Here is a 72,089-nt window from a genome sequence, read left to right on the forward strand (position 1 = left end):
GCCAATGAATTCAATATGTTAAAAAAAGGAAGCAACACGAAATATTAGCAAACTTTATTACCCTTTTCAGCTTTTTAAGGTATGGGTCAACATATGGAAGTATCATAATTAAATTGCAGAAAAATTGGGGGTGCGTTTAGGTGGAATAGCTGGATTTTGATAATGGGGAAACCTAGGGAATATAGGGAAAATCACTGATTTCTACTCAATTTTTCTGTGAACCTAGCTGTACTTTGGAAATATAGTATATTTTTAAAAAATGCGTATAGATAACAAGTAGAGAAAAGTAACTGTCTGTTAAGTAGTAATGTTATATGGTATATTGACTCACCCTTGAATTCAATGATTTGAATCAGCAGCAAGGAGTATCTACTACTCTCCTGGTACGTCTGCGATTTTGGGAAATAGGAGTGAATGCCATCATGCTCTCCGGAGCAGATATGGAAATGCTGACTGCCAGTGCCACGTGCTCCTCTTTGGGACAGTGTAAGACCTTCCAGGATGGCAGGAATGAGGGGGGTGGCTGACGCCCCATGTGCGTAGACTGATTTCCTGGACTATGACCAGAGTGGGCACTGGCTCCTTTGTTGGATGGACTTATGGATTTTGGACAATGTGAAATACCCTGATGGGGGTGGGGGGAAGCTTTGCTAGAGGCCCTTCCCCTGCCCCGGGAAGCTTTTCCCATGGCTAGAAAGAAGGCTGAGGACATTTTGCACTTTTGGCAAAGTGCTCAGAGATTTGTGAAGTGTATCTTTGTAACTGTTGAAATTGTATAATTTGTCATGTTGTTGTAATTTGTGTAATGTGCCTAATTTCCTTGCACAGGGATGCTGGTGATATAGATTGTGGGTAGTAAAGTGAGCATAGAGGTGGATTGTTGGGTAAATAAAATATATTATGCTCATTCCATGCCCACATGGAAGTCCATTGCCCAGGTGATATTAATGTGTGTTGGAGGCAGGCTGTGGACGGGCAGGATTTTTGTATCTTGGGGCTTGGTGTTAGGACTAAGCCTTTCCCACCCTTTTTGATGTGGGGTGGTGCAATCCCATCATGCCCCAGATAAGTGACTTTGTATTAGAGCAGCAGTTCTCAACCTGTGGGTCACGACCCCAGTGGGGTCGCCTAAAGCCATCCGAAAATACATAATGCATATCAGGTATTTACATTCCGAATCATAACTGTAGCAAAATTACAGTTATGAAGTAGCCACCAAAATTATTTTTTGGTTTGGGTTCACTGCAACATGAGGAATTGTATTGCGGGGTCACGGCATTAGAAAGGTTAAGAATCACTGTATTAGAGACTTCCCTATTTTTATATTGGATTAAAGGTTTAGATTTCTACACTATAAAATGAGGGCAGAATGGGAACTTCCTCTCTCGGTTCCTGTGATTAGCAGTAGAGGAGAGAGCAGAGAAAGGACACGTGGAGGAGGCCAGGAGAAGCAGCCAAGATGGTGGAGTGCTGAGTGAGAAGCCAGTTTTTGGAGAGCTTGTGCAAAGAAAAGGAGATGGGGAACTGAGGAAAATAAGTCTGGTGAGCTAGAAACCTTTGATTCTAGGAAACTCAGATAAGTCAGTAGCTTTGTGAGCACTGAATGAGTGGGTTTTGGAGCCCAGTGTGTGTTTTTACTTGCCCGCCAAGTGCAAACTAGGATTAAAGATGATGGCCCACCAGTTTTTGGCTCCGTTGTTTCTTTACGGACTGTCCGAATCTAATGCAAACCTGCATGGGCCAGGCGGCTGTGATAGTGGCCCTGGCTACTGGCTTCACACCTACCCCATACTCCTTTTACTATTAATTGTGTTGTTTGGTTGGAAGTGAAGTTATTTGGAAATCTACGGTTGTGGATGAGGTATTCTGTATGTTCCCAGATGTGGGACTAGCTGAGTGAGGCTCTGCAAGTGGGAAGGCAGACTCATACCCAGAAAGCATGTCTATCTCCATGACAACCAATCCCTGCTACTTTCAGGAAAAAAATGGTTTGGTTTAGTCAATTTGATACAAAGTTGTTGGTTTTCTTGAAGAACAATGCCAAGTGGAGAACTCATCATCACTCTCTATGGCTTACACGCAGTGGTTCTCAAACTTTTTGAAGCTGGGGCGCATTTAAACTCCTACAAATAATTGTAGATGCACTATATACAGATTTCTGAAAAATATGTTATAATCATTAAGTAAAATATAAAGAAAAAATATAAAGTCCAAGCATGCTTTTATGGTAATTAAATGAAATAAATATGACAATATTAAATTTATTCTGACATTAAAAAAACATTTTTATGTTACATTTTTTCAGTTATATTTTTTAGAATTCATAAAAAAGAGGGGTTAAAAATAAAAAAAAAAAAGTTATCTTTTATATACATAGATACATTCTTAGTAAGATTTAGTAAATTCGGCAGGTCCTGGCGCAAATGTGCTAAGTTTTTCCATTCTTGTGTTTTTGTGAAAAACATAAGCCTGATATGTCCTAAAGGTTTCTTCAATGTTTGGACATATATTTGAAAGGCAAACTCTCATTTCCTCGTCAATACATTGAAAAATTTCTTCTTTTACTCTTAATTGTGTTGAGGGTAAAAAATCCTAATTCACATAAATAGGATGTTGAAAATTGTAGTAAAATGTTCAAAGCTCTTTTAGATATTGCCACATATTTTTCTTTTATATAAATCCAAAAGGCTTAAAGAGATAATTCCTTAAGTTTAATCATCAATCCACGATCAGTGGATATAGCTGCCAATTCTTCTTCTGTTAATGTTAAACCAAAATCACTTAAAGCTCCAAGAATGGGTTTTTAATCCAATCGTATTGTTCAGTGTTGAGTGATGGAAAATGCTATTAATTAAATTCTGCCTGTCAGCCTTCAAGTCTTATTTTATTTACACTTAACCTTTGCTCACTTCCAGAATCGGATTCTTCAATATCATGCTTCTTTTTGAGAGATCTATCCATTTTATTTGGGTATATTTATCTAAAAATAATATAATGATGTGTTAATAATGATGTGTTAACAAAAAGAGTGGTATTTCCATAATGAAATGATATAATAGAGTAAACTATATTTATTTTTATATCTGGGCACATGCTGCAAACCTGCACAGCTAGTAATTCCAGATCCTGAGCAGGAATGATACAGAATTAAGAAAATACTTGAAATTAAGAAAATATGGGGTTGGGAGAGCCCTGTAATTGCAGCTGACAAGAACAAAGCTCCCTCAAAAACCACATCTTGCTTTATTTATAGGGCAAAGTGGGCCATTAGCAAATCAATGAGATCTTTGATTATGTTTCCAAGGCAACCCAAAAAAATCTAAACTCTAAAAACCCTGTTGGTTTTTTGGTTCCCAACAGGCACATATTTCTGTGGAATACCATAGGGCATATATGGAAATCTAGGGCGCACCAGTGTCACCTGGCTCACACTTTGAGAACCACTGGCTTACAGGTTGGACATTCAGAGGCAGCCGTAGTTAAATCAGCCCTGGTAGTTGACAGGCTGTATTGCTGGGCTTAAATGCATTCCCTATTTCTGCCCTCATGGCTTTTGGGGCCAATTTTCAGGTAACCGGTGATAAAGACTGATGAATATCAATTGGCCAAAGCATTTTATGTGCTTTGTTTGTTGTTAATGTGCGTTATAAATATATATTTACACACTATGCCCATTCTCACAAGTCTTTCCACTTCTCTCCCTGAAACCTCTTTTTCTCTGATTTTCCAGTCCTTTTATTTGCAGACCTCTGACCAAAAGGCCAGTTCTCCATCTTTAATTCAATCACCTCTAGAGCTAATCAGGAGTCACAAAACATATTTTTCATGCCATCTTATTGGAAATATTCATTATAGGTGTTTTCTATTAAAATTATAAAGCTGTTATATATTTTAGTGCTGAAAGAAGATGTAAAAAATAATAAAAATATTATTTATTATTTTTTTGTCAGTGTTAGGTAAACTTGACAACTGCATTACCTTCTTTCATATATGTATCCAAGATAACATTTTTTAGATAGTGATCATTTGTGAGGCCCATTTTGGCTCTGGCTTGCTTCTGTTTTTTCTTTTGTCATTCGTCAAACTGCATACTACTACAACAATTTTTATGCATTATTTCACCCTCAAAATCAGTCCAATTGAAACAAAGGTAGATAAGCCTTTTTCAAATTAATTTAGGTTTCAGGAAATGACTGGATGCAATAGCATCAACATTTTCCTATTTTGTACAAAATTCTCATTTTGATATTGACATTTTAACACTATACAGACTATACTCATTGCATGACTCTAAAGTAGTAATATCAGTTTAAATACATGCAAAAACTGTGCTTGGTTCTTAATAAACATTCATGGACCTGAAACTGTCCAAATAGAAGATAGGTTATCAAGGCAGTAGCAAGTTTTTTATTCCAAATAGGCATAATTAACTGAATCTTCTTCAAAAAGTTTTCTTCATTAGATAAATCAGTACTTACACCTATCAAAACTTGACATTTTTTTTTTTAATGGAGCGACATCAATAAATCAGGATACATATATTCAAAGATAACATGTCCAGGTTATCTTGTCGTTCAATTATGTTACATACCCATCACCCAAAGTCAGATTGTCCTCTGTCACCTTCTATCTAGTTTTCTTTGTGCCCCTCCCCTCCCCCTTCCCTCTCCCTTTCCCCCCTCCCCCCGTAACCACCACACTCTTATCAATGTCTCTTAGTCTCACTTTTATGTCCCACCTACGTATGGAATAATGCAGTTCCTGTTTTTTTCTGATTTACTTATTTCACTTCGTATAATGTTGAAAACTTGACATTTCTTATCAGAAAATATTCAAAAAAATTTTGTTTTTTATTCTGTTATAGAAAATTCGCCACTCTTTTTATTTATTTGACATAAGTTTAGGCCCATTGAAACATATGCCATAGCAATTTTTTTTCCAGAAAATTAATGTTTTATGTGAATAGATATAAAAGTTAATAGATGTTAAATACTTTTTTATTTCCATTAGCTTTAAACAAAAATTTATAACCAAGAATTTGCAATAAAAAAACATGCTCTTAAACTTACTTTAATGATATTTGTATGGCTGATAATTGCTTATCTCCTAGAAATTTTCATGTATAATTTGATTATCTTATATCTTGATGGGCAGTAACCTTTTCTTCAACATCCTTGAACAAAATCTGGAAAATACACTCAGAAATAATTAAGCCTTATTTTGACATATAATATCAAATTGCAATTATAATATTTGTATTCAGATGAAAGAGATAGTAAATCTGACTTTAAAAAAGATATGTAAGAACTGTATTTGAAAGTCTTCAAATTAACTTCTTTAGCTTTGGATGATTTACTTCAAGTCAAGCAAATAGATTAACTCTTTAGAGACATTTTAATAATGAATTTGTTTAATTATGAAATTAAATACAAACTTCACTAATTTGTTCTGTAAAAACATATGATTATTTTCCTTTAAATGTCAATAGAGTCTCTAGTCATTTTGATTAATATTAACTGAATCTACATTTAATTCATAAAAATAATTAAAAATATGATTTGAAATTAAAAAAAAATTTTTTACCAAAAAGGTGGCAAATCAAATTAGTAATTTACAACTTAAAGTATTAGATTAGTTCTTTAAAATCTGGTATTTTGCCATTTGTATAACTTTATAGATCTAGCCTTATTTTTTTCTTATGATACATACATAATATTATTTTTAAGAAGCAAAATATATTACCCTCCAAAAAGAGCTGTAATCTATTAGTTTCTTCTAAAGAAAACAGAAAAAAAAAGTTCACTATTATATTTTAAATAAGTTTGAAGTATTTCACACACAAATAATTAATAAACAGACATGGAGGTTATCAGGACTAACACTAGTGTATGACAGTCTTTTAGTGGTCATTTGTAGAAAGATGTGACATTATGGTCAATTGAAGGATGTATTGTTCTTTTTTCTTTTAGTAAGATTAGGGGAGATACAGAAACGGACTGCCTCATGTGCTCCAACTGAGATCCACTCCTCAACCCCTGTCTGAGACCAATGCTCTGCCCATCTGGGGTCATGCTCACAACCAAGCTATATTTAGTACCTAAGGCAGAGGTTACATGGAGCCATCCTCAGCACCCGCCAATGCACTCAAACCAATCAAGCCATGGCTACTAGAGGGGAAGAGAGACAGAGAGAATAGAGAGAGGGAAAAGGGAGAGAAGCAGATGATCACCTCTCCTGTGTGCCCTGACAGGAAATCAAACCTGGGAATTCCACACGCCAGGTGCACACTCTATCACTGAGCCAAGCAGCCAGGACAAGGGTGTATGGTTCTTTTAGATAGGCTCCTTTTGACAAGAAACAGTTAATACCTATAGTAATTTCTGCCTCTAAAGTGACTAATTTCTACAGATATTTAAAATATATCAATGTACACTTACTTTTTTTTAACAAAACCTTCCAGTGTTTGTCCATGGAATAAATTTTATAGATATCAATTCAAATGCTATACTCCCATCAAAGGAAAATTAAGTGAGATGAGTCCCAGCACAATTAATGAGAACTATTCTTACATTAAAGAACCTAAATTTACATAGTTCTTCAGATACACATTGAAAGATTTCCAAGAATCAATAGTATACATAATATAGCTAATAACTTAAAAAATTTTTTTTCAATGATAGTTGAAGATACTGAGGAACTATAGATTTGTTCCAGTTGCTTTATTTTAAAATTAGGACCAGATTTTAGATTAGTTTAAGGTTATCTCTTGGTGCCCAGTGATGATATCTTTGCAGTGAAAAGTCTTGTTCTCTTTTCTCAATATGGCTATATGCCCATGTCATAATGGCAAAGAGCAAGATAAAAGTTTCTTTAATATCTTACATGTTCTCACCACCTTTAAAATACTTCTCAAATACAACTGAGATTATAAGTCAGTATCTTATTTTAGGCAATGTTTTCTATTTGACTACTGTTTATGCATTTGTACCTGAGAAAAAATGAATGATTTAGACAAGCTATGCATGTTTAATGTTGAAAACATGGTGCTTGAATCCAAACCCTTTTAATTTCTCTCTTACAAACTTGGGGCAGTTATTCTTCACATATAACTTATATTTTCTTCATATTTAGATCCAAACTTGACTTAGATTATTATAGTATAAATAATGGATTTTGATCTTCTGTTCAATCAAATTATACTCAAGCCTCTATTTATAACTAGATGACATATAATTATGGATTTATTATTCTCGCTTTATATTATCCATGAAATGTGTTTTTGTTAGCAGTCCTTTCTTGAGAATATTAAATATTTCATACTTTTTATCATTTTAAACATCCCTGACTTATTTTTGGATATTCATGCTATTTTTTTTTAGTTGAAAAGAGAGAAGATAATAAGGCAGACTCCTGCATGTGCCCTGATCAGGATCCACCTGGCAACCCCATCTGGGGCTGATGCTCAAGTATTGAACTATTTTTAGCTGTGGAGGCCAACATGTCCTGACCAACCGAGCCATCCTCAGCTCCTGAGGCCAGGCTCAAACCAATGGAGCCACTGGCTGTGGGAGGAGAAGAATGAGAGAATGGGGAGAGGGAGGGAGAGAAAAGCATGTGGTCACTTCTGTGTGCTCTGACTGGGAATCAAACTGAGATGTTCATATGCCAAGCTTATGCTCTATCCACTGTACCACTGGCCAGGGCCTATTCATGCTATCTTAACAAAAATAAATATGCCTAAGACTTCCAATTTCAATTCCACACGCAAGGTGCATAGAAGTTGCCATTGAGTCCTAATAAGTAGAAAGCTAAACAGGCTGAAAATCCTGGATTCATAAGAGGCGAGACTACAAGGTAAGCTGCTGCTTCCCGAACTGGAGAGACAGAAAAGCAAATAAAGTCAGTTTACTAGTACAGAGAAATGATAGAAAACCTCCATGAGAACCCATGATGGTAGGAAAACCTGCACTAAAATTAATGAATTGACAGAGATTGTGTGGACAAGTCCAAGAGTTATAAACTCCAAGGGTCAGTCATAAGGGAACACCCAAAATATTGTAAGAGTTACTTCTGGGAGGCAGAACAGGTTCCTATAGTCAATATCAGATACAAATTGCCTTGGGCTTCTGGTAGTGGGAAGATGAAGAATTCCATTTTGAAATATGCCAGAGCATTCTGTTCTTAACAAGACCTGACCTCAAAAGTAACTAGTTAACCAGAGCCTAACCTTCTGGAGTTTTACCAGAGTCTAGCTGACCGGGGAAAAGAAAATACCCAAGTCCATCTAGCTTTAGCCTTCAATATGGGGAAGAGAAATGCCCAACTCTAGTCAACATTAGTCATTTTGTCCAACCTAAGGGAGGAAAGAAAAACTGAGAAACACTTGTGAAATTCACAGTCCAGTGGAATAGGCTCATGAAATGACTGTTACCTAATCATGGGACTATAGAATGCTTCCTCTCTTCTCACAATTCACCACCACTACTAAATAACTATTTACAAAAATTCCTTTTACCTGGTTCAACATACCTGACTATCAAGTAAAATTATAAGACACACCAAATGCAAACATCAGAACCAGACATGGCAGAGGCATTGTTATTGTCAAACTGGAAACTTAAAACAACTTTAATTAACATGATAAGAGCTGTAATGGAGCATGACCAGGCGGTGGCACAGTGGCTAGAACTTCAACACGAGGTCACCAGCTTGAGTGTAGGGTCACCAACCTGTACAAGGGGTCATTGGTTCAGCTGGAGCCCTCCTATCAAGGCACATATGAGAAAGCAATCAATGAACAACTAAAGTGCTGCAACTATGAGTTGATGTTTCTCATTTCTCTCCCTTCCTGTCTCTCTCTCTCTCTCTCTCTCTTGCTAAAAAAAGCTATAATGAATAAAGTAGATGGTATACAGGAACAAACAGGCAACATAAGCAGAGAGGAAAATTCTAAAAATGAAAAAAACTAGTAGAGATCAGAACTTGTAACAAAATTGAAAAATACCTTTGATAGGGTTATTAGTAGACTTGCAAAAATAAAAATATTGCTACAAAAAAATCTCTGGTCTGACCAGGTGGTGTTGCAGTGGATAGAGAATCAGACTGTGGCACAGAGGACCCATGTTAGAAACCCACAAGTTGCCGCTTGAACACAGACTTTTCTGACTTGAGCATGGGTTCACCAGCTTGAGCGCAGGGTCGCTGGCTTGAGCGTGGGATCATAGAAATGACCCTGTGGTCTCTGGCTTAAGTCCAAAGGTAACTGGCTTGATTGATCAAGAGGTCAGTTGCTCTGCTGTGTAGCCCCTGGTCAAGGCACATATGGGAAAGCAATCAATGAACAACTAAGGTGCCACAATGAAGAATTGATTCTTCTCATCTCTTTCTTCCTGTCTGTGTGTCCCTATCTATCCTTCTCTCTGTCTTTGTCACACACACACACAAAAAAAATCTCTGAAATTTTACTTCCTATCTTTTCTTCTAGGATTTTTATAAAAGAATAAAACAGATTTATTTTACAACATAAAATTTAAAAATATTTTTATAAAAATATCAGCAGATGCCTGACCAGGTGGTGGCACAGTGGATAAAGCGTTGAACTAGGATGCAGAGGACCCAGGTTCGAGACCCCAAGGTCGCCAGCTTTAGCGCGGGCTCATCAGGTTAGAGCAAAAGCTCACCAGCTTGGACCCAAGGTCGCTGGCTTGAGCAAGGGGTTACTCGGTCTGCTGTAGCCCCACAGTCAAGGCACATATGAGAAAGCAATCAATGAACAACTAAGGTGTCACAGTGCACAACGAAAAACTAATGATTGATGCTTTTCATCTCTCCGTTCCTGTCTGTCTGTCCCTGTCTATCCCTCTCTCTGACTCTATCTCTGTCTCTGTAAAAAAAAAATCAGCAGATGAAAAATAAAAACACAATATATAAACTGGAAGAAAATATTTGAAACCCATTTGAAAGATAAGAAATAATATTAGTATATACAGCATTCTACAAATTAATAAGGAAAAATTTTAAATCCAATAAGTGATCAAAGAAGGTGAAGTTGAAATCTATTTGAGAAGAATTTTAAAAGTCTAATAACCTAAGATTAGATGCTCAGTCTTTTTAGTAGTTAGGGTATTGTAATTTGAAATAAGATGCTTTTATATTTTATTAATTTATGAAATTCACAAACATTTAAATGGTTTTCATAATATCAAATACTGGTGGGGCTATGTGAAAATGGCTACAACCATCCATTGCCTACAAAAGTGATTTGCCACAACCTTTATACTGTATTAACTAGGAAAGTAAAATGCACACACTCTGATTCATCAATCTTATTATGTGGAAACTGTTTTTACCAATAAGCACGCACAATGTATAAAGGTCCTATTTTAATCATTTGTAGTGGCCAAAAGATAGGAAAAGTATGGACATTTTGCTTTATATGAATGACATAAAATTATAATAAAATATAATATATAATTAAGTTGTAAAATGGAGGATCAACTGTAATTTATTTCAGTAATAGAAGTCATAAATTGAGAGTACTAGTTTTGAAGGAAATTTATTTTCTATTTTTAGTTGGCAGAAAGTCAAGATGCCATCATCTCTTCTACATGAAGACTATGACCTTGCTCTTAAGGCTGATGTCTATATTCATTAGACCCATTTGTGAATAAAAATATACCGAAAGATGGCATAATAGTAGAAATAGAAAAATATATCTCTCCTCAACTAACAACATCAATGTTCTGCCATTCGATAAAAAGCTGTTAACTGAATGATAATCATGTGATGTTTATCCATTCATTTGGTAATAGACATTGGAATTATTTCTACATTTTGACTTTTGTGAATAATGCTATAAACGTTGGTATATAAATATCTGTTCTAGTCCCTGTTCTCTATTCTTTTAGGTATATACCCAAAAGTGGAATTTCAGAATAAAATGATAATTTTGTATTTAATTTTTTAAACATCTTTATCAAAAATATTTTAACCATATATGTGAAGGCTTGTTTCTAGAATACATATTTACTTCTTTAGGTATATGTGTCTATCTTTATGCAATACAACGGTGTGTTTTTTAGTAAGGCTTTATTTTTAAAACAGTTAAGTTTCATAGCAAACTTGAAGGGAAGGAATGAAAAGTTTTCATATCCATTCCTGAAGTATTAACTACTTCACAAAAGTGGTACATTTTTTATAACTGTTTAGCTTTTATTGACACATCATCGTCACTTAAAGTCCATAGTTCACATTATGTTTCACTCTTGTTATAGTATATTCTATGAATTTTGATAAATTATCAATGACATCTATCTATCATTATGGCATCATATAGAGTATTTTCTTTCTTTTTTTAATTTACTTTTATTTATTAATTTTAGAAAGAGAGAGACAAAAACATCAATATGCTCTGTATGTTCCCTGATTGGGGATTGAATTGGTAAACTCTACATATTGGGATGATGCTCAACCAACTGAGCTATTCGGCCAGGGCTACAGTGTATTTTCAATGCCTTAAAATTCCACTGTGCTCCAGCCATTCACCCTCCAACAATTCAAGTTTTATTTATTTATTCATATAGTTATTAATCTATCTATTCATTTATCTATGATCTTTCTTTTTTTTTTAATAAATTTTTATTAATGGTAATGGGATGACATTAATAAATCAGGGTACATATATTCAAAGAAAACATGTCTAGGTTATTTTGTCATCAAATTATGTTGCAAACCCCTCGCCCAAAGTCAGACTGTCCTCCGTCACCCTCTATCTAGTTCTCTGTGCCCCTCCCCCTCCCCCTAACTCTCTCCCTCCCTCCCTCCCATGTCCTCCCTCCCCCCCCACCCTTGGTAACCACCACACTCTTGTCCATGTCTCTTAGTCTCATTTTTATGTTCCACCAATGTATGGAATCATGTAGTTCTTGTTTTTTTCTGATTTGCTTATTTCACTCCTTATAATGTTATCAAGATCCCACCATTTTGCTATAAATGATCTGATGTCATCATTTCTTATGGCTGAGTAGTATTCCATAGTGTATATGTGCCACATCTTCTTTATCCAGTCTTCTATTGAAGGGCTTTTTGGTTGTTTCCATGTCTTGGCCACTGTGAACAGTGCTGCAATGAACATGGGGCTACATGTGTCTTCACGTATCAATGTTTCTGAGGTTTTGGGGTATATACCCAGTAGAGGGATTGCTGGGTCATAAGGTAGTTCTATTTGCAGTTTTTTGAGGAACCACCATACTTTCCTCCATAATGGTTGTACTACTTTACAGTCCCACCAACAGTGAATGAGGGTTCCTTTTTCTCCACAGCCTCTCCAACATTTGCTATTACCCGTCTTGTTGATAATAGCTAATCTAACAGGAGTGAGGTGGTATCTCATTGTAGTTTTGATTTGCATTTCTCTAATAACTAATGAAGCTGAGCATCTTTTCATATATCTGTTGGCCATTTGTGTCTCTTCCTGGGAGAAGTGTCTGTTCATGTCCTCTTCCCATTTTTTTATTGGATTGTTTGTTTGTTTGTTGTTGAGTTTTATGAGTTCTTTATAAATTTTGGATATTAGGCCCTTATCTGAGCTGTCGTTTGAAAATATCAGTTCCCATATAGTTGGCTGTCTGTTTATTTTGATATCAGTTTCTCTTGCTGAGCAAAAACTTTTAATTCTGATGTAGTCCCATTCATTTATCTTTGCCTTCACTTCTCTTGCCATTGGAGTCAAGTTCATAAAATGTTCTTTAAAACCCAGGTCCATGATTTTAGTACCTATGTCTTCTTCTATGTACTTTATTGTTTCAGGTCTTATATTTAGGTCTTTGATCCATTTTGAATTAATTTTAGTACACGGGGACAGGCTGTAGTCGAGTTTCATTCTTTTGCATGTGGCTTTCCAGTTTTCCCAACACCATTTGTTGAAGAGGCTTTCTTTTCTCCATTGTGTGTGGTTGGCCCCTTTATCAAAGATTATTTGACCATATATATGTGGTTTTATTTCTGGGCTTTCTATTCTGTTCCATTGGTCTGAGTGTCTATTTTTTTGCCAATACCATGCTGTTTTGATTATCGTGGCCCTATAATATAGTTTAAAGTCAGGTATTGTAATGCCCCCAGCTTCATTCTTTTTCCTTAGGATTGTTTTGGCTATTCGGGGTTTTTTATAGTTCCATATAAATCTGATGATTTTTTTGTTCCATTTCTTTAAAAAATCTCATAGGGATTTTGATGGGAATTGCATTAAATTTGTATATTGCTTTGGGTAATATGGCCATTTTGATTATATTTATTCTTCCTATCCAAGAACAAGGAATATTTTTCCATCTCATTGTATCTTTTTCGATTTCCCTTAACAATGCTTTGTAATTTTCATTATATAGGTCCTTTACGTTCTTTGTTATGTTTATTCCTAAGTATTTTATTTTTTTTGTTGCAATCGTGAAGGGGATTATTTTTTTGAGTTTGTTTTCTAATATTTCATTGTTGGCATATAGAAAGGCTATGGACTTTTGTATGTTAATTTTGTATCCTGCGACCTTACTGTATTGGTTTATTGTTTCTAATAATCTTTTTGTGGAGTCCTTCGGGTTTTCGATGTATAGGATCATATCATCAGCAAAAAGTGATAGCTTTACTTCTTCTTTTCCGATATGGATGCCTTTTATTTCTTTGTCTTGTCTGATTGCTCTGGCCAGAACTTCTAGCACCACGTTGAATAAGAGGGGAGAGAGTGGACAACCCTGTCTTGTTCCTGATTTAAGGTAGAAAGTCCTCAGTTTTATGCCGTTTAATAGGATGTTGGCTGATGGTTTATCATATATGGCCTTTATCATGTTGAGATATTTTCCTTCTATACCCATTTTGTTGAGAGTCTTAAACATAAAATTGTGTTGTATTTTATCAAAAGCCTTTTCTGCATCTATTGATAAGATCATGTGGTTTTTGTTCTTTGTTTTGTTGATATGGTGTATTACGTTAACCGTTTTGCGTATGTTGAACCATCCTTGAGATTCTGGGATGAATCCCACTTGATCATGATGTATTATTTTTTTAATATGTTGTTGTATTCGGTTTGCCAGTATTTTGTTTAGTATTTTAGCATCTGTATTCATTAGAGATATTGGTCTGTAGTTTTCTTTCTTTGTGCCATCCTTGCCAGGTTTTGGTATGAGGGTTATGTTGGCCTCATAAAATGTGTTTGGAAGTATTGCTTCTTCTTCAATTTTTTGGAAGACTTTGAGTAGAATAGGAACCAAGTCTTCTTTGAATGTTTGATAGAATTCACTAGTATAACCGTCTGGGCCTGGACTTTTATTTTTGGGGAGATTTTTAATAGTTTTTTCTATTTCCTCCCTGCTGATTGGTCTGTTTAGGCTTTCTGCTTCTTCATGACTCAGTCTAGGAAGGTTGTATTGTTCTAGGAATTTATCCATTTCTTCTAGATTGTTGTATTTGGTGGCATATAATTTTTCATAGTATTCTACAATAATTCTTTGTATTTCTATGATGTCTGTGGTGATCTCTCCTCTTTCATTTTGGAATTTATTTACTTGAGTCCTGTGTCTTTTTTCCTTGGTGAGTCTTGCCAAGGGTTTGTCAATTTTGTTAATCTTTTCAAAGAACCAGCTCCTTGTTTTATTGATTTTTTCTATAGTTTTTCTGTTCTCTATTTCATTTATTTCTGCTCTGATTTTTATTATCTCCTTTCTTCGGCTGGTTTTGGGTTGTCTTTGTTCTTCTTTTTCTAGTTCCTTAAGGTGTGAAGTTAAGTGGTTTACTTCGGCTCTCTCTTGTTTGTTCATATAGGCCTGAAGTGATATGAACTTTCCTCTTATTACTGCTTTTGCTGCATCCCAGAGATTCTGATATGTCGTATTTTCATTTTCATTAGTCTGTATATATCTTTTGATTTCTGCACTTATTTCTTCTTTGACCCATTCATTTTTTAGAAGTATGTTGTTTAGTTTCCACATTTTTGTGGGTTTTTCCCCCTCTTTTTTGCAGTTGAATTCTAGTTTCAAGGCTTTATGATCAGAAAATATGCTTGGTACAATTTCAATTTTTCTAAATTTGCTGATATTGTCTTTGTGGCCCAACATATGGTCAATTCTTGAGAATGTTCCATGTACACTAGAGAAAAATGTATACTCTGTCGCTTTGGGATGAAGTGTCCTGTAGATGTCTATCATATCCAGGTGTTCTAGTATTTCGTTTAAGGCCACTATATCTTTATTGATTCTCTGTTTGGATGACCGATCTAGAGCCGTCAGCGGTGTATTGAGGTCTCCAAGTATGATTGTATTTTTGTTAGTTTTTGTTTTAAGGTCAATAAGTAGCTGTCTTATATATTTTGGTGCTCCTTGGTTTGGTGCATATATATTAAGGATTGTTATGTCTTCTTGATTCAACTTCCCCTTAATCATTATGAAATGACCATTTTTGTCTCTGAGTACTTTTTCTGTCTTGTAGTCAGCATTATTAGATATGAGTATTGCTACACCTGCTTTTTTTTGGGTGTTGTTTGCTTGGAGTATTGTTTTCCAGCCTTTCACTTTGAATTTGTTTTTATCCTTGTTGCTTAGATGTGTTTCTTGTAGGCAGCATATAGTTGGATTTTCTTTTTTAATCCATTCTGCTACTCTGTGTCTTTTTATTGGTAAGTTTAATCCATTTACATTTAGTGTAATTATTGACACTTGTGGGTTCCCTACTGCCAGTTTATAAATTGCTTTCTGTTAGTTTTGTATCTAGTTTGATTCTTCTCTTTTGTTTTTCTATCATTTGTTTTTGTTTGTTTGTGTTCCATACTTCTTTCCTCTGTTGCTACCTTTTTTAAGTCAAGTGTTTTTGTGGTGGTTTTTTTAAGGGTGGTTACCATTAAGTAATGAAAAGGGTACCTACCATATTCATTGTAGTACCCTATCTTATAAGTATTTCTGCACTTCATCATCCTTTGCTACTGTTAATCTCCATCCTCTCCCCCCTTTTTTTCCTTTGTTGTCACAGTTTAAGTTTGGTTTTATTGTGTTGTTGGTGGAGCTGTTACTTGTGGTGTTGTTTTCTTTTGTTCTTTGAATCTGGTTGGAAAACCCCCCTTAGTATTTCCTGGAGTGGGGGCTTTCTGTTGATAAATTCTCTCATCTTTTCTGTATTTGTGAATGTTTTTATATCTCCTTCATACTTGAAGGATAGCTTTGATGGGTATAGTATTCTTGGCTGAAAGTTCCTCTCTTTCAGGGCTTTAAATATTGGGGTCCACTCTCTTCTAGCTTGTAGAGTTTCTGCTGAGAAATCTGATGATAATCTAATAGGCCTTCCTTTATATGTTGTACTCTTCTTTTCCCTGGCTGCCTTGAGAATTTTTTCTTTGTCATTGGTTTGTGTCATCTTTATTATGATGTGCCTTGGAGTGGGTTTGTTGGGGTTAAGAAAACTTGGTGTTCTGTTTGCTTCTTGAATTTGAGGCTTTAGTTCCTTGCACAGGCTTGGGAAGTTCTCGTCTATTATTTGTTTGAGTATATTCTCCATTCCATTTTCTTTCTCTTCTCCCTCTGATATACCTATTATTCTTATGTTATTCTTTCTGATGGAGTCAGACAATTCCTGTAGGGCTTTCTCATTTTTTATTATTTTTGAGTCTCTTTCTTCTTCTCTCTGTTGTGCCTCAAGTTGTTTGTCTTCTATTTCACTAATCCTATCTTCAATCTGGGCTGTTCTGTTAGCTAAGCTTGTTACCTCGTTTTTCAGCTCGTGAATTGAGTTTTTCATTTCTGTTTGATTTGTTTTTATAGTTTCAATTTCCTTGGTTATATATTCTTTGTGTTCATTGAGTTGTTTTCTGATCTCCCTATATTGCCTTTCTGTGTTTTCTTGTATATCTCTGAGTATTTTTAAGATTTCTATTTTAAATTCTCTGTCATTTAGCTCCAAGGCTTCCAATATGTTAAGTCTTTTCTCCATAGATTTTTCCACATCTATTTGTGTTACCTCTCTTTCTTTTGTATCCATAATATTCGATTTCCTCTTTCTTATTGGCATCTGAGGGTGGTCTTATTGATAGCACTAATTAGAATTAATAAAGAGTAAAAAGAAAAAAAAAAAAAAAAAGGGTAAAACACCCCACAAAAAAAAACAGTAATAATTTATTATTTCCCCCTTTTTTCTCTCTTCTCTTTCCCTCCTCTCCCCTCCTCAGGGAAATATCATGCCTATAATGGAGGGCCTGATTTGGGGTGAAGAGTTCAAGGGGCAAAAAAAGGGAGTAGGGACCTACTAAATGCAAAAAAAAAAAAAAAAAAAAAAAAAAAAAGGAAGAAAATCTTAGACAAGCATAAGATGATTTGCTTGTATGTGATGGTCAACTAAGAGATATAATGAGAGGGATAAGAGGGAATCAGAAAAAAGGACCAAAAAAGAATAATAAAGAAGAAAAAATAAAAATAATAAGTAAAAATCTGTTGTATTAAGTGGAGCGAAGACTAAATACAATGGAGACCTTGGGTTGGGAGGACCCAAAATGCCACAAAAATAAACAAAGAAGAGAAAAAAAAATAAAAACAAAAGCAAAAAAGAGAAATAAAGCCAAAAAAAAAGCCTTGAGTCCCAAATTAACTAATTTGTTCGTGATTGAGGATTATATGGGAGGAAAGTAAAATGAGAAAAGAAAAAACGAATAGAAAGGAAAAAATAAGAAAAAGAGAAAAACGAAGGAAGAAATAAAATAGGAGGATAAAAAAACAAAATAAAGCAAGACAAAAAAAAACAAAAGAGGAGAGAGTGAGAGTTAAGTGTTTTGGAGTATAACCTTAAAGGAGGGTGAGGATGAAGAAGAAAAATAAAATGCAACACTCATGGGTAGTGTAGTTCAAGAAAGGGGAAGCATAAGATGGGCAGAGAATAGAAGGACCGAGGTGGAGGAAATAAAGGCAAAAAGATAGAAGAAACAAACAACAACAACAAAAAAAATTAGTGGATCAAGTTGTAAAGTCTGTGGGTTTTTCTTGATTTTGAGAGGTTAACTTCTTCCTTTTTCTTTTCTCTCCCTCTTCCTAGTCGGTGACTCTGTACCCCAGGCTCTGCCCCTGTGTCATTCTTAGGTAGGGATTTGCAGTTGATGGGATTCTATGGCAATGTCATATAATTGGCTTTAGTCTTGCTGGAAGTAAAGGCTTGTTGGCGTTTGCAGGGTCCAACGATGAGAGAGTTTGCTTTCCTGGATTCTCTCTCCTAGTCCCCCCTTTCTGAATTAGCAGCCTGGTGATCCAGCTATAAGGCTGCAACTGCTTCTGCCTGGGGAGTAAGAGGCTCAAAGAGCTGGGAAATCCCCACTCTATCCCCACTCAGTGCAAGGCTTTGGGAAAGGCTCTGACAGTCAGGGCCTCCAGTGTAATCAGGCGGGGGTGGGAGTCAATTGTTGTCAAGGTGACTGTTCAGCGCCTATCATTTAGTTGGACCTCTCAACCCAGGCTTTCTACACTTTGTAGCCTGTTTTTGCAGGGAAGAAGAGGCACTAGTCTCTGCTTACGACTAGTGTAGTATAGACCTTATTATCTGCCAAGTCCTTCTTGTTAGCGTTTATCCCTGAATATGGAGGCTCTATCAATCAGAAGTTGCCCCCGCCCCTTTAGCGAGAGGCACTAAAAAATATCACGCCTCTTGTCTTGGATCGCTGAACTGAGAGAGATCTTATCAATTAGAACCAAGGGTGCGCAGATTTTATGGGTCAAGCTAATTTCAGTGATTGGGTCGCAGCTGTGTTTCTGAAGGAATTTTAGGCTGCCTGCGCGCGCCCCTCCCCCAACGCTTGATTGTTAGCTTGAATGGCTGGGTGAGGTGCCCCGCCCACGGAGAGAATCTCCCAAGCCTCTCCCGCTCGCCCCACCGCTGGTGGCTGGACCGCACCAGGCGCAGGATAATGGAGCCCCCTGGGTGTGCGGGCCAGTAGGGTGCCCTGGGCGCGTGGAATGCCCAAGGCACGCGCGCGAATGGGGCGCTCCGGGCTCCGGTGGCCGGCGACCCCCACTCGCAGTGTGCGTGCCGCTGGGAACGTCAGCGGTGCTCAACCGGACCGGGCGCGCGCGCGGCGGCCGCTCGCGGTGGCGGTTCGCGGTGGCGGTTTGTGGGGGTTCGCGGCAGCTCGCGGGGTGCTCGCGGCGGCTTGCGGTTCCCAAGTATATGGGCTGACTCACCGCAGGCGCACTCCCTGGCGGCTTGAATGAGCGTCGCTGTGGTAGATTCCTCCACACCCTCGTCTCTCAGATTCAAGTGATAACAGTCCTTTTGCTTTCAGTTTGTGTGGAACTCCGGAATGCTCCGAGGATAAATTTTTCTGTTTCTAGTTGATAAATTTGTTGTGATTTAGGGGAGAGCTGTCGGACTCGCTTCTCACGGCTCCATTTCCGTGACGTCACCCCCCTATGATCTTTCTTATTTATTTAACTTTTCAAATTTATTAGCTAAAAGTTCAGAATATTATTTGTAATTATATTTCTATTGACATATAATTGAGGTATAACATTGTATTAGGTTTAGGTGTGCAACATAATAATTAACATGTGTGGAAAGTAAAATAATTACTATCAATTTAGTTAAGATCCATAACCACACATAGTTATAATATTTTTGTGGTGAGAACTTTTAAAATGTACTCTCTTAGCAATTTCTAAATATACCTGTAGTATTAACTATAGTTATCATACTGTACATTACATCCTGATGACTTACTTATTTTATAACTAAGTTTGTGTCTTTTGACCACCTTCATCCATTTCTCCCACCCTTATTCACTACCTCTGCCAACCACCAATCTGTTCTCTTTGTCTATGAAGCTTTTTTTTAATTCTACATAAAAGAAAAGGCATGCAATATTTGTTTTCCTATGTCTCTTATTTCATTTAGCATAATTCCCTTAAGTTCCATCCATGTTATCACAAATGGTAGAATTTTCTTTTTTATGGCTGAATAATATTCCATTGTGTGTATATACCACATTTTCTTTACCCATTCATTCATCAATGAGTGCTCACTGGTTTCCATGTCTTAGCTATTATAAATAATGCTGTAGTAAATATGGGGATGTGGGTATCTATCCTTGTTTATGTGTGTTTCTATTAAAAGACCTTCCTAATATATATTGTTGATTTATTAACATTAAATTTGAAATTAATATCAGATAACTCACATTGATAAAACCATATCAAATGCATATATTTTCTTTGTAAAGTTCAAGATAGCCTTCCTGGACTTTGGAAAAATAGACAAACTTCAACCGTATGTTTGGAGGCCATGTTAAACTGTAAAATCACCAACAAAAAGCACAAAAAATGTGAAGAATATGTCACTAAATAGACTACAGAAAGATCAATTTTTATATAGTGAGACCAAAAAAAAAGAAGGGATAACATGTTTTTTGTTCAATCTCTTCTGGAAACTTGCATGTCAGACTACTCAAATTGTTGTTCATCTACCCGGGCATATGTGTGGGAATGATAGCAAATATGCTGCAAGTATTAATTGTAAGTTACAAATAAATGTTAATAAGTAGGCAAATTTAAATATATGAAATAAATAAATAATGAAGATTAATCATAGGTATGTATATATGTATACACACACACACAAGTGTATCAAAATATATCCATACACCCATCTATTTCACAGACTAGCTCTCTTTTTCTATCTAAAAACTTATGCACTTCCAAATCCATTGCCTTTATTATATTTACTTGATTAATGCTCTTTATATATATAAAAAATTATGTGTCTGGTGCCCAGAAAAAAATGCTTACCTTTTTTCCACTTAGGTTTAAACGTTCTACATTCAACAACACACATGGAAGCCCGCCTTCATCTGCCTGTGTTCTAAGAAACCTTATCAGACTAGTATGATACCACATAGAAGCCTTCCGTACCATGTTTAGATTCTCAGATTCAGTTCTGGGTAACCCTCACCTCCTCAGTGAGCATCCTCCTATCCCGATTAGGCTCTGATACTCATCAAAACAGCTTTTTTTTGCACAGATGACTTACTTACTCTTCAAGATTCTAATATCTTGCACTAAGCAATCCTCCACCTTAAGAATTCAACCTAAGTTTTTTTATGCTTTTGCACCCCACACTGAGTCACCACAATCTGCTTCTTTACCCACCCATGATGTGGATGTCTGTTTTGATTACCTCACTTAATGGCTTTAAGACAAACTTGTTTAGGGAAGGAAAAGAAATGCTCTCACTTATATTCAAACAGTTGACCCTTAATGTGAAGGTTAGGGATACCAAACCCTGTACAGTAGAAATCCACATATTGTTTTTGACTCTCCAAAAATTATTAATAGCTTACTGTTGACCAGAAGTCATACCAATAACATAAACAGTCAATTAGCACATATTTTGTATGTTTATATATTATATATTATATGTTTACAATAAAGTTAGATAAATAAAATACAATGTTATTAAGAAAATCAGTAAAGAAAAAAATATTTACAGTCGTTTTTGAAAAAAAAAATCATGTATAAGTGGCCCTGCAAAGCTTAAACCCATTGTTCAAAAGTCAACTCTATATTCTTCAATTTAGAAGGACTTTAAAAAATCGCTTAGCATAGTATTTTTCCAAATGTACTTCACAGAGCTAAGTGTACCTGTCCTACAGGTATATTTAAGACCACCATAATAGAGTGAATGAGAAAGAGGAGACGAAAAGTGTGAGGTCAATGCTCCTTTATTCTTACTTGAATCAAAGAAACTTCTGCTTAATCTTTAAAATGCACAGTATTTACTTTAAGAAAATTTTTGTTGTTAAATGACCAAAAAAAAAGTAAAATCCAGTGACTCACATTTTATAGGCTTAGAAATTGAGACCTAGGAAAATTTATTTAGTCTTCTAAGGTTGCTCAATTTTAACTTGCGGAGCAAATATAAATACTTCAGTTAAGTACTTCAGTTTCTTGGTTTGCAATTGAATTCTGTTTTCATTGATCACAAATTAATAACAGAAGTCAAAGAGTTATTTGAAAAGATATCTATCAAAAAACGGTCAAGGGCTGAATGTCTTTTTAAAAATGTGGCAATATGGGCTGACCAGGCCGTGGCATAGTGGATAAAGCATCCCACTGGGATGTGGAGGACCCAGGTTTGAAACCCCAAGGTCGCCTGCTTGAGCGTGGGCTCATCTGGTTTGAGTACAGCTCAGCAGCTTGAGCCCAAGGTCACTGGTTTGAGCAAGGGGTCACTCCGTCTGCTGTAACCCCCCCAGTCAAGGTACATATGAGAAAGCAATCAATGAACAACTAAGGTGCCACAGCAAAGAATTGATGCTTCTCATCTCTCTTTCTGTCTGACCCTATCTGTCCTCCTCTCTGTCTCTGTCACAGAAAAAAAAAATACTACTTCTAATCCTTGTTCTGTATGAGAAATTAAACCTCATATCCTAGCCCCCTGAAAAGTATTTCTATCTAAACACTCACTGGGGCTCCAAAAGTTCTCGCACAGATTACACTTTTTCTGTATCTCTTCACCTCCTTTTTCAAAGGGTCACCTTTTGTCACCTCATTTCATCTCTTATATCTTTATTTTTCTTAATTCTGATCAATCAATAGGTTTCTTTTTTGACTGTGAATTGGAGTAGTGAGGGCAGCAGAGGGATCATAGTTACTAAATATAGCTGCCTTATTAAAAAACAAAATGTCAAAACAATAAAATTGCTGTTATGTGACAGCTCAGAGTTTAATTTTCCAATGTCATTAAACACATCTGTGTATGCACATATACATGACTCATAAACATTTAATGATAAGATCATTTCCAATGATTAAAAAGAACTAATATAAAAAAGAAAACTTTTTTCTAAACTTCAAAATTGTAGAGTACACACACACACACAATCAAAAATAATCAATGTGACTTTACTTATATAAAGTAACCAGATTATCTGTAACATCTGCCTTGCTCAGGAATAGAAGTATTTTGCAAGTTTTTAACACTCTGCACCAAGGCCATAGTCCCCATATACTCAGTCATGAATTCCTTCCAGAGAGGGTTGTACGGGTTCACATTTCTTCTCTTCTCTGCACAGCACTTCAGGCAGCCACTGCAAGGTGATCAGAGTTGGCATGTAAGGTGAAATATATTTATAATTTTCAGTCTATCACCTTCAGCCAAACAGTTTGAAGTGCACATATATTGGCTCAGATTATTACTAGCTTTCAGTTCAGTCACCAGATTCACTGTAGTACAGATGGTTTGCAGGTGTTTGCTTTCTAGGCACCATCTGTTTAGATGTCTCAGCATACTGATCTGTGCTTACTGGTATGTTCTGTATTATTATTAGCAAATCAGATGTACACGTGATTTGATTTCCTTATTAATTACAAATTAAATTATTTTAAAAATTGATCAAGAGAGATAAATTAAATAATAGAAAAATGTATTTCTTTTACAGGGCAGCCTTAGAAGTAAAGTTGAGTCACAAATCAGAATTCCTGTTTGTTGGGGAGAAGAAAGCTGAGGTGGACTGTAATAATAATGAGGTTAAATCAACCAGTTTAAGTCCTTGTAATTTTTTTCCTGTGCTTTTTATAGGGTTATGGCAGAAAAAGCTAAAGCTAAATAATCTTGTGTATAAAATGAAAGGTTGAAGGGAGGATGCTGATAATACTTAAAGAGTATACATTTAGTTATATTTTTTAAGATCTCAACTAATCCTTGTATTTTGAAATTACATCTACAATATGAAATGGACATTCAAAACTACAAAAATAAATTTCTCTTGGTCAGATAATCTCTTTAGTAATTGGAAACAGCTTTTCCCTCCTCACTGCACCTTCTACAGTGCTTATACATGGGAAGAACACATTATTTCCTGGCTACTGTACCTAGGTCAGTGGTTTTAAATATTCCAAGAAAGTATTTCAAGGATTGGTCTCAACACAGTTAATGGATCTGTACAGATAATCTGTCTTATTCAGTTAACATGTCCAATATCTCTGGCATAATGGATTACTTTGTTGATGTCTTCATGGAGTCACATCCATGGATTCAAAATATTTATGAAGAAAATCACTTGTATTGTTTTGAGTATAAAATCAAATGTAGATGTAGATATACATTATCCATGACAGTGAGAGAGGGAATTGTCAGAGGCAACTAAGACTGCTGAGAACAATGCTGTGACCCCAAACATAAAAAAATAAAATATTAACTTTACATTTATTAAAGGTATAGGATAGTTAAGATGGTTTCATAAATTTTAATGAGATTTAAATACAAAGGTTAGATCAGTTTCATTTACTCTTATCCACTGACTAAGATTATAATTAAAACATTAGAATCTAACATATATCTTACATTATAATTTAAGCACATAATGCCTTCTATGAAAAAGTTTAGGCCCTGGCCGGTTGGCTCAGCGGTAGAGTGTTGGCCTGGCGTGCAGGAGTCCCAGGTTCGATTCCTGGCCAGGGCACACAGGAGAAGCGCCCATCTGCTTCTCCACCCCTCCCCCTCTCCTTCCTCTCTGTCTCTTTCTTCCTCTCCCGCAGCCGAGGTTCCATTGGAGCAAAGATGGCGCGGGCGCTGGGGATGGCTCTGTGGCCTCTGCCTCAGGTGCTAGAATGGCTCTGGATGCAACAGAGCAACACCCCAGAAGGGCAGAACATCACCCTCTGGTGGGCATGCCGGGTGGATCCCAGTCGGGCATATGCAGGAGTCTGTCTGACTGCCTCCCCGTTTCCAGCTTCGGGAAAAAGAAAAAAAAAAAAAAGAAAAAGCTTAATTAATAATATATATACATATATAATTATATATGCATACACATATATTCTTTCAAAAAAATTAATATTTTTATCAAAAAATTTATGTACTATCTGTAAGGGAAACATTGAGAAAATTATATTTATTTTTTATATCAACCTGTTTTTTTAAAATATATATCACATTATGAAAATGTGTCTTTTTTAAAGAAGAAGAATAAAAGAAAAGAGAAAGCAACAGTAAGAAATAACTTCATTCTTATGTAGGCATATTTAATTTTTTCATGTATTAGTCATTATAAAACAATGTTTGAAGATCAGGTTATAAAAGAATGTTTGAAGATCAGATTGAAGTAAGAAATAAGTTGCTTCGGGCTAACAAATTTATAGACAAAAAGGAAATATAGTTACAAATGAGTAGAAATATCTGGGGAAATTAGAAGAAAATATGTATATCTATTTCTATTTGTTGGTTTTCTCTCTCATAGTACACCAACAGACAGGCCTTTAATTTATTCTTTCTTAAGACTTAGCAAAGAGGTAAATATCCATTTGATTTGATATTATATTTCACCAATTCCATGGGACATCCAAGACCTTATCATCACAATATTGGTTAAAGTATGGCAGTAGTAAATGTCATGTCTGTCATCCTGAGCTGTACTGAGCCATTACATGTTAGATTTACTCCGAGTAAATGTCAGTGCCATTGAGAATGCCTAGAAAATGTAGATTTTTCTTTCTACTGACAAGTGCTTGACAATAAATTGTCTGGCTAGTACAATAGCAGCAAGTTAATGACTGGGTCTTACTTCTTGTAAAGATATGAAGACTATCATATAGTTCATTTGATTTGTCATAAAGAATCACAGTACTATTTCTATATGCATATTTTATGTAGGAAAATTTGGATGGCACTCCAATTTAAAAATTTCATAAAGATTTTTTTAGTGTAAGGCTCTTGTTTTTGATATGATAATTTTATCTGCTGTCATTTCTTTTCCTGCTTTTATAATAAAAGGACAGGCTGCCCTTTACAATGTTGATCTCTTTCCATGCCTAGAGGAAAAGAAAGTAACCCACCAATTCAATACTTCCCATTACCACACTTTCACCTGCAATGACTATCACTGTCTTCACCCTTGTTTTCATTCTTTGAAACAATCTCTAGCATCTACTCAAGTATCACTTCTGTCAGCTAGAAGACAAGAGACTAGGTGAGGTGTCTTATAATGAGAAGATAGAAGGAATTGAAGGAAGGCCCCTCTCCTTCATATTAAGAAAAAATATAGCTAGCATAATTTGACTCAGAAAGACAAAATAAAGTTATTGTATATAAAATATTAAATAATAATAAAATTTCCTTTATTCTTCCAAAAATAATAAATAACTTGACACATCTCTTGACATCTACATTATACTAAATAAGAGGCAGTCAGAACTGGCTTCATCAGTTTCTAGCCATGAAACTTAGAATATTTTCTAATCTCTTTAGTCTCAAGTTTCTGATTTGTAAAATAAGAATAATTATAATTTACCTAAGAAATATACTTTGATGCTTAAATGAGATGTTTCTGTGAAGCAGTAACTACCCAATAATGCTAGGCTTTTAGAAATACTTGTAAATACTTATCTTTCTCACCAAATTTTATTACCATTTGAAAGATACAAGAGTTACAGAGATGAATATTAAAATATGAATTTCATTACTGAGTAAATAAGAGAATGTGGATTTTGATTCACAGCCAAATGGTCTTTTCTTTTTTTATAATTTATTAATTTTCAGAAATAGGAGACAGGGAGACGAGGGTGGGAGGAGGAGTGGGAAGCATCATTCCCGTATGTGCCTGGACCGGGCAAGGGACCCAGTGTTTCAAACCAGCAACCTCAACATTCAAGGTCAACACTTCATCCATTGCACCACCACAGGTCAGTTCAAATGACCTTTCTAAATACTCTTTTCTCTACACTGCATTCTAATAAAACCAAGAATAGGAAAGGCTGAACTGCAAGGATACAGTTTACCTACTGAGCTTTTTATGCTGTAAAAAGTATACCACATTGTAGTTTGTCTACAATTAGGCACATAAAAAAGAGAGCCCTGACCAGTTGGCTCAGTGGTAGAACAATGGCCCAGTGTGTGGATATCCTGAGTTTGATTCTGGGTCTGGGCACAGAGGAGAAAAGCCTATCTGCTTCTCCACCCTTCCTTTTCTCCTTTTTCTCTATCTCTCTCTTCCCCACCTTCAGCCAAGGCTCCATTGGAACAAAGTTGGCCCAGGTGCTGAGGATGGCTCCATGGCGTCCACCTCAGGTGCTAGAATGGCTGTGGTTGCAAAGGAGCAACACCCCAGATGGTCAGAGCATTGCCCCCTGGTGGGCATGCTGGGTGGATCCCAGTCAGGAGCATATGGAAGTCTGTCTCTCTGCCTCCCTGATTCTCACTTCAGAAAAAGAAAGAAGAAAGAAAGAAAGAAAGAAAGAAAGAAAGAAAGAAAGAAAGAAAGAAAGAAAGAAAGAAAGAAAGAGCAACAGAGCTCAGTACCTTAGTCCAAACAAAAGAATCACGTAAATCATTCCTTTGGCTTAGGCTTTTTTCTGAGTATTATACTGATCTGAAATATTTAAAGAACCAAATATAGAAAATATGACATAAGTATTTAGGTAATTTTTGGAGAAATGTCTAGAACTCAGCAAGTTCTAATCATAATGATATTCTATTTCTTTCTTTGTCTCTTATTTGTATATTTCATTATAAAACCTTAAAGACATTTACAGTATTGTCAGTTTCTCTTTTCTTCTTTTACTTGCATGTATATTTTAGATATGTACACAACCTTTTGACTTACTCTCCCACACATGTGGCTTTTTGTCACGAACAATGAAGGGGTTTGCACCGATAGATTTTCCCATAGCAGCTTGGAGGCAAAAAGTGAACTTTTTTTTTTTCAGACCTCTTATTCCTGTTGAATCTAATAAATACCTTTAAGTGTAATGTGAAAAATTAATCTTAAATGTAAAGAACCTAAATTTAGAGTGTTTTTTGATGGACATATCAGAACAAAAGGTGAATAGTTCACTGTAGCAATGCAACTTTCACACTGTTAACATAGAACTCAATTTGTTGCTACCTTCTTTGAGTTAGTGACCATGAAATCAAGAGTGAATTCTTCTAAAATTAAAGGACAAACTTCAATCTTGAAGCAGTTTCTGTTAGATCACACTTCTGGAATGCTAGAAGTACCTATTATTTTCATGAATGAGTACTCTGGACAGTGCCATCTATTACAGCCTACAATTTCATTGGCACTTAAAATACACCTTTATTGCCAAAGAAGTTTAAGAACATAGTGTAAAAATGTCTGTAAACAACTCTCAAAACACAGTTTTAGTACATCAAAAATAATATTAAATGTTTTATAGATTGTAAATTCTATGAAGAATACTTTTATTTAAATTAAAAATAAAATAATGATGGACTGACCAGGTGGTGACTCAGTGGAAAGAGTGTCAGCCTGGGATGGAGAGAATGTAGGCTGGAAATCCTTAGGTCACCAGCTTGAGTACAGGCTCATCCAGCTTGAGTGCAAGCTTATCCAGCTTGAGCACGGGCTCATCAGCTTGAGTCGGGGTTGCTGCCTTGAGCAAGGGATCATAGACATGACCTCATGGTCACTGGCTTGAGCAAAGAGTCACTGGCTGGGCTGGAGCCCCCTGGTCAAGGCACATGTGAGAAAGCAATCAATGAACAACTAAGGTACCGCAATGAAGAATTGAAGCTTCTTAATTGAAATTTCTTATCTCTCTCCCTTCCTGCCTGCCTGTTCCTATCTGCCTCTCTCTGTCTCCTAGCTAAAAAAAAATACTGATAAATTTAAATGAATGCTTGACTAAACCGTAAACAGATGTAATGACATTTTGGTTGCCTCCTTGTATAGAGCTATTTTACATCTCCTGGTCTTTGTAGAGTGACCTTATGTAGTAAGTGTCCTATAGAGCTCTGCAGCTTGTGCCAAGATAGGCCATTTGTATGGATAAGCCATGGGAAACAGCTTGGGTAGTTGAAAATTTTGGGTGGGCTGTCATCTTAGGGAATCACCAGGGCAAAGCAAACAGTGTTAGCCAGGTTGATGGAAACTCAGATATGGCACCTGCTTGCTGGTGGATTCTGTAGGGGCAGAGTTCAGTGTAGAAACAATGACCTCTGTCAGTACTTCTTTCTGGAAAAAGGTACCCCTTTAGGATAAGGATCCTGAAGCCAGACAAGTCAGTTTCTTCCTATATTTCCTTGACATCTTTTGAGCTGCTACCCCATGTTGGAGCTCAGAATAATCAAGTCTATGAGTGAGTTATTTAAGAGAAATGCCTTGGATTCCAGCAGCCCTTTGTCTCACTCAGCCAAAATTCCCTCTGGTTTACACATTTATACCTTATGAGGATTTTGCTTCATAGCACTGGAACCCTGGCTTGTAAAGCCTTCTGTGGGGCTAGGACCTCCTTACTCCTCCATGGGACCTCTGAAGTTGAGATATTCCTCCGAATTTTTAACTACTACACATGGGTATGAGACCAGACCATTCTACATCTTTACCTCTCCTAACAGTCTTGATATGCCTTCTTTTTTATATCCTTATTTATAGGACTTCTGTTAATCTAGATTTTAGGTGGTTCTAAATGATAATTGTTCTGTAGTTTAGCAGTAACTGATGTGGTTGTGGAAGAATGGGAGTACCAAATTTACTTACTCTGCCATCTTGACTGGAGAGCCTGCTTTAATATTCTAATATCCAATTTTCTCCTTGTACTCTCTCCAGAACATATTATTTAGCCATAACCTTTGTATCATTTTTTTCTATGGTTTTTTACAGATTAGCACCCACTTCATCACTTTTTATTTTATCTTGTCTTTTGTGAAAACTGACCTTTTAGATATGGCCTCAGTGCTTTCTCAAAAACATACCTATATGCAATTCTAGTAAGGAATACCTGTGTTACCATGATGCTAATTTAATAAAAATGCTGATGTTTAGATTAAAATTTAAGTGATAAGATTTTATTTTCTTTGTTTCAATGATAATGATGAAAATTCACTGTGAAAAGAATGAAACCAAAAATAATTTGAAAATTTAACCCATGGAAAATTTTCAAACACAAAGATTAGTAGTTAGTATATTAGTATTTTTATATAAAATTATTTTATGCACATCAAATAATATCTGCAAATAATTTTAAACTAGTTTTCCTTGATTAAAAATGCAAAAATAAATTGATATGAATTTTCAAATTGCACATATATCACTCTTTAAGTTCCTTGACAATTAAAACAGAGCATATTATTCTGTTTGACTTTTTTTATGGAGGGGCATAAAGGATAGTTTAAAATTTTTTCTGTCATGGGCCCTGGCCAGTTGGCTCAGTGGTAGAGCGTCGGCCTGGCGTGCAGGAGTCCCGGGTTCGATTCCCGGCCGGGGCACACAGGAGAGGCACCCATCTGCTTCTTCACCCCTCCCCTTCTCCTTCCTCTCTGTCTCTCTCTTCCCCTCCCGCAGCCGAGGCTCCATTGGAGCAAAGTTTGCCCGGGTGCTGTGGCCTCTGCCTCAGGCGCTAGAGTGGCTCTGGTCGCAAAAGAGCAACGCCCTAGATGGGAAGAGCATCGCCCCCTGGTGGGTGTGCTGGGTGGATCCCGGTGGGGCGCATGCGGGAGTCTGTCTGCCTCCCCAGTTTTGGCTTTGGAAAAATACAAAAAAAAATTTTTTTCTGTCATCATATTCAATACATGTAAATTTTAGATATTATTAACAAATGTTGCCCTGGCCGGTTGGCTCAGCGGTAGAGCGTCGGCCTAGCGTGCGGAGGACCTGGGTTCGATTCCCGGCCAGGGCACACAGGAGAAGCGCCCATTTGCTTCTCCACCCCTCTGCCGCACCTTCCTCTCTGTCTCTCTCTTCCCCTCCCGCAGCCAAGGCTCCATTGGAGCAAAGATGGCCCGGGCGCTGGGGATGGCTCTGTGGCCTCTTCCTCAGGCGCTAGAGTGGCTCTGGTCACAACATGGCAACGCCCAGGATGGGCAGAGCATCGCCCCATGGTGGGCGGGCCGGGTGGATCCCGGTCGGGCGCATGCGGGAGTCTGTCTGACTGTCTCTCCCTGTTTCCAGCTTCAGAAAAATGCAAAAAACAAACAAACAAACAAACAAAAAAAAACAAATGTTAAAGCAAAGTTGCACCATCATTTTAAGTAATCACCTTAGCAGAATTTTTTATTTAAAATATTACTTAAGAACTTCTTTTGGCCCTGGCCAGTTGGCTCAGTGGTAGAGCGTTGGCCTGGCGTGTGGGGGACCCGGGTTCGATTCCCGGCCAGGGCACATAGGAGAAGCATCCATTTGCTTCTCCACCCACCCCTCCTTCCTCTCTGTCTCTCTCTCCCCCTCCCGCAGCCAAGGCTCCATTGGAGCAAAGATGGCCCGGGCGCTAGGGATGGCTCCTTGGCCTCTGCCCCAGGCGCTAGAGTGGCTTTGGTCGCGGCTACACCCGGGAGGGGCAGAGCATCGCCCCCTGGTGGGCAGAGCTTCCGCCCCTGGTGGGCGTGCTGGGTGGATCCCGGTTGGGCGCATGCGGGAGTCTGTCTTCTGACTGTCTCTCCCCGTTTCCAGCTTCAAAAAAAAAAATAAATAAATAAATAACTTCTTTTTAAGTCAGTTATAAGTGTTTTTTCTTCTTTTGAAACTCCTATTAACATGACATAAATTAGATTTACTTATCCTCTATTTACTCAATCAACCTATAATTAAAATAAGAATATGAAAAGATACAATGGTAGATTAAGCTGATAAATTTGCAAATGACTTAGTAGAGAAAAGAAAATATGAGTGTAAATGCCTCAAGATATGATAAAATACTGAGAAGTGAGCAATTTCACTTCACAGAATTCTTTAAAAACTCAGTTTGATGATATCTAGTACCAAAAAAATTTGTGATTGAGAGGTATAGATAAAATGGAAATTTTTTGAAAAGTCTCTGAACACAGATAGATCTCATTTTATTGCACTTCAATTTATTGTGCTTTGCAGATATTGCAATATATATATATATATATATATATATATATATATATATATATATATATGGGCTACCCTGGGCCAAGCAAGTCTATTGGCACCATTTTCCAACAGTATTTTGCTCACTTTATTTTTCTGTGTCACATTTTGGTAATTCTTATAATATTTTAAATTTTTTATTATTATATTTGCAATGATTAGTCATCTTCGATGTTACCATTGTAATTGTTTTGGGGTGCTATGAACCATGCCTATATAAGATGGCAAAATTATCAATAAATGTGTGAGTTCTGAGTATTCAACAAACTGTTTCTTCATCTCTTCTTCTTCTTGAATCTTTCAATTCCATGAGATACAGCAACATTGAAATCAGGCCAATTACTAACATTACAATTGCCTCTAAGTTTTAAAGTGAAAGGAACTGTCACACACCTTTCACTTTAAATTAAAAGCTAGGAATGGTTAAGCTTACTGAGGAAGCCATGTCAAAAGGTGAAATAAGCTAAAAGCTAGGTCTTTTGCTCCAAATAGTTAAGCAAGTTCTGAATGCAAAGAAAGAGCTCTTGAAGGAAATTAAAAGTGCTCCAGTGATCACATGAATGATAAGAAAGTTGAACAGCAATATTACTGATATGGAGAAACTTGTAGTGGTCTGGAAAGAAGATCAGACAAACCACAACACTTCCTTAAGTCAAAACTTAATCAGAGCAAGGCTTTAAGTTTCCTCGATTCTGTGAAGGCTCAAAGAGGAGAGAAAGTTACAAAAGAAAGAGTTTGAATTTAGCAGTGGTTAATGCTTGAGGTATATATAAAAAAGCCATCTCCATAACACAAAATTACAAAGTGAAACACTGTTTGTGGGAATATGCTATGAAAATATGCAGAGTTAGGGAAAACAATTAGAGATAGCAAGGCACCCTAGGGTGAAAGCTCTGAGCAGAAGAGAGTACAGGGGTTTCTCTGACCTGTACTGGAAACAGCAAAACAGCAGGATAAGATTCAATAACAGAAAATATTTAAGGTCTCAAAACAGAGATTAAGAGTCAGCATGTTCCTTGCACTTTATTTCACCCCGTAAAAACTTTTGCTATCTGTTTCCTTGAATTATTCCTACTGGTTAATAAACATCTGAGTAGGCTGAGGACAGGGCTTCAGTCATTCAGTCTGTTGACCAGGGCTGTTGCATCCCCTCAGCCCCTTGGAATATTTCATCTAGTCTCCAAGTAGTTCATTACTGCTGCAACAAGTGGTGCCTCATGTGAGGAACGAGAACCAAATGACAGATTTGCTACTCTGAGTAGTTCATTGTCACCATGACAAGTTTTTTTTTTAATTAATTGTGTTTACATAGATTCTAGGGTCACCAGAATGCATCTCCCCTCCCCCCTTATTCCACTCAACATCTCCATAGTCCCCCTCCCCACAGCACCCTCCCCCCTTTCTCCCATCCTATCATCCCCTTTCCCTCTGTCCTCTTTTCTTCTGGTCCCTTTGATCTCTCCTCTGTCTCCATTCCATTCCTAAATTCTCATTGTTACTTGGATTCCTCAAATGAGTGAGGTCATATGATATTTTTCTTTCTCTGCCTGTCTTATTTCACTTAACATAATAGTTTCCAGGTCCATCCATGTTGTTGCAAAAGGTAATATTTCCTTCTTTTTCATGGCCCCATAGTATTTCATTGTATATATGTACAACTGCTTTTTAATCCACTCGTCCACTGACGAACACTTGAGTTGTTTCCAGATCTTCGCTATTGTGAACAATGCTGCCATAAACATGGGGGTGCATTTCTTTTTTTCAGTTGGTGATATGGTGTTCTTGGGATACATTCCTAAAAGTGGGATGGCTGAGTCAAAAGGCAGATCCATTTTTAATTTCTTGAGGAATCTCCATTCTGTTTCCTAAAGTGGCTGCACCAGTCTGCATTCCCACCAGCAGTGCAGGAGGGTTCCCCTTTCTCCACATCCTCGCCAGCACCTATTGTGTGTTGTTTTGTTAATGAACGCCATTCGGACTCCTGTGAGATGATATCTCACTGTGGTTTCAATTTGCATTTTTCTAATAATTAGTGATGTTGAACATTTTTTCATATGCCTATTGGCCATCTGTATGTCCTCTTTGGAGAAGTGTCTATTCGTTTCTTATGCCCATTTTTTGATTCAATTGATTGTCTTCCTAGTGTTGAGTTTTACAAGTTCTTTATAAATTTTGGTTATTAACCCCTTATTAGATGTACTGTCAAATATGTTCTCCCATTGTGTAGTTTGTCTTTTTATTCTGTTCATATTGTCTTTAGCTGTGCAAAAGCTTTTTAGTTTGATATAGTCCCATTTGTTTATCCTGTCTTTTATTTCACTTGCCCATGGAGATAAATCAGCAAATATATTGCTACGGGAGCTGTCGGAGAGCTTACTGTCTATTTTTTCTTCTAAGATGCTTATGGTTTCATGACTTAAATTTAAGTCTTTTGTCCATTTTGAGTTTATTTTTGTGAATAGTGTAAGTTGGTGGTCCAGTTTCATTTTTTTGCAGGTAGATGTCCAATTTTCTCAACACCATTTGTTAAAGAGACTGTCTTTACTTCATTGTATGCTCTTACCTCTTTTGTCAAATACCAATTGTCAATAAAGGTGTGGATTTATTTCTCGGTTCTGTGTTCTGTTCCACTAATCTATATGCCTGTTCTTATACCAGTACAAAGCTGTTTTGAGTACAATGCCATTGTAGTATAACTTGATATCAGGAAGTGTGATACCTCTCACTTAATTCTTCTTTTTCAAGATTGCTGAGGCTATTCGTGTTCTTTTTTTGGTTCCATATAAATTTTTGGAATATGTGTTCTATATCTTTGAAGTATGTCATTGGTATTTTAATTGGTATTGCACTGAATTTATAAATTGCTTTCGGTAATATAGACATTTTAATGATGTTTATTCTTCCTAATTATGAACACGGTATATGCTTCCACTTGTTTGTATCTTCCCTGATTTCTTTTATCAATGTTTTATAATTTTCTGAGTACAAGTCTTTAACCTTGTTGGTTAAACTTACTCCTAGGTATTTTATTTATTTATTTATTTTTGCAGTAGTGAAGGGGATTGATTCCTTAATTTCTCTTTCTGACAGTTTATTGTTGGTGTATAAAAATGCCTCTGATTTCTGAGTATTAATTTTATATCCTGCCACCTTGCTGAATTCATTTATCAGATCTAGTAGTTTTTTGGCTGTGACTTTAGGGTTTTCTATATACAATATCATATCATCTGCAAATAATGATAGTTTTACTTCTTCTTTTCCAGTTCGGATGCTTTTTATTTTTCTTCTTGTCTGATTGCTGTGGCTAGGATTTCCATAACTATGTTGAATAAGAGTGGTGAAAGGGGACACCCCTGCCTTGTTCCTGATCTTAAGGGGATTGCTTTTAATTTTTGCCCATTGAGTATGAAGTTGGCTGTGGGTTTGTCATAGATGGCCTTTATCATGTTGAGGAATTCATCAATGTAATCTAGGTTGTTTAGTTTTTTGGCATACAGTTCTTCATAGTATTTTCTTACAATATTTTGTATTTCTGTTGTGTAAGTTGTTATTTCTTCACTCTCATTTCTATTTTTATTTATTTGAGTCCTCTCTCTTTTTTTCTTGGTGAATCTAGTTAAAGGTTCATTGATCTTGTTTACCTTTTCAAAGAACCAGCTCCTGGTTTCATTGATCCTCTGTATTGTTTCTTTAGGTTCTATGTCATTTATTTCCACTCTGATATTTATTATTTCTCCTTCTACTACCGCTATGCTTTACTTGCTCTTCTTTTCCTAGTTCTTTTAGATGTAGGGTCAAGTTGTTTATTTGAGCTTTTTCTAGCTTTTTAAGGTATGCCTGTAATGCTATATGACAAGTTTTGATGTAGAAGCCACAGCTAAATAACCGGAAGATCTAGCTAAGATAATTATTAAAGCTAGCTACACTAAACAATGCATTATTAATGTAGACAAAAGTCTTATATTGCAAGGTGTTATCTAATATTTTCTTAGCTGGGGAGGATAAATAAATGCCTAGCTTTAAAGTTTCAAATGACTGGCTGACTCTCTTGTTAGGGGCTAGTGCAGCTGTTCACTTTAAGGCCAATACTCATTAACCATTCTAAAATTTTAGGACCCTCAAGAATTACACTAAATCTACTCTGCTTATGTTTTATAAATGGAATTGCAAACCCTGGATGATAGTACATCTATTAACGACATGATTGACTGAATATACTAAGGTCTAATATGGAGACCTACTGATCAGAAAAAAAAATTTCAAAATAGTACTGTGAATTGACAATGCACCTTGTAACTTAAGGGCTCTGACAAACATATACAAGAAGATTAATATTGTTCTTACATTTATTAAGAGAACACCTATTCTGCCACCCATGATCCATGAAGTAATTTTGATCTTCACCTTTTATTACTAAGAAATGTATTTTGGCCCTGGCCAGGTAGTTCACTTGGTTGGAGCAATGTCTCAGTGAGCCAAGTTTGTGGGTTTGATCCCCAGTCAGGGCACGTGCAAGAAGCAGCCAGTGGGTGCATGAAGAGGTAGAACAATGAATAGATCTTGCTCTCTTGGTCTCTCTTTTCCTCTTCCTTCCTCTCTTTCTCCCTTCCCTTCCTTTCAAATCAATAAATAAAAAATTTAAAAAAAATACACTTTGTAAGGCTATAGCTGCCATAGAAAGTAATTTCTCTGGTGAATCTAGGCATAGAAAATGAAGCCCTCTGAAAATTTAGCAACCTAGATACCATTAAGAACACTTATAATTCATAGAAAAAGGTCAAAATATCAACATTAACAGGAATTCGGAAGAAGCTGATTTCAAACTAGGTGGATGACTTTGAGGGGATCAAGACTTTAACAGAGGTTAATACAGATATGGTGAAAATACCAGAAAAACTAAAATTTGAAGTGGAGCTCGAAGTTGTGATTGAATTATTGCAATCTTGCAATTAAACTTTAGTGGTTGAGGAGATGCTTCTTATGGATGAATGAAAAAAGTGTTCTCCTGAGATTGAAGCTACTCCTGGTGAATATTCTATGAATGTTGTTATAATGATAACAAACGGTTTAGAATATCACATAATTTTAGTTGATAAATCAGTTGCAGAATATAAAAGGATTGACTTGAATTTTGAAAGAAGTTCTACAGTGGCTAAAATGCTATCAAACAGTATAACATTTTTGTCTTATTTTAAGAAATGGTCACAACCTCTCACCCTTCAGTAACAGCTACCTTGATTAGTCCAGAGCCTTCAACATCTAGATGAGATCCTGCACCAGCTAAAAAATTGTAACTCACTGAAATCCCAGATGATGGGTAGCATTTTTCAGAAATAAAGTATTTTTAATTAAAGTATGTACATTTTTAGATAAAGTGTTATTGTATACCTAAGTTTACAGTGTAATATAAATTTAACTTTTCTATACATAGTTAAACCAAAAATATTGTTTGATTCATTTTATTATGATATTCATTTTATGATGGTGGTCTGGAACCAAACCCACAATATCTTTGAGGTATGTCTGTAATTGCAACTCCAGTAGTACAGCAAATGCCTACATATTCTAATCTTTCTTTTCAGAATACCAAGGTTTTATTCATTGCTGAAAATAAACTGATGAGGTCTCAAACTTGGGGACATGAAGCAAGCTAAGTTTTGGTATTGCATTCAGAACTATAAACAGGAAAAATAAAGGCCTTAATATAAAGTACATACTATTATAAATAATTCTGTTATGAACAAATGGTACAAATACCTGCCTGAGGCCTGCTTTTAATTATTTTGAGAATATATTCAAAGTAAAATAACTCAGTCATATTAATTTGTTCTTATTTAATTTGATAAATATTTGCCTTACTGCAATAGCCTGAATAAAATCATATTCTTAATTCACCAGTATATTTTATTTTTCACATGCTTCTGTGTGTTATTAACTCAAATAAACTCTATAGGCTCTGGCCAGTTAGTTCAGTCGGTTAAGAATATCGTCCTAAATCAACAAAGTTGCAGATTCGAACCACAGTCAAGGAACACACGGGAAGCAACCAAAAAATACACGACTCAGTGGAACAACAAATGCTTCTCTTCCCCTGCTCCTCTTTCTCCCTTCTGCTCTCTGTTTTTCCAAAAATCAATAAAAATTAAGCCCTGGCTGGATAGCTCAGTTGTTTGGAGCATTGTCCCAGAGTACAGAGGTTGCCAGTTTGATTTCCAATCAGGGCACATACAGGCGCAGCTCGATATCCCTGTCTCTCTCTCTCTCCTGTCCTCTCTCTCTCTCAAAAACAAAATAAATAAATAAATAAATAAATAAATAAATAAATAAATAAATAAACTTTATGTATTCCCAAAATTTTATATATTCCCTTGATGGCCATCACCTCAATTTAATATAACTTTTGCCTTATACTCTTGATTGTAAACTCCATAGTGACAGAACTCATTTGTCATGTTTTACCATCCCCACTTACTACCTATTTTTTTCAGGGTCAAGAGTATTAATATATGTACATGTTTAATTGGTTCTCATCTCAATGTGGAGGTAAAAGTTTTCCTTATCTAATTTTCAGAATGAAAATAAAATGTGTTTTACATACTGCATTATCTACCCTAAAATGTCAATAAATCTTGATTTTTATATGCAATTCATTATTTGTTGAATAAGACATTATAGTGTATGCTAAACATTGTCATTTTTACAGGTGCTCTAAATAGCAATTAGTAATGCCACTTTAGCCTATTTTATGAAAAAGAAGTTATTAAAAGTGTGGATGAAATTTTAATTAATTAGCTAGCTAAAGCAAGCTCAATTAAATACAAATTATATAGGTTGGAGGAACAAATAAAACAGGTGATTCATTTGGCCCTTTGCATGCACTGTTAAACTTTGTAGCACAATTAATTGTTGGTCATACATATTTGCCTCAGAAGACAGAAATCCTTATTGGCATGCCATTAAAAGGTTTATTAGAAAAGAGTTAAATCTGTTTCTGTTTGAGTATGTTACTGTGCAGATCAGATTATTTATTAAATTTAGGTTAGCCTGAAAACAAACCAAAATAGTGCAAATTAGGTCTATTTGGGGAGATATATTATATGAATATTATACTCATATCTTTTATAAGTTATAAAATGACTCTTTCAAACCAATCTTCTTTTAGATCTCCTTACCACTATTCAATATGAATGGGCATGACAGCATTATTTCTTGTCAGATGAGTAAGCAAATGATCAAACTTTTCAGCATTTGTCTAGAAAAAAAATGAATCAAATAAAAGTGTCAGAATCCAACATGGCATACTCTCTTCCTTTTCCCACCAAAATTCTTTGTATGTGAATGAATTGCTGCCTCATTTGATTCAATATTGCATTTTATCATTCTAAAGCACTGGAAATTTCTTACTCAAAAATGTCCCATTGCATCATATAAATCTATGGGCTTAAAAGGAAACCTGCTCCTCTCTATTTCCATTTGGCTAAAATTCTTAAGTACTTCCTCATTCACATTTTGAGTAAATGAATACTATATCATGGTAGTAGATTAAAAGTTACTGAAAGTACAAAGCCCTTTACATATTTAATTGAAGTACATTGCTATTCTTCATCTGCATTGCATTCAAGTGCATCATAGACTTGATCTAATCTATTGAAATGAAATGATTATTCCCCATTACTAGTGTCCTATTAAAAGTTTATAGGTATTTTATATTATAAAGTGACACATTATTATAATACTCTGTAAAAGTTACAAGTCACCAGAATTCAAGACATCAGTAATAAATAAGAGTCAGGTGTGCATTCTAAAACTTTATTGAGTTTTTTAAAAGTCAATGCCCACTAAGCTTTTTAACCAGCTAATGGTATGTTGGCATACCACAAAAAGCAGGTGGTGATAATCAGTGGAACACTAGAGTAAGTCATTGTTTCCTAAACCATTGTAATTCCTTTATCTCACTCCAAAACACTGATGCCATTGAACCATTTTTCTATAAAAGACCTTTTCTAAATATGAAAGAATATTTAATTGTAATAATTTGTCTGCTAATAAATAATGTTAGTGAACTAAGGGCATAAGTGAAGTTTTCAAAATAATAAATTTGCTTGACCAGGCTGTGGTGCAGTGGATAGAGCATCAGACTGGGACTCAGAGGATGCAGAATGAAACCCTGAGGTCGCCAGGTTGAGCTTGGGTTCATCTGGCTTGAGTGCAGGCTCACCAGCTTGAGTGTGAGATCATAAACATGACCCCATGGACACTGGGTTGAACCCAAAGATATCTGGCTTGAAGCCAAAGGTCACTGGCTTGATCAAGTGGTCAGTAGCTCTACTGGAGCCTCCCTGACAAGGCACATATGAGAAAGCAATCAATGAACAGCTAAGGTGCCACAACAAAGAACTGATGTTTCTCATCTCTCTCCCTTCCTGTCTGTCTGTCCCTGCCTGTCTCTCTCTCTCTCTCTCTAAAAAAATAAAATAACAATAATAATGATAAATTTTATTCTGTCAGTCAAAACACTTTAGAGAGATATATTATCCAAATTGAAGAACTGGAGCCTAAGTGATGATATCAGTGTCTGAAATATTTTTTCTTATAACCAATCATAGCAATATTTACATTAAATTATTATCTATTTCACATATTCTTTATAATTCTTGAATTTTATTTTCTTCTTATTAGAATATATCTATAAAATGTTTATTAAACACAATTATATTTTCAAGTATTTTAGGGGCAGCAAATAAAATGATAAGACAAACAACTTTCTACCCTCATGGAACTTATCTGCTAGGATAACAGGGAAAGGTTCAATGAACACATTAGCAAATGCAGTTTTGTTTTGTATTTTTCTGAAGTGAGAAGTAAGGAGGCAGAGAGACAGACGCCCACATGAGCTTGACCGGGATCCACACAGCAAGCTCACTAGGGGGCGATGTTTTGTCAATCTGGGGCATTGCTCCATTGCAACCAGAGCCATTCTAGTGCCTGAGGTGGAGGCCAGGGAGCCGTCCTCAGAACCCAGGGGAAACTTGCTTTAATGGAGCTTTGGCTGCAGGAGGGTAAGAGAGAGATAGAAAGAAAGGAGAGGGGGAAGGGTGAAGAAGCAGATGGGCACTTCTCCTGTGTGCCCTAGTTGGGGATTGAACTCTGGACTTCCACACACCAGGCCAGTGCTCTACCACTGAGCCAACCGGTGAGGGCTGCAAATATTTTTTGCTTTTTTAATTGAATTTATTGAGGTGACATTGGTTAATAAAATTGTATAGGTTTCAGGTGTACAATTCTATAATATATCATCAGTATATTGTATTCTGTGTTTCCCACCCTAAATCAAGTCCCCTTCTATCACTATTTATCACTCTATACCCTCTTCTACCTACCCCCATCTCTTTTTATTTCTGGTAATTACCATATTGTTGTTTGTGTTTATGAGATGTTTTTTGCTTATTGTGACATATTATACATAAAATATGAAATAAACAGACTAATGTCATAAAGAGTAATGTGTAGGGAAGGGCAGGGTTACTTTAAGAAAATTAAAAAAGGAGAACCATTTAAAAATGAGTCATTATGGGTAATGCCAAAAAAATTTGAACTAGAAATCATATGAAGAAAGAGAAGACTTGTGAATCAGAAAGACAGACATATTCGATGTCTTCATGGAGATTATTACTAAAAAGATGAGTTTTCAGGAAAGAATTCTGTTGAAATTGGAATCACAGAGAGAGATCTTGGAATGTATATGATGAAAAATGGTGTTATCACCTGCTCCCAACCTTTATTTTGGTCTTCTATAACGTCTACATTGCCCTTATTGCTTCAATGCTAAGATTTTTCAGTTGCAGTCAGTTTTTGCTCTAAGACAGAGAATAAACTAAATTTATATTAATGAATGCCCTAAAAAGTGATTTTTTTCATGAAGACAACTTTCCCACAGGAAGGTAACTTTAGCTACTTCCTGTCTCTTCTCTTTTCATATACACAATTTTATGTTGAAGGAAAAGTGTCAGACATTGTACACATTGCTTAAACAAATAGCATGATTAGCAAAACTAACTAGATTATTTCAAACAGATCCTATTGCTGCTACTCATTGAGCTCACTATGCACCTGTGAATATAAAAAGATTCTCTGGCACTTGTCTGACATACATTAGGAACTCAATATATATATATATATATATATATATATGTTAAATAAATAAATAATAACATGTATAAGCAAATGAATAAACAAAAGATGAATTGAATAAACGCATGTCCTTGACAAGATGTCTGTGTGCTTCATATAGCAATTGACTCCCAGATTCTACCATAGTTCTCCTCAAACAGGAACATACCACTATTAAAGAAGACATGTAAGAATACTAGGGTTGTGGGAAAAAGCAGTTATAACTTCATAAATAATAACTTTTTAATTTTAATATTTAATTTGAAAATTTGAATAACATGAAAAGTAAATTGAAGTGAGGTATATTCCCCAAAGAAATAAAAACATGAATCCACACAAAAATTTACATATGAACATTCATAGCAATATTATTCATAATAACAAAGACCTGGAAACAGAAGTGTATATCAACTGGCAAATGAATAAACACAAAATGTTATATCCATAAAATTTACTATTATTTAACCATTAAAATAAGTGAAGTACTGAATGAATCTACAAAATCAATGAACTTTGGAAACATTAAACTAAGTGAAAGAAGTTAGTCAAAAAACTGCATAGGCCCTGGCCAGTTGGCTGAGGGGTAGAGCATCATTCAGGCGTGTGGAAGTCCCAGGTTTGATTCCTGGCTAGGACACACAGGAGAAGTGCCCATCTGCTTTTCCACCCTTCCCCATCTCCTCCTTTCTATTTCTCTCTTCCCCTCCAGCAGCCAAGGCTCCATTGGAGCAAAGTTGGCCCAGCTGTTGAAGATGGCTCTATGGCCTCCACCTCAGGTGCTAGAATGGTTCTTGTTGCGAAGCAACATGCCTGATGGGCAGAGCATCACCCCCTGGTGGGTTTGCCAGGTGAATCCTCGTCAGGCACATTCGGGAGTATGTCTCTCTGCCTCTAGCTTCTCACTTCAGAAAACAAATAAACAAACAAAAAACTACATGTTGTGTAATTTATTTTATATGAAATGTCAAGAATAGAAAAATCCATAGAGACGTGGGATGATGTCAGAGTAATGGCATGGTAGGAAGCGATACCGATAAATCTCCCCCAAAACTCAACAAGATCTTCAACCAGAAACAGAAAATCCTATCCTTAGAGCCTCCAGATGTTTCGCAATACACCCGAAGGTATGGTCGAGCGAAAAATTGGCTAAATATATAATCAAACCCCAAAGGAAATAGGGAGTAAGAAATGCTCCGCCTTCCTCACTAACCTAAATAGGGCTGCTTTCACTGGGAACTGAGAATATAGAAACTAAGGCGGGCAAAGGGGGTGAACAGATCCAGGCCACGGCACAAATGACCGAACTAGGCTGTGGCACAGAGATCCAAGCCGAGGAAAAATTGTGCCTGTGGCAACCCGGGCAATACAAGCTAACACTCGCGCCAAACCCAGACAAAGAAAGAAAAGTGGGGCAGCCATTTTCCCGATCTCCTGGTCGGCGCACGCACATAATGGGCGAGAGATTCCTTCAAAAGCCCCGGGAGTGGGCACGCGTGTTATCCCACAGAGAGGCAGAGTCAGGGGCCTTTGTGTGGGCCAAAAGTGGAATCTCCGGGCTGCCCCAGTGCCCTGAAAAAGCCGCGCACGGGGAGGGAGTGAGAGCCAATTCCAACACTGGAACTTTTCCGTGTGGGCGGGGGTTTCACTCAGAGAGTGATAGACGGCCGGCCTGATATCCTGGTCTGCATGCACAGAGAGTGGGCAAGAGATTCCTCCAAGCACCTCAGGAGTGGGCGCCCGTGTTACCCCACAGAGGGGCAGAGTCAGGGGCCTTTGTGTGGGCCAAAAGCGGAATCTCGGGCTGCCCCAGTGCCCTGAAAAAGCCGCGCACGGGGAGGGAGTGAGAGCCAATTCCAACGCTGGAACTTTTCCGTGTGGGTGGGGGTTTCACTCAGAGGGTGAGGCCGCCAGCCTGATACCCTGGTCTGTGCACGCCGATAGTGAACAAGAGATTCCTCTGAGTGCCTCGGCTGTGGGTGCTTGTGTTATCCCACAGAGGGTCAGAGTCAGGGACCTTTGTTTGGGCTGAAAGCAGAATCTCCAGGCCTCCCCAGTGCCCTGAAAAAGCCGCTCACAGGGAGGGAACGAGAGCCAATTCCAATGCTGGAACTTTTCTGTGCGAGCAGGGGTTTCACTCAGAGTGTGAGACTGCTGGCCTGATATCCTGGTCTGCACATGCAGATAGTGAGCAAGAATTTCCCCCAAATGCCCCGGGAGTGGACGCCTGCCCGTGTTACCGGACAGAGTGGCAGAGCCAGAGGTCTTTGAGTTGGTGGAAGCCATGCCTGATTATGCTAGCAGCTCTGACTGACTGAGCCTTACCCAGAGTCCTGTGCTGAGTGGGAATAGAGTGGGGAGTTGCCAGCTCTTTGAGCCTCTTACTATCCAGGCAGAGGCACCAGCAACCTCATAGCTGGATTATCAGGCTACTAATTGAGGAAGGAAAGACTAGGAGAGAGGCTCCAGGAACATGCACTCTCTCACTGTTGGAGCCTATAAATGCTAATGAGCCTCGACTTCCAATGAGACTAAAGCACAATACATGACATCACCATAGAGACTTATCAACTGCAAACCTCTACCTGAGCGTGCCAAAGGGGCAGAACCTGGGTACAGAGTCACTGACCAGGAAGAGGGAGAGAAAAGAAAAAGCAAGAAGATAACCTCTCAAAATCAAGAATAATCTGCAGACTTTATAACTTATCCCATTTTTTTATATTTGTTCATTTGTTTCTCTTATCTTCATTCTTGAATTTTTTTTTTCCTCCTCCAATTTGGTCATTTAACTCTCTGCTGGTCTTACTCTCTCCTCTCCTTGAACTACACTACCCATAAGTGTTACATCTCCCATTATCTTTTCTTTCCTCTTCCTTTCTCTCTATGAGGGTTGCACTCCAAAACCCTTAACTCTCTCTCCTCTTTTTTCTTTTTTCTTCTTTTAGTGGTTCCCTCTTTTTTTTTCCTCTATGTCTTTCTTTTCTCCCTCTATATTAGTTTCTTCCTTTCTACTTTACATCTCCTCTCATTCAAACCTCAATAAAGAACAAATTATCTTATCTGGGACTCAAACTTACGTTTGTGGTCTATTGGGGGTTTTTACTTCACCTTTTTAATTCATTAGCAGTGCTCCCATCCCTGGCTCTTCATTTTATCTAGTTCTTGTTCCACTAAATACAATAGGAATTTTTTAATTTGTCCCCCCACTTTCCTGTTTCCCTCTTATTCCTCTCATCATAACTCTTAGTCAACCAACACCTAAAAGCAAATCATCTTATTCTTGACCCAAATTTTTTCCTTATTTGCTTTTTGTGGGTCCATACCACCTTTTTTTTTTGCCCCTTTATTACTTCTCCCCAATTCAGGCCCTCCATTACAGGCATTATTTGTTCTATTTAGTACAATATAATTCACAGTTCACCACAAGATTTTCTCAAGAAAGAGGGGAGAGGAGAGGAGAGGAAAAAAGGAGGGGGGAATAATTTCCTTTTTAAAATTTTTATTTTATTTTATTTTTCTTTATTTCATTATTAATTTTTTTTAAAAAAAACAACTCTTTTTGATTTCTTATTTTTTTAACTTTTTGTCCTTTATTAAATCTCATTAATACTATCAACAAAACCACCCTCAGATGCCATTAAGGAAGAGAAAATTGAATATCATGGATACAAAAGAAAGAGAGGTAACACAGCTAGATGAGGAAAAATCTATGGAGAAAAAATTTAATATATTGGAAACCTTAGAGCTATATGACAGAGAATTTAAAATAGAAATCCTAAAAATCCTCTGAGATATACAAGAAAACACAGAAAGGCAATTTAGGGAGCTCAGAAAACAACTTAATGAACACAAAGAATATATTTGCAAGGAAATTGAAACTATAAAACAAATCAAGCAGAGATGAAAAACTCAATTCACGAGCTGAAAAACGAGGTAACAAGCTTAGCTAATAGAACAGGCCAGATAGAAGGTAGGATTAGTGAAATAGAAGACAAGCAACTTGAGGCACAACAGAGAGAAGAAGAAAGAGACTCAAAAATTTAAAAAAATGAGATAGCCCTACAGGAATTATCTGACTCCATCAAAAAGAATAACATAAGAATAATAGGTATATCAGAGGGAGAAGAGAGAGAAAATGGAATGGAGAACATACTCAAACAAATAATAGATGAGAACTTCCCAAGCCTGTGGAAAGAACTAAAGCCTCCAATTCAAGAAGCAAACAGAACTCCGAGTTTTCTTAACCCCAACAAACCTACTCCAAGGCACATCATAATGAAATTGGCACAAACCAACAACAAAGAAAAAATTCTCAAGGCAGCCAGGGAAAAGAAGAATACAACATATAAAGGAAGGGCCATTAGATTATCATCCGATTTCTCAACAGAAACTCTACAAGCTAGAAGAGAGTGGACCCCAATATTTAAAGTCCTGAAAGAGAAGAACCTTCAGCCATGAATACTATACCCATCAAAGCTATCCTTCAAATATGAAGGAGAAATAAAAATATTCATAGATACAGAAAAGATGAGGGAATTTATCATCAGAAAACCCCCACTCCAGGAATTGCTAAAGGGGGGTCTCCAATCAGATACGAAGAACAAAAAAAAAAAAAAAAAAAAAACAAAGCCACAAGTAAAAGCTCCAAGAAGAACACAATAAAACCAAATTTAAACTGTGACAATAACAAAAATAAAGGGGGGGGGGAGTGAGAGGATGGAGATTAACAGTAGCAAAGGACGATAGAGTACAAAAGTACTCACAAAATAGTGCACTACACTGAACAGGGTAGGAACCCTTTTCATTACTTAAAGGTAACTACCATTGAAAAAACCACCACAGAAGCACATGATTTAAAAAAGATAGCAACAGAGGAAAGATGTATGGAATACAACCAAATAAAAACAAAAGATAAAAAAACGAAAGAGAAGGATCAAACAAGACACAAAACTAACAGAAAGCAATATATAAAATGGCAATAGGAAACTCACAAATGTCAATAATTTCACTAAATGTAAATGGATTAAACTCACCAATAAAAAGGCATAGAGTAGCAGAATGGATTAAAAAAGAAAATCCAACTGCATGCTGCCTATAAGAAACTCATCTAAGTAACAAGGATAAAAACAAATTCAAAGTGAAAGACTGGAAACAAACAATCCAATAAGAAAATGGGAAGAGGACATGAACAGACACTTCTCCCAGGAAGAAATACAAATGGCCATCAGATATATGAAAAGATGTTCATCTTCATTAGTTATTAGAGAAATGCAAATCAAAACTGCAATGAGATACCACCTCACACCTGTTAGATTAGCTATTAATTAAGAAGACAGGTAATAGCAAATGTTGGAGAGGCTGTGGAGAAAAAGGAACCCTCATACACTGTTGGTGGGAATGTAAAGTAGTACAACCATTATGGAAGAAAGTATGGTGGTTCCTCAGAAAACTGAAACTAGGCCCTGGCCGGTTGGCTCAGTGGTAGAGCATCGGCCTGGCATGCAGAAGTCCCAGGTTCGGGCACACAGTTCCCAGCCAGGGCACACAGGAGAAGCGCCCATCTGCTTCTCTGCCCCTCCCCCTCTCCTTCCTCTCTGTCTCTCTCTTCCCCTCCCGCAGCAAGTCTCCATTGGAGCAAAGATGGCCCAGGTGCTGGGGATGGGTCCTTGGCCTCTGCCCCAGGTGCTAGAGTGGCTCTGATCACAACAGAGCGACGCCCCAGAGGGGCAGAGCATCACCCCCGGGTGGGCAGAGCATTGCCCCCTGGTGGGCATGCCAGGTGGATCCCAGTCAGGCGCATGTGGAAGTCTGTCAGACTATTTCTTCCTGTTTCCAGCTTCAGAAAAATACAAAAAAAAAACAAAAAACTGAAACTAGAACTACCTTATGACCCAGCAATTCCTCTAGTGGGTATATACCCATAAAACTCAGAAACATTGGTATGTAAAGACACATGCAGCCCCATGTTCATTGCAGCATTTTTCACAGTGGCCAGGACATGGAAACAACCAAAAAGCCCATCAATAGATGACTGGATAAAGAAGATGTGGCACATATACACTATGAAATACTACTCAGCCATAAGAAATGATAACATCGGATCATTTACAGCAAAATGGTGCGATCTTGATAACATTATACAAAGTGAAATAAATAAATCAGAAAAAAACAGGAACTACATTATTCCATACGTAGGTGGGACATAAAAGTGAAACTAAGAGACATTGATAAGAATGTGGTGGTTACAGGGGGTGGGGGGAGAGGGAGAGGGAAAGGGGGAGGGGGAGGGGCACAGAGAAAACTAGATAGAAGGTGACAGAGGACAATCTGACTTTGGGTGATGGGTATGCAACATAATTGAATGACAAGATGACCTGGACTTGTTATCTTTGAATATATGTATCCTGATTTATTGATGTCGCCCCATTAAATAAATAAAATTATTTTTAAAAAATCCATAAAGACAGAGTAGACTAGTGACTGCTTCTGGATGAAGGGGAAATTACTTGTTACCACTAATGGAATGAAGAAAACACTCCAATGTTTGTTCATGGTGATGATAAAATAACTTTGTGACTATATTAAAAATTATAAAATTATACATTTAATAGGTATGTTGTTTGATATATGAATTATATATCTGTAAATTTTCTAAAAATAAAAGTGAATACATATTTTTAATGTTTACCAGAAGGTAATTTTTAACTGTTTGGGGAAATTATATACTATATCAGAAAAAAATATATAAGCTGATGCTTCAGAGGACTAAATTCAGAATGAGTCTATACTTAATTAAATGGTTTAACAAATTCTTTTATTGTCACTTCCTACTTTTTTATTCCATTATGAATTCAGAAGAAATAAAAAAATACACCTAATAATTTAGGCTATTTGAGATATTTCTTTAAAGTTTTTTAAAATTAATTAAATCACTATGCCTCTGAAATAATTACTTTATCTTAACTGATATTCATACTTTAAAACTAAATAATATAAGATTCTAAAAATCATCCTCTTAGTACACTGCAGTACAAATTGGAGGGGCATATATTGCACTGTCAGTTGATAATAGGATCTAGCTAACTGAGCTGATAAAACATGAATTGTAATATAAATTAACCTTTCAAAGTGCATGCCAATAATATATCCAATTTAGCATAATAACACCTATCTATAGGAATGGACCTAAAATCTACTGATGAGAATAAGTAACAGTAATTCATAATCTAATTTAAAATATTTATTGAAAAAATATTGAGCACTCACGGGGAACCACACACTGATCTAGGTTTGAACAGAGCAAAGAGACAAAGTTCCGTTCTTGCAGATGAAACTGTGAAACAGTGTGGACAAGTCCTGCCGGGGGTGAGGACGACAAAGACACAAAGACCCGACTCTGGGGACTAGGTTCACTGACGCAGATCCACTTTATTCAGGAGGTAAGCTAGCTTATATACATTGGTTCAGCCTATAGAGTGTTACGGCGTATTCCTCAAAGCCAATGGCTGAAAAGATCAGGGATCTGCGTGGTTGGTGCTAAGTCACTTCCTTATAGTGGGCGAGCTCCCTCCCTGGGTATGCCCAGGAGGGTTCTGGGATCTGGAGTATTCTCACAGCATTGCATCTGCCACAGCTGCTAGAAATGTGCACTGCACTCCACCTACATCTCCCCCTTCTCATTTAATTAAGGCCAATTGGACTTGATGAATGACAGCTTGCTGTTGCTGTAGCTTCTGAATGCTACGCATTATGCAACGGAACCCTAGTAGAACTAAAACAACTATAATACATATTATACTATATGCTAATAGATTAGCTGTATTAAACAATGAGGCAAGCTTCTGTAATATTTGACTAGTTAGGAAATAGAACAGGGGTCTTAAACAGGGGATTCCTCCTAAGGGTCGGGATGTCATTTCCCTCCCATTGTGTTACAGAGACCTTCTAGGTGCAGTTAAACACAGTTCCATTTTGATTGTAAAAAAAATGGATGCAGGTCTATGCACGCCCCTTTCCCACAAAGGTCTCAGCATCCAAACACAGAAGGGATGGCTTGCCGTGGGCTGTGTACTGCATATAGTTGCAAGGCACATCACACAAATTACAACATGACAAATCATACAATTTCAACAAAGGTACAAGGTACATTTCAAAGGTACATTTCACCAGGCTCTGAGCACTTTGCCAAAAGCACAAAATGTCCTTGGCCTTCTTTCTAGCCATGGGAAAAGCTTACCAGGACAGGGGAAGGACCTCCAGCAAAGCTGTCCCCCACCCCCATCAGGGTATTTCACATTGTCCAAAATCTGTAAGTCCATCCAACAAAGGAGCCAGTGCTCACTCAGGTCGTAGTCCTGGAAATCAGTTCATGCACATAAGGCCTCAGCCACCCCCCTCATCCCTGCCATCCTGGCAGGTCTTATACTGTCCCAAAGAGGAGCATGTGGCAAAGGCAGTCAGCATTGCCATCTCTGCTCTGGAGAGCATGATGGCACTCACTCCTATGTCCCAAATGTCAGCGAACCCACCAGCGGCTTAGCACACACTCCCTGCCATTCCAGGGGCCACTCTGTGATGCAAGCCTGGCTTCTGTTCATCCTTCTGCCGCAGCTGCTGCCGTTTACCTTCTGAAGTTTGCGAATTGCAACTCCGGCCCAATTCTCCTCATCCTCCAAAGATGAACTGAAAACACCAGCTCATGCTGCCAGAATTGAGCCCTGGGCTGCCACCGCTGGAGTATTCTCACAGCATTGCATCAGCCACAGCTGCTAGGAATGCACTCTGTGCTCCACCCACAGAACAGTTTAAAATATGTTGTATATGAAAATGTGAAAGCACTTAACTCCATTCTGGTGATCAAATGATATTATTAAGACTGATATTAAATTAGTATCTGTATGAAGAAAGTTACAATATAATTAAACATGTCATCCTTTTCTCTGAAAATATTTAGAAACAAATGAGTTTAAATAAAACAGAAAATAGAAATGAAGAGATTAAGCCAAGAAAACATACATAAATATGTTTGTAGATATGTATACATATATACACACATGCTAATCTATATACACACACACATGTATATATACACATATTTTCTAATTATTATATTAGTTATTCAGTTAACCTTGATACTGAAATCTTTGTACCCTTCCCATTATATTTTGATTATCACAAAAGTATTTTTCCAATGTAAATTAATAAATTAGCATTCTGAGATATATAGAAATATATATTGATCACTAGTATGAAGCTTAAAAGACAGAAATAAAAATAACTATGATTAAGATAATTAATTAATATACAATATATAAAATGTGACATCAAAAAACATAAAACATAAGAGTAAAAATGTTGAGCTTTAGAATGTGAAACAAAATAGACTGTTATAGCCTGACCAGGCAGTAGCGCAGTGTATAGAATATCAGCCTGGGATGCAGGTTTGAAACCCAAAGGTCGCTGGCTTGAGCATTGGCTCATCTGGCTTGAGTGTGGGCTCACCTGGCTTGAGTGTGAGCTCACCAGCTAGAGCATGGCATCTCCAGCTTGAGTGTGGAATCATAGATATGTCCCCATTGTCACTGGCTTGAGCCCAAAAATTGCTGGCTTGAGCAAGGGTTCTGTGACTTCGCTGGAGTCCCCTGGTCAAGACACATATGAGAAAACAATCAATAAACAATTAAAGTGCAAAACAAAAAAATTGCTGTTTCTCATCTCTCTCCCTTCCTGTCTCTCTTTTTCACTAAAAGAAATAATAATAAAAAAATTAAAAAAATAAGCTGTTATAGATATGTTATTACATGTAAGTCTCATGGTAACCACAAGCAAAAACTCATAGCAAATACAGATGCTCTTTGACCGCAAGAGGTTATGCCTTGATAAGCCGTTGTAAGTTGAAGATATTTTAAGTCAAAATGCATTTTATACCCTTAACCTATTGTTATCACCACAAAAAGAGACACAAATAGGCATTTGTTTAGATATGATGAAATATCAAAACACAAATATCCAAAAAACGCTGGCTACACAGCAGAGTCTTGTATTGCTTAAGAATGGGGGTACCTTCAAAGAAATGCATTATGAAGTCATTCCACTGCTTGAAAATCAGAGAGTTCACTTATACAGACCTAGATGATTGTATAGACTACTATACGCCTACACTACATGGAATAGCCTATTGCTGCATTCGTGGCTTGACTCAGCATTTCTGTCTTCTCACCTCCCCAGTTTACTCCCACTTACCCACCTTTAGTTACTTCAATGCACAGATTTCACAGGTATGTTTGAAACCCTACTCATTTTATGGGAAAATTTTGGCTGATGGTCATTACACAAGGGCCCTTCGTGCATAGCCTCTAGGAACAAAGAAAGGTCACCATATTCCTGAATAGTTAACTAAGCCAGGCAGCCAAGTGATAAGAACATCTTCCCTGGCTTCAGGGAAAACTGCAGAAGGATGTCATATCCCAACCTGAGTAAATGACTCAGTTATTCCTGTAACCATTTTTGGTGACCCTTATTGTTCATGTTCAATTGAGTTCAATTTTATATTTTATGTACTAGTCTTCCACACTCAACCTCAATTTGACACTCAATTATACGAGATGGCCCTAACCCTTACACATGGAATTATGTCTTGAGACATAGTACAAAAACAAGGTAAGGAAAGAATAAAAAGTAATAATCCTAGGACGGGCCAGACCCACCATGGCCACCTCCAAACCCAACTAGAAAACCAATTCATAACAGGGTCTTTACGAAGGGATTCTAAATGTTGTACTTGAGCTTTGATATTTCAGGCAAGGAGCGTGACATTTCTAGAATTGTCAGGGATGTACAGACAGCATTAAATATGTAATAATGCACATACACCTCCTTGTGTGGCAGTTAGCACATCTAAGGCCATCCTGTTTTGTAATATTTCTGTACATAATTGGCAAAATTCAGTAATAACAATACTGAACTACTGTCATTTAAAGCACACTCTATATGTTAACTTAAAGTGCAAATGTGCTGCTGCAAAACAATAGTACCAACAGCAAGGAACATAACAGTTAAACAGTACCTCTACCAGGGGCTCTCCCAATTCCTGACTGCTTGTGAATATAAGTTTCTATATTTACAGGCAATGTAATGTCATCATGAATAGAATAAGGTATGAAGGGCCATCCCCACATACATTGTCACGTCCATGATGGAAGTAAATACCTCCACCCCTAAAAGCCATATGCCCATAAAGCTCCCCAGGGAACAGTCTTAGTAAGAGTATAATTACAGGTTTCAGTATGGCCATAAAAAATTAAACTTTGTCTTTTATCAGTGTTCTTAATTTTTAGCATTATCTGGCAAGCAGAGTCAGGCAAATGTCTTAGGGTATCACTTGAGGAACCATTTAAAGCTCCTAGTCAATTGGTATTGAATACTACCCTTGCTACTAGTAAGGCTGGTTCCTGGCATATATCATTCCAAGCATATTGAGCAAGTTGCTGTGGGCACTTCTGAAGGGAGGCTCTAGCACTAGCATTAACAACCTGTCGTCGCACATGACTGAAAAAGCATTTCCGTGTGTCATCAACGGAAGTCAATGAAGCTGGGGTATAAGTGTAAGTGCCCCATTGGTGTCACCAAATCCAGTCAATGGCATTAGCCATTAGGATATTCCAAAGCAATTCTTTTCCAGCAGCCTCCAGTAACTTGACACAGATCAAGCAGCATGTACAATTCACTTCCTATGAAGCAGTGATGACCCAACTGATGAATTCATTTTCTGTGGCTTGGGCCATCAGCACAAATCCCAGGAGCAGAATTATTCTCTAAAATAACAAAAAGACAAAGGAATGTGATACTGTATTTCTTCTCCAGCAAACTGTACAATACCTACATTTTCAGACCCCCAAAGTGATAAGGTCCTCAGGATATAGTCAGGGATCAATGGGGCATTGCACCCATACTTAAGCTCCAGGAGTAAGGTGCTGTTTGCCTGTTGATCCCAGCCCTGGTTCAATAGGAAATCAACATGGGAGCTGGAATTTTTTTTAGGAAATAATTTCTTGCAAGGTACTATCAACATTTGGGCTATTCAGGATTGTGCCTTAATGGCAAAAGTGGTCGGGGTGGTATTATGCAAGACCACTTTTAGTTCACCTTGATAATCAATGTAGTTACCCCATGAACTACTATGCCTTTTACAGCCAGACTGGAACACGTAGTTATTCTACCACAAGGCTTATATGGCACAACCACACCCAATCCAGTTGATATCATTGGTGTCTAGTTTGCAGCAATAACATCAGATTGAGTGCTGGCTGCAAAGGTCTAGTCCAGCTGCTTCTACAGTCCTCCTCCAAGGCAATATAGCCTCTGGGTATATTTTCTAGCATTGTAGGGAAAGAGCTGAAATTTCACCTGCACATTTAGCTATTTGTAGATGTGAGGTTAACATCCAACTCACTGGAGTCTCTGAAGCTGTAAGAGGATGATTATTTAGTATTCATAGAGCATCAAACAAATGATCTTTTCAGCCCTCCAACTTACCTGGCCCTAGGGTTTTCAGTTTTTCCTTTAACAGCTCACTCATGTACTCTATTAGTCCAACTGCCTGAGAATGATAAGGGATGTGGAAGAACCATTCAATCCCATGCTGGGCTGCAAAGGCTTGTAAAGCCTTGCCTTTGAAATTGGAACCATTATCAGTTTGCACTTGTAGGAGAATACCATAATATAGAATCAGAATGTTCAGAGTATTAGTCTGATTGGCATCTGTATAAGCACAGGTGACTAAAAGCCTAGTATAGGTATCTACTGCAGTACAGATATATTAGCATCCCTTAGATTGAGGCAGGGGACCAATATAATCCACTTGCCAAATTTTTCCAGGCATTTTCCTCCAATGACTATGCCCAGTCATCTTCTGAGGAACAGGTTTATTTTTTAGATGTGTGCATGTTGGACATTGGGCTAAAATAGTACAGACTACATCAGTAGTGTGTAATAAGGCAAGGATAATCTTTGCTGATCTTCCCATGCTATAGTGCCTTGTGTTCCTAAATGCCTGCACAAGTGATGGACTCATCAGGTGAGTGAGGGTCAGTCATGTCCAGCATCACTCTCTGCTTTGGCCACAGAGATAGATCTTGGCTTGTTGATCTACTTGCTGGTTAAATATTCTGTAGAGAGTGTTAGTCAAATAAGTTTGTAAATATGATATATATGTTTGCTCACTTATAGTTTGCATTGGGGATGGGGGACAGGCTGTAAACAGGCAGGGTTGTTTTACTCCAAGGCTCCGTTTTAAGACTAAGCCTTTCCCACCCTAAGTGACTTCGTATCAGAGACTTCTGTGATTGTATATTGGATTAAAGGTTTTGATTTCTACACTATAAAATGGGGCAGACCAGGAGCTTGCTCTCCCTCAATTCCTGAGATTAGCATTAGAGAGAAGAGCAGAGAAAGGCCACATGGAGGAGAGGAGAAGCAGCCAAGATGGCAGAGTGCTGAAGGAGAAGCCAGTTTTTGCAGAGTTTGTGCAGAGAGAAGGAGATGAGGAACAGAGGTGAATAAAGCTAGTGAGGTAGATACCTTTGATTCTAGGAAACTCCGATATGTCGGTGGCTTTGCAAGCCCTGAATGGAAAAGGAAGTGTTTTCTTACTGTGTGTATTTCTTGTACGCTGGGTGCAAGCTGGGATTAAAGCTAATGGCCCACCAGTTCTTGGCTCCATTGTTTCATTACCATCTGTCCGAATCAAATGTGAACCTGCATGGGCCAGGCAGCTGTGATGGTGGCCGTGGCTACTGGCTTTACAGAGAGAAAGCAAATATGCATGAGTATCAACATTAAAAACAGTAATAGTCGTAGTATGGTCTAGAATACAAATATCCCCTAATACTCTTTTCCGCATACTTCTTTGTTTTCAATTTGCCATTTATTTTTGCATGATTGAGGCATCCAGGCAGTAAAGCCGTTGACCACAGATCATGAATCAGGATAAAGGCAGCAGGTTCCACCGGCCTCCTGCTGAATAGCCCAGTTCACCTAATTGGCTGCTTCCTGTTCTCCCTTCATCTGAGATGCTTATATTTTTTACAGGATTATATGCAACAGCTTTCCAGCACTGCCTTGAACCTATATATTTTGCAGAGCCATCATCAGTAAACCAAGCATGTTGTTGTTCCTCAAGAAGTTAACTCTTGAAATGGCTTTCCCCATTGGACTGGGGAATCCTCTTTCTCCAAAGGAGGTTGTAATGCCTCCATTTCATATATGGGAACATCCTGTATCTTTTCATGTAGTAAAGACACCCTTTTTTTGTCCTGGTTTGACTCAGTCTTGAATATACCATTTCCATTTACTAATATTACTTTCTGAGCATGTCCAATACAATGAGTTTTTGGAGAACTTTGTACCCAAGTCATAATAGGAATTTCGGCTCAGAAACACTTCATGATTAAAGCATAGTTGTTCAGTTTCAAACAGAGCTCAGTAATAAGCCAGTAATTGTTTTTCAAAGGCTATGTATAACTGTCCGGCCTCTGGTAGCTTTTGGGTCGGGTCCAGAAGCCTAAGGGGACTTTTCCCATCTTGTTTTCCCAGAGACTCCAGTTAGCATGTTGTTCTAAGACAGAGACTTGCAATTCTACTGGGGTATCTCTAATGGACCATAAATCTGGAGCAGTTTGGAAAGCTGGCTTAGCTTCCTTAAGGGCAGCTCATTCCCATTCCCCACAGTTAAAGTCATCCTTCTCGTGGGTGACAGCATATAAGGGCTGCAAAATACTACTGAGCTGAGGGATGTGGTGTTGCCAAAAACCAAACAGGCCAATAATTTTCTGGCCTTGTTTTCTGGTAGTGGGTTTAACAAATTCTAATATTTTTGCCTTAGCTTTAGGAAAATTATTTCTTTTCCAGAGTTCCACAGTATTCTTAAAAATTTAACAGACTATGCAGGGCCTTATACTTTAGCAGGATTAACTTCCCATCCTTTATTTAGTAGATATTTTTTATTTAATCTAATCTTTGCAAGACTATGGCCTCAGTATTTTTTTTAACTAAGACATCATCCATGTAATGACTCACTTGCACCCCTAAGGACTCCATTTCTGACCACACCTCATCTAGGTGTTCAGCTACTTGTCGATGACAGATTGTAGGACTATGTGGATACCCTTAGCACAGCTAGGTAAAGGTGTATTGTCTCCCATCCCACATAAAGGCAAATTAATCCCATATCATAGGGGAAGAAGGCACTGACCAGGTTAATTACTGCATACCAAGTGCCTGGACCCTCTTAAACCTGTTATATGATAGTTATAACATCAGGGACAGCAGCAGTAAGTGGTGTAGTAACTTTATTTAATGCCATGTAATACACCGTCATTCACCAACTTCCATCAGATTTTTTGAAAGACCATATTGGATTATTCCATTGGCTAGTAGTGGGGACTAGAACTCCCAATGCTATATAATCCTGATTAGTTTCTGTAATTTCCTTATGCCCTCCAAGGAAGTGATATTGTTTCATCTGTATCACTTGGGTCATAGCAGAGATTCTACTTCATATTTGAATCTTCCCACTATGACAAGACATACACACTTTAGAGAACAAATCCTAAAGGTATATTTCCCCTCTGAAAAATAGTATTTTCTTTTAAAATGTCAATACCAATAGTATATTCAGATATAGGCACTATCATTACTTTATACTTTTTCTGAAGCTAATTTCCAATTTTTATTTCTATAGTGGTATAGTAGGCAGGAATTTCTTTGCCCTCAATACTGAGATGAAATTTAGTAGATTTCCATAAATAAGAGTGACCTCAGCCCCTGTGTTAACTAGAGCATTAGCAATTGTTTGTGACCTGTTTTTTCAATAAATTTGTAATTTAACATAAGGACATAGATGAATACGTTTTAATGCAAGAGGGACTTGGCCATCCCATCATAATCCACCTAGAGAATTGAGCAAGTCAGAGTAAGGCCTCTTTTTCCTATCTATGTGCATTTTATACTTAGGCTGGGAGTACTGGGAGTATTTCCTGAGCCAAAGCTAGAGGGCTGTCCAGTAGTAACCTGCCTAACTTTCTTTACTTTTTTCTTGATATAATTTCCATACCTCTTTAGTTTCCTTTCCATCAATTTGGTCTCTGGGCAACCCAACTTTTAACAGAGCTGTGAACATCTTTTTACAGCTAATTTGGTTCTGATCTCGGAACTGCTTATTAGTACTTTCTTTTGTCTGCTCCTCTGACTTGGGGGTTCAGCACCCCAAATTCTGTAACTGACCCAAATGTTCTAACACCTCTTGAATAGGAGTGCTCGTTAGAGTAAACAGAGGTAAGCACCATTGTGTAAGCTGATGGGGCCGATTTTAAATCTTATTGTGAACCTGAGCAGACATCGTGGTGGCCTCCACATTATCTGCAGGTCCTAGGACCACTGCAGTTTTTATGGTCTCTTCTTTGAGGCATGTAGCATATTCTTTTAGGGTGTGCCACAGTTGGCCATCATCTGGTCAGGAACCTTCAGTCAGGTATTTTTGTCTGGCAGCTTTATAGCTAATTGTAATAAGGAGGTGTCATCAACTGGCTGCCCATTCCCAACCTGAGGGTGTGACCCAGGGGCCCATTGTCGGAATGATAATTGTAGCTCCAGGATGAGAGAGAGAGAGAGAGAGAGATTGAGAGAGAGAGAGAGAGAAATTTTAAAACATCTCCTAAGTCTACTCTAATGCCACCAGTGCCTTGATCATTGAGTCTCACTTGTCAAGTAATCACATGCTCTCCTGCTAGTTGTCCAAAAGTTTGTAAAATTTCTGTAACTTCCAGTGGTGTATAATCTTCAAAGGCATGACACCTGACCATTTTTCTTGTTTGATGTTCAGCTCTGCAGCTCCACAGAGGGCAGACTTCTGCAGGCTCCTGATCTTCCTCAGGGGAATAAGTAGTGTCAATATTATCATACTTCCAAATATCACCATCCCAAGTGTCCTGGTCCCATTCGGGCTAGCCTGCGCCAAAGCTACTTGAACTTTGCCCTTATCTACCTTCCCTTTCCTGGTCTTATTTTTATATTGGGCCACACAGACAGCAGTTTTTTCTACTATGACTTGATAACTTTGAGCCAAATCGGTCAGCACAGAAGCCTAACATTGTGCCATTGCCAGCCAAGAATTTAAATCGGCAACTTCCTTTTCTAGTTTACACTTTTGTTTTAGCAAATGGTCCTGATCCTGACACACAAGTTAGTATGTAGTAAGTAAACACCATCCATGGCAAGAGATCTGCTCCACGTCTCCTTTGCCAGCAGGAATGCCCTGCTCACAGCCATAGGTTCAAATTGTACTAATTTAGTTTCCCAATTTTCACAGAGATGTGTCCCCTTAGATCATTCAAGGACCAGGAGTGAGAACTGTGGACATTCCCATCCCGGGATATGGAAAGTCCCCAATCTCCCACGGTGTTTGGCATTTTCCACCAAAAAAAGGCATGGTTTCATTTTGGAATCCTGTTCCTAATGCCAATTCTGTGCTGTGCAGGAGGCGCGGTACAGAGATGCAATTACTCACGGATGAATTTTAGGGGAAAATTTATTATGATTAATAATAATAATAAAAATAACCAAGGAAAAATTTAAAGGGGTTTGAATTTACGTAACCTAAAGTAGAATAAAGGAAAAGCTTAGCATAATCAGCACAACAATAAGCTACACACAATATCACCAGATGGACAAACATCAGCCTGGGCTCTAGAGTAATAGCTACTTAAAGCAGTAGACTAAGAAAAGTTATGAGTATGTACAAATCCTGCCACACCATGTAGGAACACATCACCAGACCTGGAAGCATCAGCCTGGGCTCCAAGGTTGGCCACCTGCTGTAGGCATCCAGGAGGATGAGATATCTAGGGCTTCAGGGGTGGTCTGGGATCCTACCTTTGTGCCAGTCTTGATGTGGATTTTTCTGTCTTGGTTATAAGTCTTGGTTATAAGACTTCTGTTCATCTAGTCTTTAGTTAGTTATTCAGGTTGAGGGTTCTTTATTTTAGTTTTGTGCTGGGAAGAAGTGAGTGTACCTTCTTCCTATGTTGCTGCCATCTTGGATCTCCCAAACATAAAAACATCTGCACAGTAGAAAACAATCAACAAATTGAAAAAATAAGCTCATGGAAAAGATGAAAATATTTGCAAACCATATATTAGATAAGAGGTTAATATAATATTCAAAAAGTATAAATAAGTCTTATAACTCAATAACAAGTAAAGAAACAAATTTAAAATGGACAGAGAAGTTAAGTACACATTTTTCTAAAGAAGATATCCAAATGGCCAACCGGCACATGAAAATATCAACATCACTAATTATCAGAGAAAGGCACATCAAAACCACAATGAGATGTTACCTCACACAGAAAGAGTATCCTCAAGTACACAAGAGATAAGTCAACACTTATCTGAGTGTGGATAAAGAAAACTCTGTGCACTGTCTGCCACTATAGAAAAAATATTAAAAATAGATCTACCATTTAATCCAGCAATTCCATTTCCGGTAATAGCGAAAGAAATGAAAACTGGATACAAAAGAAATATATGTACTCCCATGTTTATTGCAAAATTGTTCACAATAACAAAGATATGAAAATAACCTAAGTGCCATAGAAGGGAAGAATGGATAAAGAATATGTGAGAATAAAGAATATATATAAATAATATGTCCATGAGAAAGATGGACTTTCTGCTACTTGTTGAACAATAAATGGATCTTGAACATGCAAGACAAAGGCAAATGTTGTATATTACTTATAAAACTAATCTGAAAAAGTCAAACCTGTTAAAACATAAGTTAAAATTATGGGTGTTGAGTAACAAGACCAATGATGTTTAAGGTTACAAACGTTCAGTGAGTAGTAAACAAGCCCAGGATATCTAATTCATAGCACTGTCAATATAAACAATATTGTATGATTCCATTAAACTTGCTACAAGAGTAGACCTTAATTATTCTAACCACTAAAAAGGAATAATAGTTATATATGTGATAGAGGTGTTAATTATTACTACAATAGTAATCATGTTATAATAGATAAATGTATCAAAGTAACATGTTTTCTTTAAATTTAAATAATGTTATTTGTCAAATATATTTTAGTAAAATAGTAACATAATATCCTTAGAAAAATGAGAATATATTATTCCATAATACAGGAATAGACTGTAATGAAAAGAGGGAAAAAAATTTGAGGGGTGTTCTCAAAAGATCAGAAACTTGTTAATAAAGAACCAGAACTTTTTAATGACATTAGTCTGTAGAATTGAGTAAAAACTACCACTTTTAGAATGAGTTTATGCTCAATAATATTATAATAATTAAATAATTTATGTTACATCCATTTAATCAGAAAAAATGATGTAGAAAAAACTGTGTTGGTAATTTAAAAGTAACTTAAAAATAACTTATATTAAATAAAACTAGGTTATAAAAGAATGTACATATTGTGTATATATACCTACTTATAAATACATCACATATATGTGCAAAACAAGATATATAAATATATACCTTTGAGTGTTTTTTTCCCTTGAATTTTGAGGAGTTTATTTTAATTTCCATTTCGGGATGATATTTTGTTTTTATATTTACATGCATTTATCATTTAATAGATACTATTGAAGAACTTGAGTACCCATTGTGTGACAGGAAAAAACATTTTTTAAATTTATTTTTCATTGTATTTATTAAGATGACATTGGTTAAAAAATTATATAGGTTTCAAGTGTACAATTCTGCAATGCAGCTTCTGTATATTGTTGGCTTTTTTAAGTGAGAGGATGGGAGATAGAGAGACAAACTCCTGCATATGCCTATCCAGGATCCACCCAGCAACCCCTGTCTGGGGCTGATGCTCAAATCAACTGAGCTATCCTCAGCACCTGAGGCCAATGCTCAGGACCAACCAAGCCACTGGCCATGAGAGGGAAAGAGAAAAGAAAGTCAAAAGGGAGGTGAAGATAAGCAGATGGTCAATTATCATGTGTGCTCTGATAGGAGAATCAAACCCAAGACATCTGCACTCCAGGCTGATGCTCTAGCCACTGAGCTAGCTGGCCAGAACATTATCTGTATATTGTATTGTGTGTTTCCCACCTCATATCAAGTCTCCTTCTATCATCATTTTCCCCCTTTATCCTCTTCTATCTGTTCCATCTCCCCCTTCCCTCCTACAATCACCATACTGTTGTCTGTGTCCATGAGCCTTTCCTTTTTTTTCTTGTGTTTAATCCTTTCACCCTCTGTCTCAGCCCCCCTACCAAATTACATTTGCACAGATAAACAAGCTAAAATATTTATGTTGATATAAAATGAAATAAAGAAACCAGAATAAATAAAAAGTCCAGGGCAGGATTATCTGGGAATTCCTATATAAAAAATAAAACTTGAGGGGAAAAAAATCAAGTATTAACAAATATTATTCAATGAGTCTTCCTGTACAAATCAGTAATATTTATTCTTCGATATTTACTTTAATAGCCAAAAAACATCTTATTCATTCGATGAGTTTTAGTATTGCACTTTATTTTGAGAAAAAGAAAACAGAACTACTTATTTCTGGGAAATCATTTTTCATTTTAATTAAAATGAATATAACCTGTTAAAATGGTTTCTATTTAATGAAAAGTTTTAAAATATGGTTTTCAGGAACTTGAATGACTTTTTTTAATGTGTTCATAAATCTTGACAAGGTAAAGTGGATTAATATAAGCATGTGACAATTAGAGCAAGTTGAGTGAAGATAAATTATACAGAAGCTATGAGAGAAAAGATTTCCTAAGGCTGACTGGAATATACAGACACTAAAGTGAATATTATATGTTAACTGTTGTTTTCACCAAATCATGAACAACTTTACTGTCAGACATACTTCCAAAAGAAGAGATTTATATTTAAATCTTTTTTTGTATTTTCATTAAAGATTCTTTTTTTTTTTTTTTGTATTTTTCTGAAGCTGGAAATGGGGAGACAGTCAGACAGACTCCCTCATGCGCCCCACCGGGATCCACCCGGCACGCCCACCAGGGGCACGCTCTGCCCACCAGGGGGCGATGCTCTGCCCCTCTGGGGCGTCGCTCTGCAGCGACCAGAGCCACTCTAGCGCCTGGGGCAGAGGCCAAGGAGCCATCCCCAGCGCCCGGGCCATCTTTGCTCCAATGGAGCCTTGGCTGTGGGAGGGGAAGAGAGAAACAGAGAGGAAGGAGGGGGTGGGGGTGGAGAAGCAAATGGGCGCTTCTCCTATGTGCCCTGGCCAGGAATCAAACCCGGATCCCCCGCACGCCAGGCCGACGCTCTACCGCTGAGCCAACCGGCCAGGGCTCATTAAAGATTCTTAAGCTTAAAAATCTATTATAAAATTGAGAATCTCCAATAAAAGTATGGATAATTATAAATGAATATTTTAATATAATAAACATATATTATTAAATTTGCATATATAAGCTAAAAGGGAGAGAGAAATGTCCATTTGTGGTTCCACTTATTTATGCATTCATTGGTTGGTTCTTATATGTGTCTCGACCTGGGATCAAATCTGCAACCTCAGCACATTGAGACAATGCTCTGAGCTACCCAGCCGAAACTGTACCACAGTTTATGCATTCACCTATTAAAAATCATTTTGGTTCTGTCCAAGTTTGGATAGTTATGAATAAAGCTGCTATATTCTTGTGCAAATTTGTATGTGAACATGTTTTCAACTCCTTTGGATAAATACCAAAGAACACAATTGTTAGAAAATAAGATAAGAGTATGTTTAGCTTTGTGAGAAACTGCCAAACTACCTTTTACAGTGACTGTATCATTTTGCATTCCCACCATTAATTAATGGGAGATCCTGTCATTGCACATCCTCACCAATATTTGATTTGATGCTATCAGTGTTTCTGATTTTGACCATTTTAATAAGTGTATGGTAGCAACATCATTATTGTTTTAATTTTCATTTTATTGATGACATGATATGGAACATATGAAACATATTTTAATATGCTTATTTGATATCGGTATATCTTCTTTAGTGAGGATATCTGTTAGGTTCTTTGGCCAATTTTTAACTGTGTTTCTTCCTTACTGTTGAGTTTTAAGTATTCTTGGTATATTTTGTGTAACTGTCTTTTGTCAAATGTGTCTTTTACAAATATTTCCTTCAAGTCTAGGTCTTGTTTTCTAATTTTCTTGGTATATTCTTTTGCAGAACAGAAGTTTTTCATTTCAATGAAGTCCATCTTATAAATTGTTTCTTTTATGGATCACACTGATCGTGCTGTATCAGAAAAGCAATTGCCATACCCAAGATCCTGTAGGGGTTTTGTTTTTTTTTCTTTCTCAGTTATTTTCTAGGAATTTCATAGTTTTGGATTTTACATATAAACTTGGGATTCGTTTGTATGTATATTATTTTTATTGGTTACTCAAATTCATTTCAATTTATTGATATGACTGATTTTTTCTCAATTTTATTTTATTTACATTTTTTATAGAGATAGAGAACAACATAGTTGGAATCAACCTTTTGGAACAAGAATATCACTTCTAGGTATATGACGAAGACACTCTCACACAAGTGCACAATTATATTTAGTTAAACATTGTTTGAAGTAGGACAAATTGTGCATATGGTGTTATGTTGAGTTGTACACATGAAATCTGTATGGTTTCTTGAACCAATGTCACCCCAATTGATTAAATAAATAAATAAATAAATGTAACAATGTTTAAAAAAGAAAATGATGAGACTTGATCAGGAAAAAATTAGATCATTTGAATATGATTTTTTAAAATGGAATAATTCACAAAGCAGAAAAATTGAATCAATTCTTTCTAGCTTGATTGATACAAAAATAAATTATGGTATAAAAAGAAGATGAAATAACAATTTTAAAAGTTTGATACAGTTATTTATATAACATTAGTAATCATTTATTAAACACACATTCTTTTAAATGTCTCCTATGTGCCAAACACTATGAGAAATCTTTGCATAATTTTTTATGAACTGTTAAATATAACATATAGTCATAGAGTCACATTTTAATTAATTTTTTCTAAAAATTGTATAAGTAACTTTAGTCAACCTAAGTTATACTATAATTAGTATGAATTATTTCATGTTTTCATTTTTGTATTACATGATAATCCCAGCACAGTTCTCAGTTTTGGGGAACAATTTATATAGGCACATAAAAATTAAATCTGTATACAAGTGTCTTTACATTCAGCTTGAAATATTTATGTAAAAAAACCAGATTGAATAATTCTTGCATCCATAGGAAAAATCAATTATATTCTTCTGATGCTGTGAGAGTTATTCAATGAGCCAATGTTCCTTTTTTAACCAAATGAAACCCTTCAAGTTTATTTTTACATGATATGTTGCAAAAACATGGCAAAGTGTGAGGTGTTGATTTGAATTAAAAAAAACTGACATCTATCTGATATCTGTCATTTACGGTGAGATACATTTCTCTCTCTCTTTTCCTTTCTATTCTTTGTTTCTACCTCAGACACACAGAATTATATTAATAAAAATTCTTGGTTCAATACATATTGTTATCTCTTAATTTTTTTAAGCAATTCATTAAGCACCAATCTACCCACCTACCAGCACCAAGGTCAAACATTTGAAAAAACACTCATCTAATTATATGGTCCTTCAGAGCATCTTCCCAGTTATTGTAAGATATCCACAAGTTTAAAATCCATGCTCATCATTTTCTTATTTTTCTTTTTATATGGCTTTATTGCATTTTATGTATGGCCTTCACTTTAAAATTTTATTTTGTTTGTTAAAGATGTGTATTATATAATCTTTGGAGACTTATTTTTTCACATATTGTTTGAAGGTTTGTTCATATTGTATATACTGTAAAATATAACATTTAAATTTTAAAAAGACATCCAAAGTATTACTATATCAATAAAAGCATATATGAGTACAGATATATATACATAGTATATATAGGTATATGAAATATTGTTCATAACTTTTATATACACAGATATTTCTTTCTTTCTAAACTCTCAAAATGTAAATATTAACCACAATAATTTGTAATATTTCTCCAAATTCATTATCTAAATAAAAATAAACACTTTTATATAACCTACATGGGTACGGGTAAATGCAATTAAGTACTGAATGAGTACTGAGGAGAAAGTATAAAGTGTATTACAGTTGTATTGTATCTCTTCTCCAAACAAGATCATGTCTGTGCTCACATTGTTTAAATGTTTTTTGTGTTATCACAATTATAAAAATTAACACTAGTGTATTATTTTAATAACTCACTGATAATATTTATGTAATTCCTCAAGAAATTTTATTTTTAAATCAGATGACATGTTTTCTCACAGGAGGAAGGAGGGGAGGGAAGGAAGAAAAGAAAGAGAAAGAAAGAAAGAAAGAAAGAAAGAAAGAAAGAAAGAAAGAAGAAAGAAAGAAAGAAAGAAAGAAAGAAAGAAAGAAAGAAAGAAAGAAAGAAAGAAAGAAAGAAAGAAAGAAAGAGAAAAAGAGAAAAAGATGAAGGAAGGAAGGAAGGAAGGAAGGAAGGAAGGAAGGAAGGAAGGAAGGAAGGAAGGAAAGAAAAAAGGAGAAAGAAATCAGATGATATATTTCAGAAGTTTGATGTTAAGCAATAATCTCCTAAATAATATTAGGAGAGCGTGGTTAAAGAGGATTCACATTTAGTGAGCAATTTCAAGTAAGTCCTCGCTAAATGTGTGGACTGTTTAAAATCATTTCATTTTTAAAATAGCTTTATGATGTATTATTTCAACATTGTCTGAAGTCCACACTAGTTAAATTTCTTGTCCAGTGCTGCAAAGCTTGATAAAAAGTAGATCTGAATTCAAAATGATTTGTGTTAACTCTCAGCTAGCCTCATTTTTGGGGTATGAGGAAATTATCCTGATGGAACCTGATTCAGCAGGAAGTTAGACAGTATGGTAACATTAAGTCTGTAAGTTTCTAGGTCATTTACTGCTACTGATGATAACCATAAAATTCCTAAAGAATTAAACAGGGTGAGGCAAACATCATTTTTTCTCTGGTTCAACTTTGTTATAGAAACACACATAAAGGTCAAAATATGCAAGCCTTGTTCTCCCAACTCAGTGACTAGCCATAAACGTATTTTAATATCAAAAATTACTAGAGAGCAATTTTTTTATTAGGTTGGAGAGACTTAAAGTAATAAAGACAATTCTTTGTTTAAAGCTGAGAGAATAAATGTGGTGCAAAGCCTGAAATTAACTCATTCTTGTGTGCTGCCTTAATATCTGGGGTAAATCAGGAGGGCTTTACATGGGGTAATTGCTAGTTCACCTCCCTCATCTGCCCACAGATAATGTTCTCTAGTCAAACCACACTCTTTATCAAAAGGACCAAGGGCCTTTCCTGCTTCTCTCTAAGCAGCACATTCCCATTGCTTGGCAGTGGGTGGAATTCAAAAAGCCAATCACATCTACTGGGAGTCAGGGAGCACCTCATCCCCTTCTATTGGAAAACTTGCCTACCACAAACCCTTTTTTTTTTTTTTTTTTTTCATTTTTCTGAAGCTGGAAACAGGGAGAGACAGTCAGACAGACTCCCGCATGCGCCGGACCGGGATCCACCAGGCACGCCCACCAGGGGGCGACGCTCTGCCCAACAGGGGGTGATGCTCTGCCCATCCTGGGCGTCGCCATGTTGCGCCCAGAGCCACTCTAGCGCCTGAGGCAGAGGCCACAAAGCCATCCCCAGCGCCCGGGCCATCTTTGCTCCAATGGAGCCTTGGCTGCGGGAGGGGAAGAGAGAGACAGAGAGGAAGGTGCGGCGGAGGGGTGGAGAAGCAAATGGGTGCTTCTCCTGTGTGCCCTGGCCGGGAATCGAACCCGGGTCCTCCGCACGCTAGGCCGACGCTCTACCGCTGAGCCAACCGGCCAGGGCCCACAAACCCTTTTGATTTCTGATTGCAATCACCAGGCGGAGTGCAAGCATATGTGACAAATAAACTGCTATCAGTTCATTTGTCCAGTGTTGGGAGTCATGTGTCTGATCATCTCTATAACCCTAGAGTAAAAATTCTTTCTTCAGTAACAAGATGAATAGGAGACAATAAAAATGATAACAGTACAGAAGTCTCACTTATACGGTGAAGAAAGAGAAATTTTAAATGATGAGAAGTGTCAAATGAACATATTCATTAATCATGTACCCATGTTTTTATTAAAAAAGTGTTTTTGAGTGATTTCTATATTCCAAGCACTGTGCCACTATTAAGGAGATAGCAGGGAAAAGAGTCAAAGTCTTCGAAGTCTATGGAGTTAATAATTGTCAATACCATAAAATTTACTAATTTCTTGTTCTCTAATCATATCACATGATTTAGCTTTTGTACTTCAACTACATTTTATGTTTTATAAAGGCTTCTTTTCATCACTTACTATATCCATCATAGAATCTGCACTCAATATATCTAGTTGATTAATGTGTACTACGTATGCATAAAATACGACCAGTGATCTCATAAAGAAGTATCATGGACTTTACTACCATAAAAACTTAAATTATGATATTGAATTAGATTTCATATTTCTTCACCATTAAAATATGTTCAATTAATTTTAATAATAAATGAGAACAAGAGTTATGGCCTGAATAACAACATATTATTAACATATTTTAGATAAGCTTATTAGAGTGGTAACCCCTTTTCATTCCTGTTCCTCTTTTTTTCAAACCAATTTGTTATAAAGGTGTTTAAATATTTTAAATAATCTAATGCAATAGTAAACATACAAGAATGTCATGAACATTACTACTGTCAGCCTGGCAATAATAATTAATGTTACTGTATGATTATAGATAAATATAAGAAATGAACAGTCCAATCCCTGACACTGAGGACTTTATGGATGATGAAATTAGCCGAGGCTCTCTCTTACCAGGCTTTGGAACACTTAGTTTAGCAAAAGCAATGTATAGACTTGAGTACTATCTGTTTACTTAAAATTGGGTCAAATTAACATTTTAACTCAACATATTTCTTTCATCAGTTTCACAGCAATTCAACTGGGACCTTTTGTCTGCCTCTTAGTTCTTCAAAATATCTTTATATGATTTCTGTTAGCTTTTATGTAAATTTTACCAGCTATACATTACTTCCCAAACTATAAACAGGGAAAGTAAAAATATGTATCACTGAAAGAATCATAAAGCATCTGCTTCTCTTAAATGATTTCCCATTTAGCAGCTAATCTAGCTAACCCCTGCCAAATCTCTAAAACACATTCTTCCTAGCCAGATTCCTTGAAATTCAGGATTTAAGGAATTTATCATCTGTCTTTTCTTTATTTAAACCATCTAAAATATAATCTTTTGAAATTAAAGTAGATGATATCCCTTTATTATAGTTGTCAATTATAGTAATTAACCAATTAACTGCAAGGAAAGACTTGCCAGTTTTATCTCATTGTCCTTAATTCAGACTTTAACTTGGATTTGAATGACTATTGGCTTAGAGACACCAAACCACATCCAGACTTATGTTTAATAGAGTTTTCAGAAACTTTAAATATTCTATACCCTCCTTGGCTGAAGGCAATATATCTATCTTAATTGAAAGTGTAATATAAATTCATTTTCAGTATAAAATATATTTTATACATTTAAGTGCCTTTTCCATTAGAGTAGAATTGGTAATGAGAAAGGAAAAAAATACATTTATTTTGCATAAAAATATGTGTGCCTAAGTGTTCAATTACCCACCATTTAATAAAATCAGATGTCATACTTATTTTTATAATTCAAATTGTACACAGAAAATATATTGAGTAATCCAAGTATGTCATTCAGTGGCTTATATAAATGCCAATGTAACTACAGGGGTCCTCAGGTTATGACACAGTTCCGTTCCTCCGACAGTGACATAACCTTAATTTTGGTGTAAGTTGAAACACACCCTAGCCTAAGTCACTTGCCGGTACTAACACAGTTGTACAATCGTAATCTAGAACATAAGAACACAACTAAGCCACAGAAAAAGGAAAAGGACATAAGTATATTGTACAGTACACTGAACTGTAGTAACAGAAAAAATGCCAAAAAGAAATGTAAAAAAAATTCCTTACCTTTACCCCCATGGTTGGCTTGCACACAGGAATGGGCATTGCAAGGTGGGAGAGAGTGACCTATTGGGAGGAGGAAGCTGGAGAGGTGGGAGAACCTGCAGCAGGTGCTGGAGATACTGGGTTAGGTGAATCAGGATTGCCTAAGGAACATGCAGGAGATGCTGGAGATGATCCTATCCGTACTATAGGTGTTTCATCTCGAGAAGCAGCTGATGTAGAGGGTACATGATCTGCTGCAGGCTTCTCTACCTTCTGAAAGAATTGTTCCAGGCTAGTCTAGAAGGTTGATTACTTCTTCTTTTCTAAAATCTGCCTATAGTATTGCAAGGCATCCATAGCAATTCTGTAGACCTTACTGAATCTGTCATCGCTGTAAGATGCTAATGGCCTAAGCTGAAACACTCACATCTCAATTTTTTTTAAGATTTATGGGAGTGAGTGTTGTAAACTGAAAACATCATATGTCATAACCCAAGTACTCTTGTATCGTAGAAACCTTATCTGCACCATTCTGGAAATTTAATTTCAAACATTCTCAGTTTTAAGAGTCCTTCTTATATTTTGTATAATAGTCATTCCTTAATCATATGTGTTTTTTGCAAATATTTTATCCCAGTTCATGGTTTGTGTTTTGCAGCGCAGAAGTTTTCAATTTAATGAAGTCCATCATATCAATTATTTCTTTCGTGGAGCATGCCTGTGGTGTAGTATCTTAAAAGTGAGAGAACCTAAGGTCATTTAAATTTTCTCCTATGTTATCTTCTAAAAGGAGATCTTCTATAGTTTGTCTTTTACATGTAATTTGTAAAGAGTATAAGCTCTATTTCTAAGCTCATTATTTTGCATATTGATGTTCCAACACCATTTGTGGAGAAAATTGTATATGCTCAACTGTATTATTTTTGTTCTTTTGTCAAAGATTAGTTGACTATACATGTATATGAGTCGATTTTGGGGCTCTTTATTCTGTTGCACTCATCTATGTGTCTGTGACTCTTTTTCTAATCAGTACTATACTGTCTTAAATATTGTTGCTTCATTGTAAGTTTTGAAACTGGAAAACATCATTCTTTTAATGTATTTTTCCTTCAAGATTTTGACTGAGTTTGTACTGAATTTATAAATCAAGTTAGGGAAAAGAGACATCTTAGCAATATTGAGCATTTTGTTGATTTTTTTCTTTTGCTTTCCTATTTTAAATTTCATCAAAGGGGGTGAAATGGGAAAGGAAGGAGACTTTACTTGGGACCTGGGGGGCAGGATGTGGAGAATAGAGAGTATTACATTGAGTGTAACACATGAAACCATGTCAACACAGTAAGTTAAAAATTAAAATTAAAAAATTTTTCAATGATTTCTTCACTAATTCTTATTATTCCTTTTCTACTGCAAACTATAGATTTAAGTTGATCTTTTTTAGTTTCCTGCTGTCTTTTATATTTACCTATGTACTTCTATTTACCAATGTTCTTTCTTTCTTCAGTGTCCTCTTGTTTCACCTTGAAGAAACCTTTGTAATATTTCTTGTTGGACAGATATGCTGGTGACAAACTCTCTAAGTTTTTTTATTTTTTTATCTAGGAATACTTTAATTTCTCCTTTATTATTACTGTATGACTTTTCCAGATATAAAATTACTATTTGACAGTTTTTTCTTTTATCGCTTTGAATATTTGTCATCCCACTTCCTTCTGGTTCGTGGTTTGTTTGTTTGTTTGTTTGTTTGTTTTCTTTTTTGTATTTTTCTGAAGTTGGAAACGGGTAGGCAGTCAGAAAGACTCCCGCTTGCACCCGACTGGGATCCACCCAGCATGCCCACCAGGGGGCAATGCTCTGCCCATCTGGGGCATTGCTCTGTTGCAACCAGAGCCATTCTAGCACCTGAGGCAGAGGCTATGGAGCCATCCTCAGCACCTAGGCCAA

Source organism: Saccopteryx bilineata, chromosome X, assembly GCF_036850765.1.
Source record: "Saccopteryx bilineata isolate mSacBil1 chromosome X, mSacBil1_pri_phased_curated, whole genome shotgun sequence".
Lineage (NCBI taxonomy): Eukaryota > Metazoa > Chordata > Mammalia > Chiroptera > Emballonuridae > Saccopteryx > Saccopteryx bilineata.